Source organism: Heterodontus francisci, chromosome 31 (assembly GCF_036365525.1).
Source record: "Heterodontus francisci isolate sHetFra1 chromosome 31, sHetFra1.hap1, whole genome shotgun sequence".
Taxonomy (NCBI): Eukaryota; Metazoa; Chordata; class Chondrichthyes; order Heterodontiformes; family Heterodontidae; genus Heterodontus; species Heterodontus francisci.
Window position 1 is genome coordinate 47,006,095 of NC_090401.1, and position 60,948 is coordinate 47,067,042.

General features: G+C 43.4%; 1 protein-coding gene across 3 annotated transcripts; it reads right to left on the minus strand.

Moving 5' to 3' along the window:
- Window positions 1-40,154: 40,154 nt before the first annotated feature.
- On the minus strand, window positions 40,155-58,348 carry LOC137346994 (B- and T-lymphocyte attenuator-like). 3 transcript variants are annotated; one of them, XR_010968840.1, is made up of 7 exons: window positions 58,282-58,348; window positions 53,096-53,425; window positions 48,240-48,356; window positions 48,086-48,129; window positions 43,400-43,458; window positions 43,041-43,181; window positions 42,315-42,381 (listed from the first exon to the last, which is right to left on the minus strand). XR_010968840.1 is itself a non-coding variant. In XM_068010979.1 (5 exons), the coding sequence occupies exons 1-5, from the start codon at window positions 58,343-58,345 to the stop codon at window positions 42,181-42,183; spliced, it is 756 nt and encodes a 251-aa protein (XP_067867080.1). In that variant the 5' UTR covers window positions 58,346-58,348; the 3' UTR covers window positions 40,155-42,180. The 3 variants fall into 3 exon arrangements, 1 of the variants encoding a protein (XP_067867080.1); XR_010968839.1 differs by lacking the exon at window positions 43,400-43,458; XM_068010979.1 differs by lacking the exons at window positions 43,041-43,181; window positions 43,400-43,458 and having other exon boundaries at window positions 40,155-42,381.
- Between the last annotated feature and the right edge of the window lie 2,600 nt (window positions 58,349-60,948).

Below are 60,948 nucleotides of genomic sequence, written 5' to 3' on the forward strand. Positions count from 1 at the left end.
TATTGCATAGCTATATAAACAGACTACAGTGCTGGAAGCTAGATAAACAGACAAGCATGGCAAAACACTTGCTTCTGTCAATCAAAGCAACTAGGCTAGAGAACAGACAGCTTTTTTCAAAAGGGAAGACAGTAGAGTCACAGAACCAGGTCTTAAAGCAAATTTCAAAGCAAAATAACAGCAGGAACATGCATACCAATTTTCCCAGCATGAACTGGAAAGCCTTGGATATCCTATCCGAGTTCAAACTGTTCCAACAGAGAATGCAATTATGCTTTACAGATCAAGTAATTACAGAACAAGAAAAACAAGCTGTAAAAACAATGATAGCAATTGGAAATGAGGGATTACGCAGAATCAATACCTCAGGCATATCTGAAGCAGACCAGAAAGGTCCCACAAAGATATGGAAAGTGCTGGAATATCAACTCAGATTAAGAGTGAATTTTAGAATTCACTGCCTAGAATTGATGTCCTACAGGCAACAGCCACAGGAATTAATGAACCAGTTCGTCAGTAGATGCTGAAGTAAGAGCAACAAATACAACTTCTCAAAAACTGTCAGACCAAATAATGGAGCTGGTGATTGTATCAACACCCATTGAAACGTTTCAGAAAGACCTCTTGGGGAAAAAGAAAGGTCACAGCATTGATGCACTGCTGGAAGATGGCAGGAAATGTGAAGCCATTGTATCTAGACAACAGCACCTGCAAGCACTAGGTGCAGCCAAAAGTATCGGAACCATAACAGGGTCGAAAAGAGTAAGCAAGCTGTGTGGTAAGTGCGGTCTGTCCCACTCACCGCAAAGTTGCATTTCGAGACCTGTGCAAGGCATGCGGTGCAAAAGGACACTGGGCCCACCTATACAGGAAGATGCAGCCAGAAGCCACTGTAAGACACGAGACAGGTGCAGCAACAGGGCAACAGCAGCAACAAAAGCACCAGAGACCTGCGTAAATGCAAGCCGATACACAAAGTGCACAGCCAAATAGAACTGAGTCAAGACTCAAGTAGGAGCTGGTCTCAGTCAGAAGACAAGCAAGCATTCCACATTGTGAACCTGACACACTGTGCCAATGAAGTCAAGCAACTGGAAGCTTTCGCCACTATCAACATCACATGCTCAAAGAAAGCTGGCAAATATGCACTCAAGGTCAAGATTGACACCGGTGCTAGTGCAAATATCCGACCAGTCGGAATCCTCAGCGGCACAGTGGCGCAGTGGTTAGCACCGCAGCCTCACAGCTCCAGCGACCCGAGTTCAATTCTGGGTACTGCCTGTGTGGAGTTTGCAAGTTCTCCCTGTGTCTGCGTGGGTTTTCTCCGGGTGCTCCGGTTTCCTCCCACAAGCCAAAAGACTTGCAGGTTGGTAGGTAAATTGGCCATTATAAATTGCCACTAGTATAGGTAGGTGGTAGGGAAATATAGGGACAGGTGGGGATGTGGTAGGAATATGGGATTAGTGTACGATTAGTATAAATGGGTGGTTGATGGTCGCACAGACTCGGTGGGCCGAAGGGCCTGTTTCAGTGCTGTATCTCTAAACATAAACGTATGTACCGGAGTCGCTGGAGATCAATAATACAGCTGACAATTGCCAATCTATCTGTATATTATGGGTCACCCATCCCGTGCAGTGGCACATTAACAATGCAATGCAGCTATGGCAAATGGGCATGGAAACCACAAACATTCTACCTAGTAGGCACGAGCAGACCAGCAATGGCAGAACTACCAGCATCATAACCATCACGAGAGCATTGCCAAGGGGAAATCTCCAAGGACCGGAACCCGCTCGCAGACTCTGGCCAGCATTAAACTGTGCAGCCTGGAAACCCAGCAGCAGCACAACTATGCCACACCTTTGCTTGTGCTCTATAGAAAACTGCCAGCACCACAACAAGCCAGAAGGGACAGGTGTCTCCATGAGACCAAGTACTCTTCCCTCAACAATTCCTCAACCTTAAGCCCCAAGCCTTCAGACACAGAGGATGAGGAGAGGCGAAGGACACACAATGTCTGGCAGAGGCGTAATGAGTTGAAGCATTGTCTGTTGGCTCTTCGAGATGAGGTGCCGGAACTTTCCAAGAATGACAAGGCCCCAAAAAGGGTCATATTGCGAAAAGCAACAGAATATGTTAGCAGGTTGAAGGCAAAGCAACAGATGCAGAGAGGGAGAAAATTCAGAAAGAACAGCAACAGATGAAACACAAACTTCCCGAGAAAGAGTTGTCAAACCACTGAGACGATATATGGACTTTTAAGCTTCTATACTTGTAAAGTTCATAATATCTATAACTATGTAAATAATTTTGATGTTATCTAATTTTATATGTTTTTGCTTTTAGCATACAAGACTTATCTTTGGAAAGAAGGGGGATGTTGTGTGATTGCCTTTAAGAGTGATGTTCCTTTAAGAACTGAGTATGCTAATGAGCTAAGTGCCAGGATGCAGTAATGTGACTACAAGCCAGCCTCACTCTGTAACTGTAACACCAAGGGGCAAGATCTGTAAGTAGATAGCTTAGCACTATATATACTTGTTAGCTGTTAATAAACCTGTTTTGAGATTTTCACCAATCTGGACTCCACGGATCGCATATATGTTGCATCAGACAACATAAAAAGCTTCTCATTACAAGGACCTCCCAAAGCACTTTACAGCCAATGAAGTACTTTTGAAGTGTAGTCACTGTTGCAAGGCAGGAGATGTGGCAGCTGATTCCAATACAGCAAGATCCCACAAACAGTCATACAGTTAATGACCAGATAATTTATTTTGATTGAACGATAAATATTGTCCAGGACACTGGGTATAACTCATGGTTCTTTTTTGAATAGTGCTGTGTGATCTTTTACCACTAACTGAGAGCAAGTCTGGCTTCAGTTTAATGTCTGTCTCATCTGAAAGATGGCACTTTGAACATAGACAGCATGGCTTTGTCAGGGGGAGAACATGTCTAACAAACTTGATTGAATTTTTCGAGGAGGTGACTAGATGTGTAGATGAGGGTAAAGCAGTCGATGTAGCCTACATGGATTTGAGTAAGACTTTTGATAGGGACCCACATGGGAAATTGGTTAAGAAGGTAAGAGCCCATGGGATCCAGGGCAATTTGGCAAAGTGGATCCAAAATTGGCTTGATGGCAGGAGGCAGAGGGTAATGGCCGAGGGTTGTTTTTGCGATTGGAAGCCTGTGATCAGTGGTGTCCTGCAGGGATTGGTGCTGGGACCCTTGCTGTTTGTAGTGTACATTAATGATTTTGACATGAATATAGGAGGTATGATCAGTAAGTTCGCAGATGACAGAAAATTGGTGGTGTCGTAAATAGTGAGGAGGAAAGCCTTAGATTACAGGACGATATAGATGGGCTGGTTAAGATGGGCAGAGCAGTGACAAATAGAATTTAATCCTGAGAAGTGTGAGGTGATGCATTTTGGGAGGACTAACAAGGCAAGGGAATATACAATGGGTGGTAGGACCCTAGGAAGTAGAGAGGGTCAGAGGGACCTTGGTGTACTTGTCAATAGATTACTGAAGGCAGCATCACAGGTAGATAAGGTGGTTAGGAAGGCATATGGGATACTTGCCTTTATTAGCCGAAACATACAATATAAGAGCAGGGAGGTTATGATGGAGCTGTATAAAACGCTAGTTAGGCCACAGCTGGAGTACTGTGTACAGTTCTGGTCACCACACTGTAGGAAGGATATGATTGTACTGGAGAGGGTGCAGAGGAGATTCACCAGGATGTTGCCTGGGCTGAAGCATTTCAGATATGAAGAGAGACTGGATAGGCTAGGGTTGTTTTCCTTAGAGTAGAGAAGGATGAGGGAGGCCTGATAGAGGTATACAAAATTATGAGGGACATAGATAGGGTAGGTAGGAAGAAACTTTTTCTCTTAGCAGAGGTGTTAATAACCAGGGGGTATAGATTTAAGGTAAGGGGCAGGAGGTTTAGAGGGGATTTGAGGAAAAACTTTTTCACCCAGAGGGTGGTTGAAATCTGGAACAAACTACCTGAAGAGGTGGTAGAGTCAGGAACCCTCACAACATTTAAGAAGTATTTAGATGAGCACTTGAAACGCCATAGCATACAAGGCTATGGACCAAGTGCTGGAAAATGGGATTAGAATAGGTAGGTGCTTGATGGCCGGTACAGACACGATGGGCCAAAGGGCCTGTTACTGTGCTGTATAACTCTATGACTTTGGGACGGCACAGTGGTGCAGTGGTTAGCACTGCAGTCTCACAGCTCTAGCAACCTGGGTTCAATTCTGGGTACTGCCTGTGCGGCGTTTGCAAGTTCTCCCTGTGACTGCGTGGGCTTCCACCACATGCTCTGGTTTCCTCCCACAGCCAAAAGGCTTGCAGGTTGATAGGTAAATTAGCCATTGTAAATTGCCCCGTGTGTAGGTAGGTGGTAGGAGAATTGGGGGAAGGTGAGATTAGGACAGATGACCAAAAGCTTATCAGAGGTGGGTTTTATGGAGTGTCTAAAAGGAAGAGAACGAAGCAGAAAGATGGAGAAGCTTAGGGAGGGAATCTCAGAGCTTAGGGCCCAGGCAGCTGGAGGCATAGCTACCAATGGTGGACTGAAGAAAATCAGGGATGTACAAGAGACCAGAATTGGAGGAGAGCAGAGATCTCAGAGAGTTGTGGGGCTGGAGAAGATTACAGAGATTGGAAGGTTCGGGACCATGGAGGGTTTTGAATGCAAAGATGAGAATTTTTAAATAAAAACATGAAGTGCTGGAAATACTCAGCAGGTCTGGCAGCATCAGTGGAGAGAGAAACAGAGTTAATACTTCAGGTCTGTGACCTTTCTGATTTCCAGCATCTGCAATATTTTGTTTATATTTGAGAATTTTTAAATCCAGGGATTGACAGATGGTAAGCCAATGCTGGTTAGGAGCACTGAGGTGTTGGGTGATCTGGATTTAGTGTGAATATTTAACCCTATTTTTAATTATCACTTGCCCATGCAACAACAGTGGCAACATTTAATTGACTGTGAACTGCTTTTCGGATGTCCTGAGTCAAGCCTGGCTACCCGACCCAGACCCAACCAAACCTGACTACATGTGTAGGGTTCGGTTCGGTTCGGGTCGGGTTGGGTCTATATTCTGTGTCCAGCATTCGGGCTCAGGTTGGGTCGGGCTGGACACGGACTGTTTTGTTTGGTATTGTTTTCTTTTTAATCTACGATTTTTTTTCTGCTTCAATAATATATTTGATATTTTCAGGTTGGGTCGGGCATGAAAAAAAAATTGAAGGACTCAGGCTCGGGTCAGGTTCGGGTTGGCTGCTGTCGGGTTGGGCTCAGGTTTGGTTTTAATTTTATACCCAAGCCAGGCTTTATTCCTGAAGATGTGAAAGGCGCTATATAAATTCTTTATTTGGAGTGCATATGGATTATGTTGGGACTTGATATGCCAAATGGCCAGTTGGTGTATTTTACTCAGGATGATCCTATAGTAATTGGTTTAATTGGTACTTTGATCATTCTGTGTTTCCATATCATAGCTGTGTTTAACCACAAATTTGTCATAATTATGCCAAAAGAAGGGTTAATCCTGAAAGATCCTCTGCAACTCTAAGTGACATCTGAAAGGTGCAAAAAACAGGCCATTTGGCCCAAACAATCTGTGCCAGTATTTTACTCCGCTCGAGCCTCCTCCTACCTAATTACCTCGTCCTACCCTGCCCCTCCTCCCTCATGTCCAAGTCCCCCCCCTTAAATGCATCAGTGCTCTCTGCTTCAACCACTTTATGTGGCAGCAAGCTCCAGATTCACACCACTCTCTGCAGAAGGAAATTGCAACTAAATTCTTCATTTGACCTGTTAGTGACTATCTTATATTTAGATCTCTTGTTCTATTTAATGGAGAAGCTAAATAAATTGATGCTTTTCTTTCTTCTCCTTCCCTCCATCAGTCCTTTGTTTATTCTTTCTTTCATTCACTTCATTCTCAGATCTTAACACTATTCCCAAAGCTAAAGGGGGAAGGTATCTCAGGATGTTTTTATGCCCAAGTCTTTATATGAATGGAGCAGACTGGGCTGTGAATGGTGCCTGTCCTACTAAATTATTATTTTCATCTTAACTTGAAGCTGAGAATCCACACTAGGACATTGGAAAAACAGCTGTCTGCTGAATAGCAGAGGCAGCACAGCTATCAAAAAGGGAAATCTGAGAACACATGGAACAAATTGATTTTGCCTGAGAATCCCTTGAGATAAAAAAATGGCCCTTAAACATGGAGAAAAAGAACTGGAAGTCTGAGAGAAGGAAGGACAAGTAGGAGAGAGAGCAACTAGTCTTGATTTCAGTTGAGTTTTTAATGGGAAAAGTGTTTTTTTACACTTCCACACACAGCCCTGATGCAGTCTGCACTTGTGGATCTTTCGAGTTGCCATTGTGAAATCACCTTAAATTGGTGCAAAAAAATGTCCTCTTGCTTCCACCTACTGGTGACTGTGGGAAATGGCTCCACTTTTAAGCAAAGATGAAATGTGGAATTCTGCTCAATGGCTCTGTTTACACCGTCAGGAATTGGTCTTCTTTCATCAGATCACATCCGTGATTAATCAATAGGGTAAACTGCTGCTACAGCCCTTAGCCATTGTGGTTGGTATTTATAGAATCATAGAATGATTACGCAACAGAATGAGACCATTCGGCCCACTGAGTCTCTGCAAGAGCAATTTAGCTAGTCCTATTCCCCCCGCCCTTTCCCTTTTCTCTTCAGGTGCTTATCCAATTCCCTTTTGAAAGCCACAATTGAACCTGCCTCCACCACACTCTCAGACAGTGCCTTCCAGATCCTAACCACTCACTGCGTAAAAATAGTTTTTCCTCATGTCGCTTTTGGTTCTTTTGCCAATCACCTTAAATCAGTGTCCTCTGGTTCTCAACCCTTCCACCAATGGGAACAGTTTCTCTCCGTCTACTCTGTCCAGACCCTTCATGATTTTGAACATCTCTATCAAATCTCCTCTCAACCTTCTCTAAGGCGAACAACCCCAGCTCCTCCAATTTATCCATGTAACTGAAGTTATCTGTTAGATTTGTGAAAAAACTAATGTTAGTCAACAAATTTTATAATTTGACTTATTCTGGAATGTTCCAATCTATGTGGCCAGGAGGGAGAATCACTCTATTTGTTTTATGCAGCAAGATTTTAATTATATTTGGGAAAAGTTCCTCTGGTCAGTATTTCCAGAGAAATTGTAAACACAATTAATGGGAAATAACAACATGAGAAAGTTGAAGTGGGTACATATACAATGTCACTGTGGACAGTGCCTGGTGCTATTCTCTCCATCACCATAGTATAAACATAAGCAAGTAATGATAATCCCTCCATGGCCTAACCCCATTCCCTACATGGGGAGGAGGTGCTGTAGTGGTAATAGCACTGGACTAGTAATCCAGGGACCTGGGCCAATGTTTTGGGGACATGGGTTTGAATCCCACCACAGCAGATGGTGAAGTTTGAATTCAATTAATGAACTCTGGAATTAAAAGCTAGTCTAATGGAGACAATCAAACCATTGTCGATTGTTGTAAAAATGCATCTGGTTCACTAATGTCCCTTAGGGAAGGAAATCTGCTGTCCTTACCTGGTCCGGCCTACATGTGACTCCAGACCTATAGCAATGTGGTTGACTCTTAACTGCCCTCTGAAATGTTGTAGCAAGCCACTCAGTTACCAACAAATGCTGGCCTTGCCAGTGACACCCACATCCAATGAATAAAAAAAATCTCCATAACCTTCTCCAGCCCTACAGTGCTCTGAGATCTCTGTGCTGCTCCAATTACAATCTCTTGTGCACCCCTGATTTACTGCACCATACCATTGGCCTCCATGCCTTCATCTGCCTAGGCCCTAAGCTCTGGAACTCCCTCCCTAAACCACTCTACCTCTCTCTTTCTTACAACCTACCTCTTTGACTAAGCTTTAGGTCACCTATTTGAATACTTATGTACGTGGTTTGGTGTCAAAATTTTTTTGAAGCGCCTTGGAACATTTTACTACTTTAAAGAGACTATGTAAATGCAAATCAGAAAGTCATAAATTCAAGTCCCACTCCAGAGATTTGAGTACAAAATCTAGGCTGACAATACTGAGAGAGCACTGCACTGTCAGAGGTGCCATCTTTCGAGTACGACATTAAACCATCTGCTATCTCAGGTGAATGTAAAAGATTCCCCATGACACTATGTGAAGAATAGCAGGGGAGTTCTTTCCCGTGTCCTGGCCAATTTTTATCCCTCACCCAACATTTCCTACATTACAACAGTGACTGCACCTCAAAAGTATTTCATTGGCTGTTCAAGGTTTATGATGTCCTGAGGACATGAAAGATGCTATATAAATGCAAGTCTGTGCTGCGGGTTGCTTGAACCTCTGTATTAGTATAGACTTCAGACAAAGATTGTCCAATCCAGATGGGATCAGTAACGCAATATTGCTGGTTCTTTATTGAGTACTGATAGAGCAGCAAGTACATCCAGCTGTTGACTGTGCAGGTGTTTCTTCAAGAATGCTAAACACTCTAAGTCACATGGTGTGTTACATCATAGCTCTTACGTGACTGACATGATCTTGTCGCTAGACCTCTTAAAGGTATACACAGACAACTTCCCCCCCCCTTTTCCCAAAAGGAAGAGGAAAGTATTTACACAATTGAACATCTCTTTTAGACAAGTAGAAGTTAACTATATAGATGTACAGAAAGGTATTAGGAGATAATACAAAAAAAAATGCAAGAACATCAATCACGAAAATGTGAAGGTGGTTTCATAACTCTGCCAGATTTCAAAATAGGGTTGGAGTTCACCGATACTGGAACAAATGTTTGTGCATTTTATTCCGTGGAAGGAGAATGTGTAGACTCAGCTTGGGATGTAGTCTTTGATTTTGTATGAGTTGCAATGGAATCTTCCATGGACTTGGAATTATGAACAGCTCGGATTTGACCTCAGTTAGGACACAATGTAACACCAGTAGGTGTAATTACTTCATAAGAACGTGGTTCTAGTCCAACTTTGGATACTGTTACGATCAGGTGAAGAGGGGTCGAAGGGCTCCCCTCTTGTCCCGCTCCTTGTTTGACCGCAACAGGATTTATTTCTGTTAAACAGTGGATGTGCTTACCAATTCAGTGAGTGTTTAACCCTTTATGTGCTTATGATCATAAAAGAACCAATCAGACAGGTTTACTTGAGTTTAATCAAGAAAGAGGTTAGTTTATTACACTTAAAATCAAAACCCAATCTAAGTAAAATTAATAAACTACACTCCAACTTTCACACACACACACACACACACACACACACACACACACACACACACACGAGAATCACACACACACATACATGAGAATCACACACACACATACATGAGAATCACACACACACAAATAGGTTACAGAGTGAAGAAGAACTAAAGGCCTGCTCGGGTCTGCAAATGAAACCCGACCCAAGCCTGACAGAACCTCATCCGACCCGAGCTCGATCCAGCCCGAGACCTTTAATTTTTTCCTTCACCCGACCCGACCCTACCCGAACACCAGAATGTTCAGTTAACCTAGCTTCCGTTTTTCACTTTTTAAGCTTGTGCAAATAAGCAACAAAAACTGTAACTGGACTTGAAAGGTTGTTTAAAAAGTACATTAAGATTGGAACCATGTACTGGAGGTGGTGATAGAGTGTGTCCAACCCGAGCCCGTATGCCGGACCTGGAAGAGCGACCCGACCTGACCCAAACCCGACACACGTTGTCGGGTCCTGTCGGGTTCGGGTCAGGTAGCCATGCTCTAAGAAGAATAGATTGGTTGGATTAGAGTCCAGAACAAATAAAAGGATTCACAGTCTGTGGAGTCTGGTAATTCAGTTGTCTTCCAGCTGAATTTGTGGTCCTGAAGTTCCTGGCTGGTAGAAGTGGCCACCTGGTTCAGGGGGTCCTTGGAGACAGTGATGTAGATGGCATTTTTACTGGAGTCTCTGGCTGCAGCAATGATAGATTTGGATGTTCTGCAGCCTGCAGGCAGGGTTTGAAACTTACTGTGTTGCCTAGAGAGAGAGACGGACCCACTTGGGTCCTGAACTGGTTAGCTCAGATGCTCGTCTGATGTGTCCAAAAGAAACTCCAAGTTTTCATGCAGATGGAGAGACTGTCAAATGTTATTCCAGTGTATTCTCTTTTGCACTTTAATGAGATCCAAGTCTAAGAATTCCAATCTCTCTCGGGTCTCATTGTTTCAATGTTTACCCCTTGAGGTTCATCTCCACTAGTGTTAATGTTCCAAGATGGCTTTGAATGCCTTGCTCATGAAGCCAATACCAAGTCACTCATTCGAACTGCTACTCAGACATGCGTCTCCACTTCAATACCTTGGAATGTGAGGTATTTCAATGCAAATTGTGGTTGCAATCTTAGCTACTTTGTTTTTTTAAAGTTGATTTTAGGCTTCCAGCTTTCTTTTAAAAGTTTAATTTAGGTTTCCAACAGGTGAATTAAAAATCATCATTCAGCACAGCACATTCATGACAATACTTTGCAGAACACTATACACCAGTGATAGGATTTGAATGGTAACCTGCTGTCCAACAGCTAATTTGGGAAGTTCACTCCCAGTGTGATTGTCATGCATTTCTTTCATTTTCCTTCCTTGTTCGAGAAGAATATCTTTAACATCATGCATTGGATACAGTTCGCACTGGAGGCACTGTATGTTGGATGTAACAGGCTGTGCCTCATCCTCGTTTTCACCCTTAGGAATCTTGAAACCACAAGATGGCAGAAATTGAAAAGTGCTTCTATCTTCTGGCCACAACATGGGCAGAATTGGAAAACCATTGGAAAATCTGGGAAACCACCACCTGCATTGCATTCCTTTGTTGCAAGGCTCCTTCTAGTCATCACCTGAAGACTGGAGGGAGATAGTGCTTGGCATAGCCTGATGCCGTGGGTGGTTATCAAGGTTAGGTCACTGCATGTTCGCAGTCGAGCGATAGCAGGTCCATTTGTTTGAATGGTAGAAAAGTCAGGTATCCAATTAGAATCATTATAACAGCACTTAATTGTAATGGATCTGAGACATGGGATTGGGAATCAATTGTAAGCTGTTAGCTGAGCATAGGTTGGAATTATCTTGGCATGTTATTTACCCGGATACATACATTTTAAGTTGCGTAGGGGTAAAATGTTTGCACTGGTACCGTGTCCACTTCCCTCTTTTCCTGGACGGGGAATATAAATGGATGCAAATGCTTTTAGTTTGGTAACATTGATGACGTGGAACATCTGTTTTGCTCACTCCCTTGTGCTTGTATCCTGATCTTCCAGATCAGTGGTGTGAGTGTCACCCACAACTTCGTGGGTGAATCGGTTGTGTCATGACAGAGAATTGCGAAGCTTGCCAGGGCATGATGTTGTCCTGCAGTTCGACTGTTTGTGTTCAGGACACTTGCCCGCATTGTCTGTCTTGGCTTTGCATCCTTGCCATTTCCAGTGGCCCCTGACACCATATGCTTTGCATATGGAATTCATTGCTGGACAGGCTGTAGATAAAAGCAAAAGCCTGCACCTTGTACATGGTGTCTTGGATTTGGAAACCCTGTTCAACAGGTATTTGTCACACAGAGATTGAAGACTCAAATTTGCAGCCATCCTTCAATAAGGCATCAACTGTATAATCTATGGGTTTGTCCAAAAGATCCTGTTGGTATTTTTCCATCAGTGTGCATGCAATTACAAGCTCGATGATGCAATCTGCCAGTTCGGTGTCAGTAAAATCACACTCTCAGCCTTTGGCATGACAAGGACTGACAATCTGGTCTATGGATTCACTAGGTTGTTATTTGAAAGCCATGAATTGGAATTGGTGTTCTTGAAAATTGAGCTTGAGGTGCACTTAGTCTTCTAGAGCGGACCAAATCTTTGAAGGGTCCTTCTACTCTTTGTCATTAAGACCAGATGTGTTAAGACGATGTAATCCTTCATTGCCAATTGCTCTGTGTTTCTGTATGCTTGCTTCTGTGGATCAGCAATGGCTAAGTCATTGAAACAAAGCTTGCCTCTCTGTTTGAAAATAAGTAATTCTGAAAGCAGGTCAGATGCTTTCCAATTAATGGTAGGGAAAGGTGTTGCCATGATTGCAATGACTCTGTGTTTTTGCACCTACAGCTGATTAGATAAACTGTGACTGCAAATAATAGAAAGACTTGCAGTACCACTTCTGAACAGACCGGGATGGCGTGGTGCTGTCTTCAGCAAAGGAAAGAGTTGCAGTTCCACTGGTTTGGAGGTTGTGGCGCTATCTCTTGCTGTGGAGACTTGTTGTAATATCACTAATGGGCAGGCTTGGAGGTTGTGGCGTTTTAACTTGCCGTGGAGACCTGTTGTAATGCCCCAAATGAGTAGGCTTGGAAGTTGTGGCACTGTAGCTGAACTCGCATGCTTTTGGATTAGCCCAACCTATGAAGGGTGGATTTGGGGCAAAGAAAAATCAAAGTCCGAAAACAGTAACGGCGATTTTCCCTAAAAGAAAAACAAGAGTGATAGTTCCTCCTCTCCTCTGTTCTGTGCCTTGACTGTCACCTTTTCCGCTGTTCACCGACAGATCGCGGAGCTCCTCGTAATGAAACTATGCCGATTCTGTGCTCAACCAGTAGTCCACTGCCATGACGGTGCTAAACGGTCTGACACACCTCACAAACGTAACGGGATCTGTGACCTCTGTACAGTTGTTCCTGATGTGAGAAACCGACCTCAGAATCTCCGTGGCAATTGAGTCAATGGGAGTCTCTAGCCACCTGAACACATAGCCCAAAGTGAAGGAAACTTACCCAGTTGCTGCTGAAGAAGGCTGGAGGAGTTGGGGTATTGCAGATCCAGATTGTTGCTGAGTAGACTTGAGAGAGAAAAAAACTTGCAACATGGTCTGATCTTCCAAGATGAGTATGAGTGTAATAAAAACAAGAAATGCTGGAAATACTCAGCAGGTCTGGCAGCATCTGTGCAGAGAGAAGCAGAGTTAAAATTTCAGGTCAGTGACCCTTCATCAGAGTATGACTGTGTTCTCTTCAAAATCCCAACACTGTTATCAGCTTGCAATGTGTCTAGTTCTCCTAAAAACCAAGCAGTGTCGATGTGTTGCTTCTTTGGTTTTTCAGAAATCTCATCGCTGCTAACATGTTGCTCGAACCTCTGTGTTAGTATAAACTTCAGACAAATACTGACCACTCCAGATGGGATCAGTAACGCAATATTGCAGGTTCTTTATTGAGTAATGGTAGAGCAGCTAGTACATTGAGATAAAAGCAAAATACTGCGGATGCTGGAAATCTGAAATAAAAACAAAAAGTGCTGGAACCACTCAGCAGGTCTGGCAGCATCTGTGAAAAGAGAAGCAGAGTTAACATTTCGGGTCAGTGACCCTTCTTTGGAACTGACAAATATTAGAAAAGTCACAGGTTATAAGCAAGTGAGGTGGGGGTAGGGCAAGAGATAACAAAGGAGGTCTAGATTGGACCAGGCCACATAGCTGACCAAAAGGTCACGGAGCAAAGGCAAACAATATGTTAATGGTGTGTTGAAAGACAAAGCATTAGTACAGATTAGGTGTTAATACACTGAATATTGAACAGCAGCAAGTGCAAACCTGAAAAAAAACAGTGGGTAAGCAAACTAGACAAACTAAGATGAAATGAAATAAATGCAAAACAAAGATTGTAAAAAATGTAAAAAAGAATGGAAAAAAAAGGAAGAAAAAATAACTAAAAATGAAAGTAAAATGGGGGGCTGTCATGCTCTGAAATTATTGAACTTAATGTTCAGTCCAGCAGGCTGTAGTGTGCCTAATCGGTAGATGAGATGCTGTTCCTCGAGCTTGTGTTGATGTTCACTGGAACACTGCAGCAATCCCAGGACAGAGATGTGAGCATGAGAGCAGGGGGGAGTGTTGAAATGACAAGCAACCGGAAGCTCAGGGTCCTGCTTGCAGACTGAGCGTAGGTGATCCGCAAAGCGTTCATCCAGTCTACGCTTGGTCTCCCCAATGTAGAGGAGACCACACTGTGAGCAGCGAATACAGTATACTACATTGAAAGAAGTACAAGTAAATCGCTGCTTCACCTGAAAGGAGTGTTTGGGGCCTGGGATAGTGAGGAGAGAGGAGATAAATGGGCAGGTATTACACCTCCTGCGATTGCAGGGGAAGGTGCCATGGGACGGGGACGAGGTGATGGGGGTAATGGAGGAGTGGACCAGGGTGTCGCGGAGGGAACGATCCCTTCGGAATGCTGACTGTACAAGGTGATGTTGACTGTACAAGGTGTTTCTTCAAGACTGCCTAACACTCTGAATCACATGGTGTGTTACATCATAGCTCTTACATAACTGACATGATCTTGTAGCCACACCTCTTAAAGGTGTACATACACAATAGCCTGTATTTCTTCCCCTATATTATTATAGATATCATATCATAGCAAAATAATGGTTATAAAACAAAGGAAGGTGCTGTGGGATGCCCAGCATATTTGTCTCTCACTTTCAAAAGGTAGAAAAATAATGCAAAATCAGACAAAGGCAAACAGGCTAAAACTGCTTCATCAAATTTACTTGCAGAAGAAATAATATACAGAAGCAAAAAGATGTCAAAGGTACCATAAGCAAACTTCAACAACAACTTATATTTCAAAAGTGCACATTACATACCAAGAGTCATCTCTGAATGTTTTACAGAGTGGTGGATATTGAGGAGACACCTAGCAAGAGGGAGAGGAGGGGAGGATAGTCTAAGAGAAGGGTCTTAAGGAAGGTTTAAGAAAGTAGGGAGGAAGGTGACAGGCAGAGATATGACAATTTGCATTTCACAGAAATGTAACCAGGCAAAAATCGACAGCAATCCAAAGAAGGAACTGTAAGGGAGGGGTGACTAAAAGACGCTAAGGTGTGGGGGGGGGGGTGGGTGGGGAGTGTTCTAGAAGACAAGGGAAAAGCTGTTGAAGGAGCGATCACAATTTAAAAGTAATCCAGTGTCAGATGAGCTGAAACTTGCAACACATATAAACTATTGCAAAAGAAATCATTGTACTTCTTTTCACTGACTCTTGAGTCTTACTGTCAAGTCCCTAAGCTCTGGAATTCCCTCTCTAAACCTTTCTGCCTCCCTACCTCACCTTGGGAAAGGACATTGCCTCTTTGACCTAGCTTTTGATCACCTGTCATAACATCACCTAATGTAGCTTTGTGTCAGATTGTGTCTGATTGCGCTCCTGTGAAGTGTCTTGAAATGTTTTACTGCATTAGCGGTGCTATATAAATGCAAGTTGTTGTTTTTGTTTGTTAACAAGCCCAGCATGAGCCAGTGCCTTCAGGAGAAAACTGGCAGGAAAAGAAAGATGATGTGAAGATCACCAAAGTTTTGACTATGGTTTCTGAGATTCTCTGTTCCTGGTGTATTCCTGGATACATGTTTGGAAAAATGCCGTGGTATTGCGCTCTGGTTTAAGGAGAATGATGTAGCATTTTGGAAAGAAATATCCGATAGTGATGGAGTATGAATTTAGAAGAGCAACTGCTGCTTCGACATCGGGTAAGTGACTGTCAGGACTGGAGAGAATCAGCAAGAGCAGGCAGATCCAAGAAATTAAGACCAATGCCATGCTGAAGGTGATATATTTAGCCTCGTTATAGTTTTTGGGTAGGTCTTTTCCCAAGTAGGCAAACACAAAGCAAAGCAAGCTCATCAAAGTAAGTCCACTAACAGACAGCAGAGAGAAAAGAAGATTTGTGGAACCACAGTTCAGAAATACTTCAGTTTTGGAAATATCATAGTTCCGCACAAAAACTGGAAACTTAGTGAATATCGATATGAAGGATAAAGAGATCTCAAGGACAGCGACTATAAGCACAAAAATATACTGCCCATTGTATTTGACCCAATAACTGTGAGCCTTCGGCAACTTGTTGGCCATTTTGAATATGACCACTAATTGAAAGGACCTCACGAGCAAACATGCCAGACAGGTTGTGTAGCTGACCATGAATAATAGTTTCCTGGTAATGCAGATCCCAGTGTTTGGCTCCCCAATGAAGGAGTACACACTGCCACAGCTAATGGTTAATGCTACCAGAAGGATAAAACACAGCTTCCCTCCTGCAGCTTTGACGACAGGAGTGTTGAGATAAATGACAAAGATGGCGCTGATCAGCACTTTCAGTACGAGTCCAATTCCTGCTACCAAGGCTATCACGATCGAAATGTTCTCATTCCATCTTAGATACACCATATGTCTGTTATGGCAAACAGTGCTCTTTGAGGGTGACCACTGGTTTAGGTTGCAAGGTATGCACTCTGTAAGAGAAAACAAAAATACCAATGGGAATAAGGGCTTGGCTTGATCTCTTCCATTGCCTTGATTACAATAACTTACACTTATATAGGACCTTGAACATAGCGAAACATATTCAAGTTGCTTTACATCAAACAGGGATTGAGAGAAAAGTTAGGGAACGTGGTCATAAATTGGGTTAAAGAATGTTTTTTTTTTCAGGAGAATTTGGAAGATGGAAAGCTAAGAATCAAAGTTTAGGAAGAGAATTCCAGCATGCAAGACCATGTAGGCTGTGCCACTAAAGTGGAATGGAATGTTTGAGGGAATGCGCCAGATTCCTAATCCAGAAGAGCAAGAGGGTTGTGAGCTGTGATGGAGGGCTAGAGCAGGTCACAGAGGTAGAGGAGACAAAGTCATGGTTCAATTTTAAAACCAATACATCGGCAATGAGAAGCCACTCAGGTCTTGTATAGATGGAGGTAACTGGATGTGGGAGGCAGAGTTGTGGATGAGTTGGAGTCTCTAGAGAGGGGAGATTGGAACGCCTGCAAGAAGAGTGTTGGAGAAATAGTGCCTGGAGGTGGCAAAGGTGGATTATACAGTATTAAATTATGTGTTTCCACTCAACTTCCATTATTAGGGAAGTTCCCTGATGTTTTTAGCAGGTAGATACACTGCAAGTGTGGGAAAGGGACTGCAGCTGAAGAAAATTGGATAAGTCCTTGAAAAGGATACAGAAGAGAGCAAGCGAATGTGATTGCAGTGGACAGCTCCAGTTGAAGAGCTAGTACGAGTACAGGCATGATGAACTGAATGGCCTCTCTCTGCGTAGTAATTTCTATGATTCGGTAATCTTTTGAATTGGTGCCAAATTGCAGAAACTAGTGAATGATGAGTGTGTAGGTGGGTCTCCCAGTCTTCCTTCCATCTATCAAGGAAAATCCTTTGCTTCTATTCACTGCATTTCCCCAGAGCGACTGCTCGAGATTGGGAATGTGTCCTTGCAACAAATTGAAAGGAAGAATGTGTGTCATTGACAAATGATCCTCATATTGCTTGCCCACCCCGTGACCCCTTTATGACAGAAACCAATTTGGCAAAGACTACTTTATACAAACCACTTTCATTCTGGAAAGTTCCTTCAGTGCAATCCTTGCATATAAAGCAACACGGTTGGAAACCATCAGTAATTTTTATCTGACCGGGTTCACAATTGCTGGAACAATTTGAAGTAGGAATCTATTTGGAACAAAAAAAATTGTAAATATTTTTTAAAAGATCCTTTTAAGTAGAATATTTACCCTTTAAACAGATATCAGCTTTCTTAATGTTGCAGTTGATAAGAGCAGCACCATGTGGGACAAGACGGTCCAAGATCCCATTCCTGGTCTATGTTGAGTTGGATGACCCCAACTAACGCGGCTGTTGGGTTGCCACGATAGATCTCAGTAGCTGTGGGTTTGGGAGGGGGAAAATGATTATCCAAGTCATCTTTCTCCTGATGGCTCATTGCTGAAAAGTGGATGGGTGAGGACAGGATCAGGCTTGGCTCTAATCTCTTGCTGATCAACTAATCTCGTTGTCTAAACTGACATGTGAGGAATGGCTACTTGAGAAGATGCTTGAGAGTCGAGATGCCTGTGAAATCAACCCCCAGCAAGAGTCAGCATCTTCAGGAGGAGGGAAAGAAAATGGGAGAGAAAATATTATTTAAAAAAAAATACAGATCTCAATATAGAATGAGAACTCCGGTAAGTTACCTTGCCTTCTTGTGAATTCCATTTGATCAAGGAGCCATCAATTTGAAGCTGTCCTGGGTTTGGCTTGTATGACCCAATCACTTTGAAGGAAACAGTTTCATTCTTCCAATCCCAATGAATGATATCATATTCTGCCGGAGGGTTTCCATTCTCATCAAAATAAATTGGCACATCGTGAAGAGAAAAATTGACCCTTTTCAAAGTTTCAAGAAGCTGAAAGAGAAGACAAAGGTAGGATTACCAAAAGGACTTTAGACAACTACGCTGAAAGGCATTCACGTAAATAGAATTCACCTAAGAGCATCCCAATGGTCATGTAGCTTGTGGACTGCATTATAGACCAGGAGGATGCTATGGTCTATGGTGGGTTAGATCCTCACAAGAGGATGTTCCAATTGATCTCAGCATTCCTGGTCATTTTTAAAACAAAATCTATTCACAGGATGTGAGTGTCGCTGGCATGCCCAGCATTTATTGCCCATCTCTATACAATTGAGTGGCTTGCTGGGCCATTTCAGAGGGCAGTTCAGTCAAAGACATGGCCGTGGTTCTGGTGCACATATAGGCCAGACAAGTTACGGATGGCAGATTGTCTTCCTTACAGGGCATTAGTGAACCAGAGGATTTTTACAACAATCCAGTAGTTTTGTGGTCACCATCACTGATGCTAGCTCTTTAATTCCAGTTATTTAATTAACTGAATTTAAGCTTCCTAGCTACCTTAGCAGCCTCTAAACTCATATCTCCAGATCATTACACCTGGCCTCCAGATTACTAGCCTAGAAACATAACCACTTCTCTACCATGCAAGAGTAGGGAGATTGGAAAAAGTATTCAGTGTTTACATTTCTAATTGCTATTCAGTGGGCCTTTTTGGACATCAGAGGAGGACTAGATTTCTTTTTAATTCGTTCCTGGGATGTGAGCATTGCTGGCAAGGCCAGCATTTATTGCCCATCCCTCATTGCCATTGAGGAGGTGGTGATAGTGAGCTTTCTTCTTCAGCTGCTGCAGTTCATGTGGTGTTGATACACCCACAGTGCTATTAGAAATTTTTACCCAGTGACAGTGAAGATATAGTTCCAAGTCAGGATGGTGAGTGACTTGGAGGGGAACTTGCAGGTGGTGGTGTTCCCATGCATCTGCTGCCCTTATCTTTCTGGATGGTAGAGGTCAAGGGTTTGGACGGCGCTGTCAAAGGAGTCTTGGTGAGTTGCTGCAGTGCATCTTGTAGATGGTACACACTGCTGCCACTGCGCATTGGTGGTGGATGGGCTGCTGATCAAGCGGGCTGCTTTGTCCTGCATGGTGTCGAGCTTCTTGAGTGTTGTTGGAACTGCACTTGTCCAGGCAAGTGGAGGGTATTTCATCACACCCCTGATTTGTGCCTTGTAAAAGGTGGACAGGCTTTGCAGAGTCAGGAGGTAAGTTACTCGTCACATAATTCCCAGCCTCTGACCTGCTCTTGTAGCTGGTCTAGTTAGGTTTCTGGTCAACCACAACCATCTTCCTTTGTGATAGGTATGACACAGCCAGTGGAGAGGTTTCCCCCCGATTTCCATTGGCTTTAATTGTACTAGGGATCCTTGATGCCACAGTCAGTCAAATACTGCCTTGATGTCAAGGGCAGTCACTCTCACCTCACCTCTGGAACTTAGCTCTTTATTCCATATTTGGACCATGGCTATAATGAGGTCTGGAGCTGAGTGGCCCTGGCAGAACCCAAATTGAGCATTGCTGAGTAAGTGCTGCTTGATAGCACTGTCTACAACAGGTTCCATTACTTTGCTAATGATTAAGAGTAGACTAATGGGTGGTAATTGGCTGGATTGGATTGGTCCTGCTTTTTGTGAACAGGACATAGCTGGGCAATTTTCCACATTGACTGGTAGATGCCAGTGCTGTAGCTGTACTGAAACAACTTGGCTAGGGGCGTGGCTAGTTCTGGAGCACAAGTCTTCAGCACTACAGGCAGGATGTTGTTGAGGCCCCCAGACTTTGTTGTGTCTAGTGCTTTCAGCTATTTATTGATATCACATGGAGTGAATTGAATTGGCTGAAGACTGGCATCTGTGATGCTGGGAACTTCAGAAGGAGGCCAAGATGGATCATCAACTTGGCACTTCTGGCTGAAGGGGGTTGCAAATGCTTCAGCTTTGTTTTTTGCACTGATGTGCTGGGCTCCCCCTTCATTCAGGATAGGGATATTCATGGCATCTCCTCCTCCTGGTAGTTGTTTAATTGTCCACCACGATTCACGACTGAATGTGGCAGGGCTGCAGAGCTTTGATCTGATCCATTGGCTGTGGGATTGCTTAGTTCTGTCTATAGCATGCTGCTTTCGTTGTTCAGTATGTTTGCAGTCCTGTGCTGTAGCTTCACCAGATTGGTGAAATTTTCAATTGACCCCCAGCCTCAACAAATCTTTGGGGAAGAGACTTCCAAATTTCCACTACCCTTTGTGAGAAGAGGTGCTTCCTGATATTACCCCTGAATGACCAAGCTCTAATTTTAAGGTTATGCTGCCTTTGTTCTGGACTCCCCCACCAGATGAAATAGCATCAAACAACATCTACATGAGCATTAATTATGCAAAATTACTATTTCTTGGAAGAAGGGGTTGGGTATGCATGGGACCTGAATCTCCGATCGGGGGGTGGGGGCTGGAGGTGGGGTGGATATGGGTGGGTCTGGTCTAAAACAAAGAGAATGACCACTTGGATAAGGTACCAGAGGGCAGGTGGTGGAATGGTGGAACTGTATCCCAGCATCGCTGTTTCAAAGACAAGTTTTTCAGGAGATGAGAATTGTTTGGGGTCTGGTTCAAGCATCACCCCTGTGCTCGCTCCCAGTTAAGCAACGCCTTGGGCTGAATTTTACAGGCCACCCAACGTCGGGGTCATGGTGAGAGGGGGCGGGGGCTGGAAAATGCCTCTAGGACAGGGCCACCATGCACCCTGACACCAGGAGGGCCTGGTCTGATATTGTCGGCAGCGGTGAGGCCTCATGGCAGCACCCCCACCGCTTGGCAACGGGACTGCCATTTCAATATTTAAATAAATTTAAATTAATGAATTAATTACATTTACGTTCCCACCTTCCGTCCCAGTGTGATCTCCGTGCCGCTGGCTGGCACTCGCGCACCTTTGGATCCCCGTCCGGGGAACCGAGGGGAACACTGGTGGGGAGGGCGGAGGAGGTAGGTTCCTCAGTGCAAGGTGGGGGGAACAGGGTCAAAGTAATATCATTGGTGTAGGGGATGGTGGGAAGGGTCATAGTGTAAAGTTTATGCACTTTGGGGGTGGGGGGGAGGCTAGGTGGACAAGGTAAGTGTTTTGGGGGGACAGGGCAAGTAATTAATTCTATGGTTACTGGGGAGCTGGGAGAGGGGCATGATAAATTTACTTAATTTTTAAAAATCAATGTATCTTTAAATATTTAAATTTAACGGCAGGGCTCAAAGCTCTTTAAAAATGGCGTCCAGCACCTGCACACAGGCAGCTGACTCCATTGCTGGGGACGGACAGTCCACCCCCTCTCCGTCATCGGGGGGGAGGGGCTGATCCACCCTGGCTACGTAAATGAGCCTGCATGACGTGACGCATTGGTGGGCCACCATTGCTTTTGCCCGCCACTGATTTTGGCAGTGAGAGCATAAATTTGAGCCCCTTGATTTTAAAATTCCTATCCTTGTTTTCCAGTCCCTCCATAGCCTTGGCCCTCCTTGTCTCTGAAATCTCCTGCAACCCCTCTACCCTCTGAGATATCTGTGTTCCTCTGGCCTCTTGTGCATCCCAATTTCTATCGCTCCACCATTGATGGCTGTGTCTTCAGCTACCAAGGACCTTAGCTCTAAAAGTCTCTCCCTAAACCTCTCCGTCTCTCTACCTCTCACTCCACTTTGAAATATTCCTTAAAACAACCACTTTGACCAAGATTTTGTTCATGTGCCCGAATATCTCCTTTTGTGGATCACTGTCAAATTGTCTTTGATTGCGCTCCTGTGAAGCACCTTGGAAAATTTTACTACTGTAAAGGTACTGTATAAATGCAGGTTGATGTTGTTGGGGGGGGGGGAATTGAAAAAGAAGATTCAAGAAAAGCTCATCATGTTTCACTAGAACCACTGTTAATTCGCCGTTGCTAATATCTAGTTAGAATGGAAATATTGAAGTCAATGGAAATAAAAATGATGAGAGATGGAAAGCAGGCTGTCAACCCGCCAGGCAAACTTCTTGTATTCTGGCAGGTTGCCCTGCTTTGCTGTTTTACAATATCGCATAAAGTCAAGATCTGCCCGCAATGATTCAGAAGGATATTGTACAGATCAAAGGTTGCATTTGGTACTTTCCTAACCTGCCATGGGTGGGCACCTTCCTTCTTGCACTCTCCTGAATCACACTGAAGTATCTGATGTAGACCCTGGGCTACAGCGTACACAGCAGAGTACACGTTAAACTCGATACGCCATTCCGAATATCGCAGTAGTGACTGAATACCATCAGACATGCATGGGACACACTCATTGCAGGTAGCCGTGAAGCTATCATCTGGCCAGTCTTGCCTTTCCTCCTGAGGATCGGAATATTTTATGCTTCGATTGATACCTGGATTGCAATCAATGATATCACTTAATACAAACTCCTTGTATCCTGGCATTTTGCCCTGCTTTGCTGCAACCCCTAAGAAAGTGCCGATTCTCTTAATGTTGGGAATTTCTGAAAGTATTCTCTTGACAGACATGGCTTCACTTAAAATCCACACTTTCCCAGTGATGTTCATGGCCACTACTACCCGGAAGAATTGTTCTGCATCCTGGACGTCAGTAAACACAACAACAACATTGGCCCTACTGAAAGCGATATTGTCAATGATTTTGATGATTTCCTGCTTTGCCTCTGGTTCTTTCCGTAGGATTGTGCCTTGTGAGGCCACACAGATGCCCATCGCAGTGGCACTTGAAATCACTTTGCGTTTTCCGGTCTCCCCGTAATCGGTGTTGCTCCCGATGACTGTGATCCAATTCCACTGAAATCTCTGGATCAATAGAACGATTGCTTCAATCTGGCTTTCATCATTTGGGATGGTTCGCATAAAGGTTGGATATAGTGTCTTGTCACTCAGTTCCTCACTGGAGGCTCCAAAACTAATCTGTAATGGAAGGACACAGACACTAATTAGCCATCCAGTACTTTTAACACAAGTAATTTGCCGGTGTCCTAACTCGCACCAAGTCTCATTCACCTATCACCTATCACCCCTGTGCTCATTGACCTATATTTAGATTAGAGATACAGCACTGAAACAGGCCCTTCGGCCCACCGAGTCTGTGCCGAACATCAACCACCCATTTATACTAATCCTACACTAATCCCACATTCCTACCAAACATCCCCACCTGTCCCTATATTTCCCTACCACCTACCTATACTAGTGACAATTTATAATGGCCAATTTACCTATCAACCTGCAAGTCTTTTGGCTTGTGGGAGGAAACCGGAGCACCCGGAGAAAACCCACGCAGACACAGGGAGAACTTGCAAACTCCACACAGGCAGTACCCGGAATCGAACCCGGGTCCCTGGAGCTGTGAGGCTGCGGTGCTAACCACTGCGCCACTGTGCCGCCCCTATGTTGGCACCCAGCCCAGAAATGCCTTGATTTTAAAATTCTCATTCTTGTTTTCAAATCTCTATCTCTGTTACATCTTACAGGTCAAACCCCCACACCCGCCACTTACCACAACATCTCTCTGCTCCTCCAATTCTGGTCTTTTGCACATTTCCAATTTCCTTCTCTCCACCATTGGTGGCCATGCCTTCGGAACACAGGAACACAGAAGCAGGAGTAGGCCATTCAGCTCATCGAGCCTGCCCCACCATTCAATATGATCATGGCTGATCATCCACTTCAATGCCTTTTTCCCCACAATATCCCCCATATCCCTTTATGTCATTGGTATTTAGAAATCTGTCAATTTCTGCTTTAAATATACTCAATGACTGAGCTTCCACAGCCTTCTGGGGTAGAGAATTCCAAAAATTCACAACCCTCTGAGTACAGAAATTTCTCCTCCTCTCTGTCCTAAGTGGATTCCACCTTATTTTAAAATTGTGTCCCCTGGTTCTAGACTCCCCAACCAGGGGAAACATCTTAGCTGCATCTACCCTGTCTATCCCTTTAAGTATTTTGTAGGTTTCAATTAGATCACCTCTCATTCTTCGAAACTTTAGAGAAAGCAGGCCCAGTTTCCCCAATCTCTCTTCATAGGACAGTCCCGCCATCCCGGGAACAAGTCTGGTGAACCTTCGTTTCACTCCATCTATGGCAATAATATTCTTCCTAAGGTAAAGGAATCAAAACTGCACACAGTACTCCAGGTGTGGTCTAACCAAGGTTCTATACAATTGAAGCAAGACATCACTACTCCTGTACTCAAATCCTCTTGCGATAAAGGCTAACATACCATTAGCCGTCTTGATTGCTTGCTGCACCTGCATGTTAGCTTTCAGTGACTTATTGACAAGGACACCCAGGTCCCTTTGTATCGCTACACTTTCTAATCTCTTACCATTTAAGAAATACTCGGCACATCTATTCCTCCTACCAAAGTGGATAACCTCACATTTTTCCACATTATATTCCATCTGCCACCTTCTTGCCCACTCACGAAGTTTGTCCAAATCCCCTTGAAACTGCTTTGCATCTTCCTCACAACACACATTCCCACCTAGTTTTGTGTCATCCGCGAACTTGGAAATACTACATTTGGTTCCCATATCCAAATCATTGATATATATTGTCAACAGCGGGGGCCCAAGCACTGATCCCTACGGTACCCCACTAGTCAAAGCCAACCAACGCGAGAATGACCCGTTTATTCCTACTCTCTACTTTCTGCCTGTTAACCAATCCTTAATCCATGCCAGTTTATTACCTCCTATCCCACTTGCTTTAAATTTTCTAACTAACCTCCTGTTGGGGACTTTATCAGAAGCCTTCCAAAAATCCAAGTATACTATATCCACCAACTCCCCTTTATCAATTCTGTTACTAACATCCTCAAAAAACTCCAACAGGTTAGTCAAACATGATTTACCATTCATAAATCCATGTTGACTGTGCCTAATCAGAACATTATTATGCAAGTGTCCATTTATCATATCCTTTAGAATAGATTCTAGCATTTTCCCAACGACTGATGTAAGGCCAACAGGTCTGTAGTTCCCTGTTTTCTCTCTCCCTCCCTTCTTAAATAATGGGCTGACATTTGCTACTTTCCAATCTGCAAGTCTGCAAGACCAAATCTGCAATAGATTCCAGAATCTATAGAATTTTGGAAGATGATCACCAATGCATCCATTATCTCCATAGCTACCTCTTTCAACACTCTGGGTTGTAGAATATCGAGTGCTGGAGACTTATAAACCTTCAGCCCCATTAATTTCTCCAATACAACCTTCTTACTAATACCAATTTCCTTCAATTCCTCATTCTCCCTAGTCCCTTGGATCTCTGATTCTAGGAGATTTCTTGTATCCTCCTCAGTTAAGACAGACACAAAGTAAACATTTAGCTTCTCTGCCATTTCTCTATTCCCCATTACAAATTCTCCTGACTCTGCCTGTAATGAACTCACATTTGTCTTAGACAAACATTTCCTTTTTACGTAACTGTAGAAGCTTTTACAATCTGTTTTTTGCTAGTTTACATTCATATTCTATTCTCCTTTTCTTGGTCCTCCTTTGCTGTATTCTAAAATCCTCCCAATCATAAGAGTCATACAGCACTGAAACCGGCCCTTCGGCTCACCGAGTCTGTGCCGATCATCAACCACCCATTTATACTAATCTTACATTAATCCCATATTCCTTACCACATCGCCACCTTCCTTCAATCCTCCTACCACCTACTTGCACTAGGGGCAATTTACAATGGCCAATTTATCTATCAACCTGCAAGTCTTTGGCTGTGGGAGGAAACTGGAGCACCCGGTGGTAACCCATGCAGTCATAGGGAGAACTTGCAAACTCCGCACGGGCAGTACCCAGAACCAAACCCAGGTCACTGGAGCTGTGAGGCTGCAGTGCTATCCACTACGCCACTGTGCTGCCCATCAGGCCCTCAGGTTTACTACTATTTCTGGCAACTTTATAGGCCTTTACTTTTAATTTTATACATCCCTAACTTCCTTTGTTAACCATGGATGTCTGTCTTTACTTTTGGGGGTTTTGTGCCTCGAAGGAATGTATAGTTGCTGTAAACTATGTAATATTTCTCTAAAGACTATACATTGCCAATGTACTGTCATACCTTTTCATGTATTCCCCCAATCCACTTCAGCCAATTTGGCCTTCATACCTTCATAATTTCCTTTGTGCAAATTTAATACCCTGGCTTCAGATTGAACTACCTCACTTTCAAACATAATGTAAAATTCTATCATATTATGGTCACTCATCCCTAAAGGTTCTTTTACAACACGATTATTAATTAGCCCTTTCTCATTACATAAAACTAGATCTAAAATAGCCTGATCTCTAGTCGCTTCCTCAACATACTGCTCTAGAAAACCATCCCTAACACACTCCAGAAACTCGTTCTCCGCAGCATTAGTGCTCATTAGGTTTACCCAGTCTATGCGCAGATTGAAGTCACCCATGATTACTGTATTACCCATGCTACATGTTTCTCTAATCTCCTGATTAATACCATGCCCCATAGTATCACTGCTGTTTGGTGGCCTATAAACAAGTCTTGCCAATGTTTGCTACCTCTTGCTGTTTCTTAGCTCCACCCAAACAGATTCCACATTTTGTTCTCCAGATCTGAGATCCACCCTTACTAATGTATTGATCCCATCCCTTATTATCAGATCAACACCACCTCATTTTCCTTTATGCCTGTCCTTCATAAATGTTGAATATCCTTGAATATTCAGTTCCCAGTCTTGGTCACCCACGTTTCCGTTATGGCAATTAGATCATTCCCCATTTACCTCTATTTGGGCCTTTAAATCATCTACCTTGTTGTGAATGCTGCATGCATTCAGGTAGAGTGCCCTTAACCTTGTCTTTTGATATTATTCTACATTCTAAGCCTAGTTGCTGCTCGCCTTTGCTTCGCCTGCCTTCTAATGTCGCTTGCTACTTTTCAACCGCCAGTTACGAGCTTTACTTCCTTCCAATTTGAGCTACCCTTCAGGTTCCCAACCCCCTGACTAGCTAGTCTAAACACACCCCAACAGCAGTAGCAAATCTCCCTGCATGGATATTAGTTCCAGTCCTGTTAAGGTGTAGACCGTCCATCTTGTACAGATCCCACCTGCACCAGAACTCGTCCCACTGCCTCAGAAATCTGATCCCTCCCTCCTACACCAATTCTCCAGCCATGTGTTCAATCGATCAATCCTCCTATTCCTATGCGTGTGGCACTGGGAGTGATCCTGAGATTACTGCTCTGGAGGTCCTGCTTTTTAATTTCCTCCCTAGCTCCCTAAAATCTGCTTTCAGGACCTCATCCCTCTTCCTACCTATGTCGTTGGTGCCAATGTGGACCACGACTGCTGGCTGTTCACCCCAGGAGGATGTCCTTCAGCCACTCTGTGATGTCCTTGACCCTGGCACCAGGGAGGCAACACACCATCCTGGAGTCATGTTTACTGCTGCAGAAATGCCTGTCTGATCCCATGACTATCGAATCCCCTGTAACTATTGCTCTTCCACTCTTCTTCCTCCCCTCCTGGGCAGCTGAGCCACCCGCGGTACCACAGAATTTGCTCTGGCTGCACCCCCTGAGGAACCATTGCTCTTACCAGTATCCAAAATAGAAAACTGATCAACAAGCAAGAAAGACTCAGGGAACTCCTGCACTGCCTGCCTGGTTCTCTTGGACTACTTGGCGGTCACCCATTCCCTCTCTGCCTGCATGCTCCTAATCTGCGGTGTGACCATCTCCCTAAACATGCTATCCACAAAGTCCTCTGATTCACGGATGCACAACGGTGACTCCAGCCGCCACTCAAGTTCTGAAACCCGGAGCTCAATCTTCTGCAACCGATGACACGTCCTGCAGATGTGCTCGTCCAGGACACGTGGTGCGTCCATGACTTCCCACATACCGCAGGATGTACATTCCACTTGGCTGAGTTGACTTGCCATACTGTAACTTTAAAAACTATTTATTACAATTAGAGGTAGAACAACTTACCAGTTACTCCCAATCAGCTTCTTCCGCTGTACCAAAGAGAGAAGCAGCTACTGGAGGCTGAAAAAAGGTAGAAAAAGAAAGGAACCCCTCCCTCACTGAACTCTCTCACACACCAAACTTGCACTTTACACTCTGTGCATTCAAAGCAGCTCTCAGTGTCGTCAAATTTATTTTTTTCTTAATTTATAGTTCCCCTCCTTACCGAACTCACTCACTGACCAAACTCCCTTCTTCACACTCTGTGCCCTCTAGCAGCACTCAGCTGTCAAGGCCCTAAACTCTGAAATTCCCTCCTGAAACCTTTCCACCTCTCTACTTCTCTCTCCACCTTTAATATGCTCCTTAAAATCTACCTCTTTGACCATGCTTTTGGTCACTTGTTCTAATATATACTTATATGTCTCAGTGTCTTATTTTGTTTGATAACTCTCCTATGAAGCACAAAATCACATTTACTACATTAAAGGCACTATATAAATGTAAGCTGGTGTTGTTGTTGTTGAAAGGAGAGAAAATCATAGAGGAAAAAAGAATCCAAGAAAATAATTGGTGAATCATTACCTGAGGAACATCGAACAAACTGAGAATGTTGGCTGTGATGATAGCAGCATCTGATACCACTGGACCGATTACAGCTGTAACTGCAGGCTGGTATCTGTGCACAAACTGGGGTATTTCAACGACGTGCTCTGGAGGTCTTGACACAAAAGCAAATGCTCCTTGGATGTCAATGGAGATTTCACAGTCGTCAAATATCTTATACCCCAGGGTGACATTCGGCAGAAGGGAGCTTGAGTTGTTTATTTCCTCAACTGCGAACCTCATAGTTTGAAAAAGTATATATCCGTTATCTGAAAACCTAGTGAGATATTTTTAAAAATGTGTTTATTTTCAAATATTGTAATGAATGCTTTGTGTTGGAGATAGAAATAAAGAAGACAAATCCTGTAAACAATCACCCGACTCCTACGGACAGGTTCATTTGTAAGGGATGAATGCCGGATAGGTGGATACCTAACCTTTTATCAGTTCTTTAATGCTGGGGACCTTTTTCTAATTGAAAAAAATGCAAGGTCAAGACAATACTGAGGGATGGCACCAAGGCAGAAAAGAGTAAAAGAAATTAGGTAAACAAAGAGAATAGAGATGGTGCCACATTTGGACTCCATAAAGCAGATTGTACAAGGAGTGGAAGATTGAAAAAAGATCACTTTCCTGACCACAGCACATCCCAAAGTGCTTTAGAGCTAATTATGTAATTTTGAAGAGTAGTCACTGTTGTAATGTAGGAAACACAGCAGCCAATTTGCGTACAGCAAGCTCCTACAAACAGCAACGTGATAAATGGCCAGTTAATCTGTTTAATTTGATTGAGGGAATTAAGAAGTTCCATCCACCTTTCACCTCCTCAGAACATCCCAAAGCACTTTACAGCCAATGAAGAACTTTTAAAGCCATAGCAGCCATGCACACAGCAAGGTCCCACAAACAAAATTGTGATAATGATCAGTTTTAAGTGATGATTCACTAAGGAATAATTATTGGCCAGGACAACAGGAAGAATGTTGCTCTTCTTCAAAAAAAAAGCCCCATCAGATCTTTTATGTCCACCTGAGAGGGCAGAGGTTTAACGTCTCATCTGAAGACGACACCTCTGATAGTGCAGCGCTTCTGCAGGACTGCGCTGGAGTGTCAACTAAAATTTTGTTCTTGAGTCACTGGAGTGGGACTTAAACCTAGAGCTGTAGTAACTTAGAGGCATGAGTGCCACCACTGAGCCACAGCAGACGTTAACACAGATGTGAGGCCAGAAGGTGACAGCCTTTTTCTTTTATCTTGCCAAGATGTGTGAGAGAGATGTGAGTGAAAAGACCTCTTCAACGTGTGGCAATGATGTACCATTACACAGAGATAATACTTATAGTGCTGGGACCAATGCAAGAAATGCTGAGTTCTTGCCCTGGCGAGGGTGATTACCTCCATGTTTCTCTACTGCTAACCTACAAGCTTGTATTTTTTTTACAATTCTTCTTTTGTGTGTGTATTGGCTAACTCTGAACATCGATTGCTCCTTACCTTTTACACTTGGGAACCTCTAGCTTTGAGTGATTGTAGTACGATTCAACATGAACCCGAAACAATCCTCCGATGATGTAGTCCCCAGGCAGCTTAAGTTGCATCCGGCAGCATTCTGCATCACTTCCATTAGCAAAGCCTTGTGCAGAAAAGCACATCGCCAGTAACACAAGGTGGAACATCATTAATGTTAACAAACTTACTGTCAGTGCGAGCTGCCTAGATGCTCTGGACAATGATACTAGGAGGTTTGTACCTATCCCAACATCAGCTTAGTATGAAAATACAAGCTCACAAGAGTGTTTACTCAAGAGAACAAAATTTACATAGATTTAATATGAGGATGTTTGTGGATTATAATGCACAACTTTGAATGAAAATGAAATGGCCAAATTTCCATCGAAACCCATCTTTCAATGGTTGGATAAAATCAACACTTGAGGTGAGTGAAGCATTTTTCACTTGACAGAACTAATTTATCGAGTTCTGATGAGAAGAATGGAATTTAATTTTCCTGGTATCTGTGTTCCTGCACATAATTCTGAAAGTTTTTGGGCCAGGCCACACCATCTTTACTTCTCGTTGCCTCTTTTGTCCCACAAACTGGATACAGTACAAGTGTGTCAACTTATTTTCACTCATTTTGTCATTTTGTTTTCCCTCCCACCCCTTCACTTCTGTTTCTCTTTCTCCTTTGTTTATGTTTCGGTCTCCTTTTGTTTTGTCGCTCATATCTCCACTTCTGTTTTGCATGTTCTCTTTTATTTCTGTTTGTTTTATTTGTTCTCAGGATGGGGGTGACTCCGGCAAGTCCAGCACTTATTGTCCATCCCAAGTTGCCCTGAGAAGGTGATGGTGGGCCTTCTCAGTGATCACTGGGGGGGAGGTATCATTGATGCAATTTGCTGCAGTGCATCCAGTAGATTGTGCATACTGCAATCACATTGCATCAGTGCTGGAGGGGTGGATAATGAGTCCAAGGGCAGTGGCACTGATCAAGCAAACTTCTCTATCCTGGATGGTGTTGAGCTTTCTTAGCATTGTTGTGGCTGCTCCCACCCATAGGAATGGGGAGTGGGGAATGTTTCATCGCATTCCTGATTTGAGCTTTGTAGATGGTGGAGAGGATTTTGAGAGGTCAGGAAGTAAGGCACAGAGTACCAGGTCTCAGCCCATGCCCAAGATTTTGGTGGTGGGGCACTCAGTGATGGTGACACCATTGATGGTCCACAGGAGATGAATGGGCTATCTCTTGATCATGATGTTCAATGGCTGACACTTATAGGGGGTGAATGTTACCTGCCACTTGTAATCCTGGCACCTGCTGTAGGCTGGAATGGGCTTCTTCATGGTCAGAGGATTGTGAATGGTGCTGAACACTATGGAGTCATCAAGGAACATCCCCATTCGTGACCTTATGATGGGAGAAAGGTCATTGATAAAGCAGCTGAAGGTGGTTAGGTTGAGAATGACTATCCGCTGATAACCACTGGAAGAATGTTGGAAATAGGAATAAATTGACGTATTTTTCCAAACGCATTTTACCACCACGCTTTGCAGGCTCTTTTCACTGAACTGGCAAGATACTAACCTTTGACTAATGATTGAATTGTGAACAATGGCAAGACAGCTAAATGATTAATGCTAAATCTGGAGACAAACTGGTCACCTAGGAGTTCATGTGAAAACTAACTTTCTTAATCTCTGGCAGGGAGCTACAAAAACCAATGTACCCCGAGTGCAGAGGAAATAGCAAAGACCACCCGGCAGTTAGAGAACTAACAAGGACACAGAGAACTCAAGATGACCACGCCGCTAACCTAACTATGAACTTTGCCCAGAAATCATGCGGAAATATTGTTCAGGAACAAAGGAGCAGGAGGAAGCCATTTAGCCCCTCAAGCCTCTTTCATCATTCAATGGCTGAACAGTGCGCTAAGTCCATATACCCGCCAATGCCCCATATCCCTTAATACTTTTGGTTAACAAAAATCTATCGTCCTCTGATTTAAAATTAACAATTGTCCTAGCATTAATTGCTATTTGTGGAAGATCGTTTCAAACTTCTGCCACCCTTTGTGTGTAGAAGTGTTTCCTAACATAGCAACATAAGAACATAGGAGCAGGAGTAGGCATTCAGCCCATTGAGACTGCTCCGCCTTTAAAATAGATCGTGGCTGATCATCTACCTCAACGCCACTTTCCCGCGCTATCTCCATATCACTTGATTGCATTACTATCCAGATATCTATCGATTTCTGTCTTGAACACATTCAATGATTGAACTTCTACAGCCCTCTGGGGTAGAGAATTCCAAAGATTCACCACCCTCTGAGTGAAGGAATTCCTCCTCATCTCAGTCTTAAATGGCCTACCCCTTATTCTGAGACTATGTCCCCTCGTTCTAGACCCACCAGCCAGGGGAAACATCCTATCTACATCCACTCTGTCACGCCTTGTAAGAATTTTGTAAGTTTCAATGAGATCACCTCTCATTCTTCGAAAGTCTAGAGAATACAGGCCCGGTTTGCTCAATCTCTCCTCATAAGACATCCCGCCATCCCAGGGATCAGTCTAGTGAACCTCCATTGCACTCCCTCTATGACAAGTATATCCTTCTTTAGATAAGGAGACCAAAGCTGTACACAATACTCCAGGTGCAGTCTCACCAAGGCTCTATACAATTGCAGCAAGACTTCTTTACTCCTGTATTCAAAACCCCTTGTGATGAAGGCCAACATACCATTTGCCTTCCTAATTGCTTGCTGCACCTTTCAGTGACTCACTCCTGAAAGGTCTGGATCTAATTTTTAAGCTGTATCCCCTTGTCCTAGACTCCCCAACTACCGGAAACAGTTTCTCTCTATGTACCCTATCAGTTCTCCGTAATATCTTGAAAACTTTGATCTAATCATCCCTTTATTATTCTTGTCTAGATTAAGGCTGTGATGAGTTCTGGAGTGGAGTGGTTCTGGCAGAACCCACATGGAACAGGTTATTAGTGAGTAGGTGTTACTTGATGGTGCTACTGATGACTCCGTGTCAGGTCCCTACCCTTTTCTATATTTAATGCACTTACTGTTTTTAGTGTCACGTGGAGTGAAATGAATAGGCTGTACAACTAACTCTTCACTACAATAGGTCTTTATGGCCATAGTCTAGGGGGGAGCAAATCAGCTCGTGCTGATTGATATTGAGTAATACCTACTGGAAAATGCTTGTGAACTTATTAAGTAAGGACAGTATCAGGCTATAGTCAATTCAGACATCGACTTGCAGACCTGAAATATTAACTCTGTTTCTCTCTCCACAGATGCGCCCTGATATATCAAACCCTTCCGGCATATTTTCTGTTTTTATTTCAGATTTCCAGCATCCGCAGCATCTTGCATTTGATATTTTATGTACTTTAAGCAAGGTTCCCTCTTAATCATCAATCCTTCCATGTTTTAGTGATTTAACCTTTCTTCAGAACTCATGTTCGATACACTTGGGAATCACTGTAGTCACCCTTTGAACCCTCTCTGGTGTTACACTTCCTCTCTGTAACATGACAACCAGTAAAAAAGATAATTTTGAACAAAAGCTGGCTTAAATTTCTCACACCCTGATGAATGACTTGTCAAAAATTAAGCAACTCATGCTTTCTATGTATCCCTACAATTATAACGGAACCCTTTCGGTTTAATTCTATTTCCTCCAATGTAAATTTACAAACCCAACACAATTTTTATTATATTGATACAAAATGTATACTCTTCAAATATTTAGCTGAACAATTATTTAACAAGTTGCACATGTTAATTTTCAAAAAATACAAATTGTACACAATTAGTAATAACTCCACAACATTGAATTTTACTCCTTACGTTGAGGTATTTTAATGGACAATTCATGAAATATTTAATGCAAACTTTTACAGCAAATTCCTGTACAAAGCTGGAAATGCATTTTGGCAAATTTATAGCATACATATATATAACTGAGATGGTTGGATGATTCACAACCTAACCGAACGGAGAGGGAGAGATTGCAGTGAGATCTTTGAGGCATTTCAGGAGAAGGGTGGATGCTCTGTGCTGTGCCCTGAGAATATAGCACAGTTCTGGAGGGTTGGGAATTCAGCAGAGTAAAAGCCTGGAACCAGATTTGAATTTGAGTTTGTATAACGCTTCCCAGCTGACCTGTGTTTACCTATGCAAAGCTGCACACCTGCCTACCATTCCGTTTAGTTGATTAATTATTTCCTTTTCCAAGGAACCAGTAAAGGAGGGCGGTTGTGGGCAAGGGTTAGTTATGTTTATCACTCGGTTCCAGCTTACAACAGGGAGCAAAAATTTCAGACTATTAGCGCTATGTTTGTGAAATATATTAAGTACTTGCACATTGAATGGCCAGACCAGACTCACAATGCCATTTCCCACAAGGATCTCTGCCTTTAGTTGCCTAGAACCTAAGCTCCAGAATCCCCTCCTCAGACCTCTCTGCCTCTCAACCCGTCTCCCCTCCTTTAATATTCCTCTTAAAAACTACCTCTTTGACTAAGCTTGACCTAATATCTCTTTATATGGGCTCGGGATCAAATTTTGTTTTCTAATCGCTGCTGTGTAGCATCTTGGGACATTTTTACTTCATTAAAGGCGCTGCATAAATGCAAGTAGCTGGTATTGCAGGGTCAACAGTGCTCTCAATGTTGAGCTCCGTTCACTAATGCTCAAATGGCTAGATTTTAATGTTAGCAGAAAGCAAGTAACACATTCACTGTTTTAAGCTAGTGAGTTGTGTCTTCTTAACATCAGTCACTACACTCCTTTCAAAATCTCTCCACTCACTGTCCATAATTCCATTGTTATTTATTTTCTAGTCTTCTAGTTCCACAGACATGGATACATTCAGATACACAGCCATTCTTCATGTGTGAGTCTGGTTACCAAGCATCATTCACCACAGTGTGGGGGAGGCAGGGGGGCATGAAAGCTGAAAGACACACCCCTCCCCCACCACACCCCCCCCCCCCCCCACCCGCCCACCCCTACTCCTTCCATCCCATCATCTTCTGAAATGAAGGACCGAATAAAGTGGAAATGTGACCTTGCTGGAACAGCAGCCTATTTCATTACTATCCTCCATTCCTTGTACTAAAACAAGCAACTATGGGTTGAACGAATCCAACTGTGAATGCTGCGATCTTTCACCACACAGGCCGTGACCCCTGTGCATCTATTCAGCTCAATGTGGAATGGTTTCCTAGCAGCAAGCACAGGTGGGACCCATTAGTCAAAGTATCTGGCTACAGCTCTGTACATTGGAGGAAATATTCCACCTGGCACCTTTATTTTTATTATTTGCATCGTGTCCAAGAAGAGTTTATATCAACTTTAAAGAAACAGGAAACTAGGTTTCAGCTGTGGCTCAGTGGGTAGTACTTCTCCTTAGAAATGTGAAAGGTTGTGGGTTCCAAGTCCCACCACAGGGAGTTGAGTATCTAATCTAGGCTGACCCTCCAGTACAATACTGAGGGAGTGCTGACTTTTGGATGAAATTTTAAACTGAGACCCTGTCTAATCTCTCAGTTGAATGTGAAAAGTTCCATGGCACGATTCTAAGGAGAGCGGTGTAGTTCTCTCTGACCAATTTTTATCCCTCAACCAACATCACAAAAAAGGCAGATTATCTTTTGTGGGTGTTTGCTGCATGCAAATTGGCTGCTGCTTTTCCTACATTACAACAGTGACTACACTTCAAAAATACTGTAGCACTTTAGGATGCCCTGAGGGCATGAAAGATGCTAACTGCTTGCAAGACCTTTCTTTCTTCTTCTAACATACTTGACTTTGTCCTCACCAATCTGCCTGCTGCAGATGCATCTGTCCATGACAGTATTGGTAGGAGTGACCACCACACAAAGTCTCGTCTTCACATTGAGGATACCCTCCATCGTGTTGTGTGGCACTACCACTGTACTAAATGGGATAGATTTTGAACACATCTAGCAATGCAACACTGGGCATCCATGAGGCGCTGTGGGCCATCAGCAGCAGCAGAATTGTACTCAACCATAATCTGTAACCTCAAGGCCCAGCATATCCCCCACTCTACCATTACCATCAAGCCGGGGTTCAATTCTGGTTCAATGAAGAGTGCAGGAGAGCATGCCAGGAGCAGCACCAGGCATACCTCAAAATGAGGTGTCAGCTTGGTGAAGCTACAACCCAGGACTACTTACGTGCCAAACAGTGTAGGCCGCCTGCAATTGACAGAGCTAAGCAATCCCAGAACCAACAAATCAGATCTAAGCTCTGCAGTCCTGCCACATCCGGTCATGAATGGTGGTGGACAATTAAACAACGAACTGGAGGAGATGGCTCCACAAATATCCCCCATCCTCAATGGTGGGGGAAGCCCAGCATATCTGTGTAAAAGATAAGGTTGAAGCATTTGCAACAATCTTCAGCCAGAAGTGCTGAGTGGATGATCCATCTCAGCCTCCTCCTGAAGTCCCCAGCATCACAGATGCCAGACTTCAGTCAGTTCGATTCACTCTATGTGATATCAAGAAATGACTGAAGGCACTGGATACTGCAAAGTCAATGGGCTCTGACAATATTCCAGCAATAGTACTGAAGACCTGTGCTCCAGAACAATGCTGTGCCCCTAGCCAAGCTGTTCCAGAACAGCTACAACACTGGCATTTACCTGGCAATGTGGAAAACTGCCCAGGTATGTCCTGTACACAAAAAGCAGGACAAATCCAACCCGGCCAATTACTGCCCCATCAGTCTACTCTCCATCCTCAGAAAAGTGATGGAAGGTGTCGTTGACAGTGCTATCAAGTGGCACTTGCTTAGCAATAACCTGCTCACTGATGCTCAGTTTGGGTTCCGCCAGAGCCATCCAGCTCCTGACCTCATTACAGCCTTGGTTGAAACATGGACAAAAGAGCTGAACTCAAGAGGTGAGGTAAGAATTGACATCAAGGCAGTATTTGACTGAGTATAGCATCAAGGAGCCCTAGCAAAATGGGAATCGGGGGAAAACTCTCTGCTGGTTGGAGTCATACCTAGAGTAAAGGAAGATGGTTGTGGTTGTTGAAGGTCAATCATCTCAGCTCCAGGACATCACAGCAGGAGTTCTTCAAGGTAGTGTCCGTGACCCAACCATCTTCAGCTGCTTCATCAATGACCTTCCTTCAATCATAAGGTCAGAAGTGGGGATATTTATTGCTGATTGCACAATGTTCAGCACCATTCATGACTCCTTAGATACTGAAGCAGTCCATGTCCAAATGCAGAAAGACCTGGACAATATCCAGGCTTGGGCTGATAAGTGGCAAGTAACATGCGTGCCAAACAAGTGCCAGGCAATGACCATCTCCAACAAGAGAGAATCTAACCATCTCCCCTTGACATTCAATGGCATTACCATCGCTGAATCCCCCACTATCACCATCCTGGGGGTAACCATTGACCAGAAACTGAACTGGAGTAGCCACATAAATACTGTGGCTACAACAGCTGGTCAGAGGCTGGGAATCCTGTGGTGAGTAACTCACCTCCTGACTCCCCAAAGCTTGTCCACCATCTACAAGGCACAAGTCAGGAGTGTGATGGAATATTCTCCACTTGTCTGGATGGGGGCAGCTCCAATTAGACTCAAGAAGCTCGACACTATCCAGGACAAAGCTTGATTGGCACCCCATCCACAAACATTCACTTCCTCCACCATCAACGCATAGTGGCAGCAGTGTTTACCATCTACAAGATGCACTGCAACTATGCACCAAGGCTCCTTAGACAGCACCTTCCAAACCCGTGACCTCTGCCACCTAGAAGGACAAGGGCAGCAGATGCATGGGAAGACCACCACCTGCAAGTTCCCCTCCAAGCCACACACCATCCTGACTTGGAACTATATTGCTGTTCCTTCACTGTCACTGGGTCAAAATCCTGGAACTCGCTTCCTAACAGCACTGTGGCTGTACCTACCCCACATGGACTGCAGCGGTTCAAGAAGGCAGCTCACCATCACCTTCTCAAGGGCAAGTCTCACTAGCTGGTTAGCTGATTGAATCACTGTTAGAAAATACTTAAATCATTTTTATTAGTGAACAGTAAAGGTTATGAACAGAACCCAAACAGCAAGTAATGAGCTACATTAATTACGATAATGTTTTTCAAATACACGGTCTATTAAATTATACAATTGGCCTTGGACGTGTCGAGATACTTTTAGATGTTTTCTACATTGGTAAGCATCTGACTTTAAAACCAGGAATGAAATTATGGGAATAAAAGCAAAATCACAGATGTGAAATATCAACTCTATTTCTCTCTCCACAGATGCTGCCAGACATGCTGTGCATGTCCAGCATTTTCTGTTATTAATGAAATTACGGGATTAATTTAATCAATTAGAGTCTGGAGATTCTGGTTGGGTCATTGTGCTGCTGGAAGTGTGCTGGATGGGACCTGGTGCTCTCTCCCTCCCAAATCTTAGGACGGGGTCATTTGCATAACAGAGGCAGGGACCCATGCCATTTATGGTGTCTGGGTGTCCGCTCCACAGGGAAATCAGGAGTTTCACATCAGCACCTTCAGCTGAAGAAGGGGAAGAAAATAATTCCATATTATTTAGTGCCTGATTATGAGCATCGCACTTTAGGAAGGATGTCAAAGCTTTAAGAGAGTATGCAGAGGAGGTTTACTAGAATGAAACCAGGGATGAGGGACTTCAGTTGTATGGAGAGACTAGAGAAGGAAGGATTGTTCTCCCATGAACAAGGAAGGTTAAGGAGAGATTTAATAGTGGTGTTCAAAATCATGAGGGGTTTTGATAGAGTGGATAGGGAGAAACTGTTTACATTGGTTGGAGGGTCAGTAACCAGAGGACACAGATTTAAGATAAAGAACCAAAGGCGATTTGAGGAGAATTTATTTTAGGCAGCGAGTTATGATCTGGAATGCACTGCCTGAAAAGGTTCAGTAGAAACTTTCAAAAGGGAATTGGATAAATAATTGAAAAGGGAAACATTTGCAGGGCTATGAGGAAAGAGCAGCACGAGCTTAGCTAGTTGGATAGCTCTTTCAAAGAGGCGGCACAGACACTATAGGCTGAACAACTTCCTTCTGTGCTGTCAGATTCTATAATTTATTATAAAAACAAGAAATGCTGGAACCACTCAGCAGGTCTGGCAGCATCTGTGGAAAGAGAAGCAGAGTTAACGTTTCGGGTTGGTGACCCTTCTTCGGAACTAGCAAATATTAGAAATGTCAAAGGTTTTAAGCAAGTGAGGCGGGGGTGGGGCAAGAGATAACAAAGGAGAAGGTGTAGATTGGACAAGGCCACATAGCTGACCAAAAGGTCATGGAGCAAAGGCAAACAATATGTAAATGGTGTGTTGAAAGACAAAGCATTAGTACAAATAGGGTGTTAACGGACTGAAGGTTGAACAGCAGCAAGTCCAAACATGAAAAAAAACAGTGGGTAAACAAACTGAACAAACTTAAGATGACATATTGTTTGCCTTTGCTCCACGACTTTTTGGTCAGCAATGTGGCCTTGTCCAATCTACACCTTCGCCTTTGTTATCTCTTGCCCCACCCCCGCCTCACTTGCTTATAACCTTTGACATTTCTAATATTTGCTAGTTCCGAAGAAGGGTCACTGACCCGAAACGTTAACTCTGCTTCTCTTTCCACAGATGCTGCCAGACCTGCTGAGTGGTTCCAGCATTTCTTGTTTTTATTTCAGATTTCCAGCATCCGCAGTATTTTGCTTTTATTCTATAACTTATTGTTCACGTTGTTGTTTCTTGCCCAATAGTAATCAGTCTGCCTGATCATACATGTTGGCTGTATGTTCAGTGGAATGAGCAGAACCTCGGTCCCGCCAAATGTCCCCTGTAAGCAGCGTGGCCGCATGGCCATGCTGCAACCTCAAAAGTCCCCTTTAATTACCGCTTTACAAAAAGAATTTTAAGGGGCTGTGCACTTAAATAAATCACCTTAGCATTCCAAAAGAAAATTGGTGGGAACACTGGTCCCGCTCCTTGCTGTGATGTCAGAATGGGCAGAGGGTCAGGTTGAAGAAGTTAACCTCATTCTTGGAGTTTTTGAAGAAGGCCTTAAAGGGATGGACACACAGTAGATACAAATTCCATCCCAAATTGCTGCCCCTGCCTAGATTTGGTAAATGTTGCATCATCAGGGCGTCACAGTGGTGATCTGGTTAGCACCGCAGCCTCACAGCTCCAGGGACCCGGGTTCAGCTCTGGGTACTGCCTGTGTGGAGTTTGCAAGTTCTCCCTGTGACCACGTGGATTTTTGCCGGGTGCTCCGGCTTCCTCCCACAGCCAAAGACTTGCAGGTGATAAGTAAATTGCCCGTTGTAAATTGCCCCTAGTGTAGGTAGGTGGTAGGGAATATGGGATTACTGTAGGGTTAGTATAAATGGGTGGTTGTTGGTCAGCACAGACTCGGGCCGAAGGGCCTGTTTCAGTGCTGTATCTCTAAATAAATAAATAAATAAAAATGGGCTCAAAAGTTCCAATCTAGGAATCCATCGTATGAAATGGGAGGGCATACCAGAGATTTGGATGTGGAGGCCCAATTTGCATTCCCATGATTTTCCTTCTGAGTTCTCTAATTTGTAAAATTCACCAGGTCATGTAACCTGTGCCCAACAGTGTAGCACAATCAGTATCTCTGTGACAGTCAATGTGATTGACTCATGATCTTCTGCACAAAGAATTACATAGAAATTACAGCGCAGAAACAGGCCATTTGGTCCAACCAGGCAGTGCTGGTGCTTATTCTTCACACAAGCCTCCTCCTACCCATCTTCATCTAATCCTAGTTTTCACTGCTTTAAAACCCATCAGAATTTCAAGTGCTAATAACATGCAATTTCCATGTCTAACCTTACTTGCAAAATGATTATGGGTCATGGCATGGGATGGGAATGGCAGGGGAGGAGTGGGTGTGAGAGGATGGCACTGGATGGTGGCCTGGGAATGATAGAATGGCATGGAATTGGGATAGCATGGGAGAGAGGGGATGGCATGGATGTGGTTGGCATGGGAGGAGTGGGAGGGAGGGAATGCCATTGGAGGGGTGGCAAGGGAGGGAGGGGATGGTAACAGGAGGGAGGTGGATGGCATGAGAGGGATGGCAGGGGATTGGGGATGGCATAGGAGTGGTAGATGAGCTGATGGAATTGGTTAAGTATACTAATTTGATCGCAAATGTTTTGCAGGTCTCTCCTAGTATTAGAATTAAAAGGGAGGTAGCAGTGTGTAGCTCAGTTAATAATTTTAAGTCTGAAATTGATAGATTTTTGCTAGCCAGGAGTATTAAACGATGTGGAGCCAAAGCACGTAAATGGAATTAGTACACATATTAGCCACGATCTCATTGATTGGCAAACGGCTTTGAGGGGATGAATGGTAGCAAATTTGAACACAACAAGCTCCCAACTTGCTCTTGTGCTCTTCTTCGAAATAGTGCCATAGTTCTAAGTCCAACTGAAAGGGCAGACAGGACCTCGGTTTAACGTACCTCCAACAGTGCAGCACTCTCTCAGTACTGCACTGGCAATGTCAGCCTGGATTACATGCTTAAGTCTCTGAAGTGGGACTTGAATCCACAACCTCTGAGTCAAGAGTGATACCCACTGAGTTACGACAGAAAGGAGTGCAAAGGGGACAACATTGGGTAGAAGAAGGAATTCTTGACAAGCCCAACAACTCCCATCACCAATCTCCAAATAACTAAAGACTCACTATTGACTGGAAAGGTCATTTGCATAAATAGATTCTTCACATTGTTCAATAATGGTAAATGACTGATTTACATAAAAGGGCCCCATGCATCTCTTATTTACACATGCTTCCGTCGGGCATAGCTCAGTCGTGTCAGTCATAGAAGAAAGCTCAGTGGTAACCGTGGTGACATTGGGTGATGATGAAGCTGAAGTAATGTTCTGTAAAGGACCAAACATATAACTATCGTTACTCAGACACACACATGATGGATTTGTACATTTCCATAAAATGCCCAACTGCGACTATGATCCGTAGCCTCTCTCTAATGGATCAGCTCTCCAGTTAATACTTGATATTAAACATTTATCCTTCAACGTACATCACTAAAAAAACAGATTATCTGGTCATTTACACATTACTGTTTGTGGGAGCTTGCTGTGCGCAAATTGGCTGCTGCATTTCTTATATTACAACAGTGACTACACTTTGAAAAGTACTTCATGGTCTGTAAAGTGCTTTGGGATGTCCTCAGGTCATGAAAGGTGCTATATAAATGCAAGTTCTTTCTTTTATGGGACTTTCAGTTCAAATTGGCAATTGAATTGTAAATGCAAAATTGACTCTAATTTATCTGACCCTAAGCTTCTGCTAACATAGCAAAGATGACTAGAGGACTACACTAAACATCTGTTGTACACTTGTTGTGACTAAGAATCTACACCTGAGGAGTCAGTTGTCTGCCCTTTCCTATGACAGACAGTGACTGGCCTGCTGTATATCTCCAGCATTTGTTTTATTGCTGTTTGTGGGACCTTGCTGTGTGCAAATCGGCTGCTGTGTTTCCTACATAACAAGAGTAATTACATTTCAAAAGTACCTCATTGGCTGTAAAGCACTTTGCGATGTCCCGAGTTGGCAAAACGTACTATATAAATGCAGATTCTTTCTTCCAATAGAAATGTATCCAGGTGCCAGTCTGGACCCCGGAGAGAATCCTCACTTGCAAACTTCTTTAAACCTAAAGAAAACTGACTTCAGAAAGTGATAATCATTTGTAAACAAAGACTGAATACTCCTTTAACCCATGCTCTAATGGGATAATGCTGACTGCCATCTAAGGTGTAAGTGGTAGTGCTTTCCCACGCATCTACCTCCGTCTCTCTATGCTAATGGAGCACAATAGATACTGCAGTTTTGCACTTTCTCCCTCAGCTGTTATTAAACTTATTCAATTACCTTTTATATTCCCAGCAGGCCACTCAAATACAGTCACATCGCTACAGTGCTGTTGCTCACTAAAAAAAGAGGAAGAACTTCATTTCTATAGCATCTTTCACCATCTCTGGGCATTTAGAGCATTTTACAACTAATTAACTACTTTTAAAGGAAACTCCAGAACCAATCAGACTGAATTTTTCACCATAAATAACTAAATAACTATCATTTTCATAATAATGCAATGGAATACTTATGTTAGATTGATCAATATTAAATAATCTGTACAGTAGATGCAAGGTAGACCCAGCAGTGAATAACAGGAGGCATCTAACAAAGATGTTCATGTCGTTTATGTATAGAATAACAGATACCTGGGAGTGATTTACAGGCTGGAATCTAATCGAGGGGTTTGGGGTAATTCATATATAGAAAACAGAAAACGAGACTTGCGTTTATATAGCATCTTTCATAACCTTTGGAGTGCTTTACAGCCAATGAAGTACTTTTGAAGTGTAGTCATTATTTTAATGTAGGAAACTCAGCAGCCAATTTTCACACAGTAAGCTCCCACAAACAGCAATGTGGTAATGACCAGATATTCTATTTTTTAGGTGTTGATTGAGGGTAAAGTAATTGGCCAAGCCACTGGAGAAAACTAGCTTGCTCTTCTTCAAAATAGTGCATGGGATCTTTTACTTCTACCCAAGGTGGCTTCTCATCTGAAAGGCAGCACCTCCAATGGTGCAGCACTTTCTCAGTACAGCAACAGTCTCTGGAATGGAACTTGAATTTGTAACTTTCTGACTCAGGCAAGTGAGCTACCCACTGAGCCACAACTGAACCAACCTGCTATCTTGACCGGTCAGTTGTGGTTTAGTTCCCCTTCAACAAGGAATAATCCATGTTGGAGTACAGTTCTATGGGCATGGAATACTTCACCGTCACAGGAGGCAGCATGTGAACCTGTTGCTGTCCTCATTTGGTCGCCAGCAAGATACTTTGAGTTGAAGTCATAGAATCATACAATCATAGAATGGTTACAGCACAGAAGGAGGCCATTCAGCCCTTTGCGTCCATGCCGGCTCTCTGCAGGAGCAACTCACTTAGTCCCGCTATCCTGCCTTTTCCCCATAGCCCACCAAATTTTTTCTCTTCAGATAATGATCTAATTCTCTTTTGAAGGCCACAACTGAATTGATTCCACCACAATCACAGGAAACGCATTCCAGACCCTAACCACTCGCTGCGTTAAAAAGTTTTTCCTAATTTCACTGTTGCGTCTTTTGCCAATCACCTTAAATCGGTGTCCTCTGGTTCTCGACCTTTGTCCAATGGGAACAGTTTCTCCCTATCTATTTTGTCCAGACCCATCATGATTTTGAACACCACTATCAAATCTTCTTTTACTATTCTCTTCTCCAAGGAGAACAGCCCCAGTTTCTCCACAGTGGCGCAGTGGTTAGCACCGCAGCCTCACAGCTCCAGCGACCCGGGTTCAATTCTGGGTACTGCCTGTGTGGAGTTTTCAAGTTCTCCCTGTGTCTGCGTGGGTTTTCTCCGGGTGCTCCAGTTTCCTCCCACAAGCCAAAAGACTTGCAGGTTGGTAGGTAAATTGCCCCTAGTATAGGTAGGTGGTAGGGAAATATAGGGACAGGTGGGGATGTGGTAGGAATATGGGATTAGCGTAGGATTAGTATAAATGGGTGATTGATGGTCGGCACAGACTCGGTGGGCCGAAGGGCCTGTTTCAGTGCTGTATCTCTAAACTAAACTAAACTATCCACATAACTGAAGATCCTCATCCCCAACACCATTCTCGTAAATCTTTTCTGCATCCTCTCCAGTGCCTTCAGATACTTTCTGAAGTGTGGTGCCAGGAACTGGACACAATACTCCAGTTGAGGTCGAACCAATGTTTTATAAACGTTTATCATAACTTCCTTGCTTTTGTACTCTATGCCTCTATTTATAAAGTCCAGGATCCCATATGCTTTATTAACCACTTTCTCAACCTGCCCTGCCACCTTCACTTATTTTTGCACATATACCCCCAGGTTTCTCTGTTCCTGCACCATCTTTAGAATTGAACCCATGATTTTAGATTGCCTGTCCTCATTCTTCCTACCAAAATGAGTCACTTCACACTTCTCTGCATTAAGTTTCATCTGCCACTTGTCCACTCATTCTACCAGCCTGTCTGTGTCCTTGAAGTTTATCATTATTCTTCTTACAGTTCACAATACATCCAGCGGGGTACTGTTTGGCTGAATGGAGACAGCTATTGCTTGGTGACGTCATTCATTCTAGCAAGCTGGCAAATGTTCGCACACATTGATGACTTTCACGATCTCTCTGCGCATGCTCTGCATTGTCAGGAGTCACTTTGTTTATCAAATGCCTTTTGGAAGTCCATGTACACCACATCAACCGCATTACCCTCATCAAGCCTCTCCTCATTAAAAAAAGTCAATCACCTTAACAAATCTATGTTGGCTTTCCTTAATTAATCCCCATTTGTCCAAGTGACTGTTAATTTTGTCCCAAAATATCATTTCTAAAAGCTTTCCTTCCACTATTGTTACTTGACTAGCCTGTAGTTGCTGGGCTTATCCTTCCACCCTTTTTTTTGAAAAGGGTGCAAAATTTGCAGTTCTCCAGTTCTCCAGCACCACCCCTGTATCTATGGAGGATTGGAAGATTATGGCCAGTGCCTCTGCAATTTCCACCTTATTTCCCTCAGCATCTTAGGATGCATCTCATCCAGTCCCAATCTGATTTACCACACTCCATACATTCACATACATGCTGAATAAACCTAATTGAGACATTATTACATTCCCTCTTTCTCTGACACCACCTAATACTTTACTATTTCCTACTCTAGTGCTAGCTTTCTCTCCCAAATCTCTGTGCACCTTGATTTGATTTTCCTCTCTAATATTACCTCCTGATTCTCACACTACTGCCAAGTTAGTTTAAACCCTCACCAATAACACTAGCAAATCACCCTGCAAGGCCATTGGTCCGGGCTCTGTAGTGATGCAACTTGTCCAACCTGTACAGATCCTATCTCCCCCAGAACCATTCTCAATGTCCCAGAAATCTAAAGCCCTTCCCCCTGCGCCATCACTCCAGCCACACATTCATCTATTCCATCCTCTTATTTCTATACTCACTTGTGTGTGGTACCGGGAGTAATTCAGAGATTACTACCTTTGAGGTCTTGCTTGCTAGTTTCTTTCCTAACTCCCTAAACGCTGCCTGCAGGACCCCATCCCTCTTCCTACCTATGTCGTTGGTACCGATATGGACAATGACCGCTAGCTGTTCACCCTCCCCACTCAAAGTGCTCAGCAGCCATTCTGTGACGTCATTGACCTTGGTACCAGAGAAGCAATGTACTATCCTGGATTCATGTCTGTGGCTGCAGATTGAACCCCCAATTGTTACTGCTTTTCCAATCATCGTCCTGCCCCCTCCCTGTACAGCTGGGTCAGCCATGATGGCACAGTGGTGTAGTGGTTAGCACCGCAGCCTCACAGCTCCAACGACCTGGGTTTGATTCTGGGTACTGCCTGTGTGGAGTTTGCAAGCTCTCCCTGTGACCACGTGGGTTTCCACTGGTTTCCTCCCACAGCCAAAGACTTGTAGGTTGATAGGTAAATTGGCCATTGTAAATTGCCCCTAGTGTAGGTAGGTGGTAGGAGAATGGTGGGGATGTGGTAGAGAATATGGGATTAATGTAGGATTAGTATAAATGGGTGATTGATGGTCAGCACAGACTCGGTGGGCCGAAGGGCCTGTTTCAGTGCTTGTATCTCTCTAAAACTAAGCTCTGGCTACACACCCCAGAGGAACCATTACTCTCACCAGTATTCAGAAGGGAATACTGGTTGGACAGTGAGATGCAGTCAGGGGACTCCTGCACTACCTGCCTGGCCCTTCTTGGCTGCCTGGCATCACCCATTCCCTCTCAGCCTGCATCCACTTAAGCTGCAGGATGCCCACAAATATAAACCATGAGGTAACAATCAGGAGCAGGAATATTGTCTGGTGTTTCCTGTCCCAATCCTGGGATGGTGGGGTGAAATCCATCACAGCTTATAACTCCTCCTAGGCTGAGATCAGCTAATGAACTGATGACTAGACCAGGACCTTCTGGATCTACATGGCTCAGTGTCACAATGAGAAGCCCAATAATCCATTGAGCCATTATTGAGTTAGATGCTGCGAGGCTATTTCCCCCAGCTAAACAGCCTAGAACTCAGGGTTTATGTCTCAGAATAAGATTTCGGACTGAGATGAGGACTGAGATGACGAGAAATTTCATTACTCAGTAGATTGTGAATCTTTGGAACCCTCTTAACAGAGGGCTGTGGATGCTCCATCGTTGAGTATATTCAAGACTAAGATTGATAGGTTGCTGGACACTTGGGGAAATCAAGGGATAAGACAGAAATGTGGACCAGCCATAAAAACTTAAGGAATAGGAGCAGTAGTAATAAGATCATGGCTGATCTGATTGTGGCCTTAACCGCACTTTCCTGCCTGCCCCCCATAACCCTTGACTCCCTTGTTCATCTTCTTGAATGGCAGAGCAGGCTCAAGTGGCCATATGGCCTACTCCTGATACTAGTTTTTACATTTGCATGTTCTTAGGAGTATTCTTACTTTGAATGATGCCTCTCATGTCACCTCATTTACCTTTTCTTGGGCTCTTTGGCTGTTCTGTGCCACCCGTCGCTTCTCTTCAAAAGAAAATCAACAAACAGCATCATCACACATGGCAATATATGAAATATTCGTTTCTGATAATGTTGATCAATAAGAGAGTTTCCTCTCTCATGCTGGTGCTTACCTCGACAATAACAGATGACACAGATTATCACCACCAAAAGGGGCAGCAAAACCAAAAAGTACCATTTATAAGTGCCGTCAGTGCGTTCTACTGGTGTTACTGGAACATCTGAAGCCACTGCAAAACACACACAACTCATGAACAGCAATCAGTACAGCACATGAACAACATATAACAATATAATACTCGTGTGATTCTGTCGGCTGTGTGTTATGTGGTCAGTTTCTACTCTTGAGGAGTATTCTCTGTGTGTCTCTCTGATGTGGACTTAATGTTAAGGGATATGAATGATCTTAGCAATGTGAACTATCCAAACTGTCCTATTGATCTCATCAAGTTAAGGGATATTGGTCCTGGGGAATGGGACAGTTTACATTTCAGGTACCCAGTGTCATAGGAACATAGGAGCATAGGGAGATAGGAACAGGAGTAGGCCATTCAGCCCCTCGAGCCTGTCCTGCCATTCAATGAGATCATGGCCTAACTCCATATACCTGCCTTTGGCCCATATCCCTTAATATCTTTGCTTAACAAAAATCTATCTATCTCAGATTTAAAATTAACAACTGTTCTAGCTTCAACTGCTGTTTGTGGGAGAGAGTTCCAAACCTCTACCACCCTTTGTGTGAAGAAGTGCTTCCTAACATCTCTCCTGAACAGTCTGGCCCTATTTTTTAGACTATGCCCCCAAGTTTTAGAATTTCCAACCAGTGGAAATAGTTTATCTTTATCTAACCTGTCTTTTCCTGTTAATATCTTGAAGACTTCGATCAGATCACCCTTTAACCTTCTAAATTCTAGCGAAAACAGGCCAAATTTGTGTAATCTCTCCTTGTAACTTAACTCCTGTGGCATAATCTCTGTGTCTTTATACACCAATCCTCTAGATATAAAGACTAGCATTCCATTAGCCTTTTTGATTATTTTCTGCACTTGCTCATGGCATTTTAAAGATCTATGCACCTGAACCCCCAAGTCTCTTTGGACATCCACTGTACTTAACCTCTACCCATTTAGAAAGTACCCTGCTCTATCCTTTTTTGGTCCAAAATGGATAATCTCACACTTGCCCGCATTGAAATCCATCTGCCACAGTTTTGCCCATTCACCTAGTCTGTCAATATCTCTTTGCAATTTTATGCTATCATCTAGACTGTCTGCAATGCCACCTAACTTTGTATCATCAGCAAATTTGGATATATGAGTTACTATGCCATCATCCAAGTCGTTAATAAATAATGTGAATAATTGAGGCCCCAACACAGATCCCTGTGGGACACCACTAGTTACATCCTGCCAATCAGAGTACTTACCCATTATCCACACTCTCTGTTGCCTACCACTCAACCAACTTCCTAACCATGTCAATAATTTGCCCTCAACTCCATGGGCTTCTACCTCAGTTAACAGTCTCTTATGTGGGACTTTATCAAATGCCTTCTGTAAGTCCATATAAATAACATCCATAGACATTCCCCTGTCCACTACCTTAGTCACCTCTTCAAAATATTCAATGAGATTTAGAGTCATAGAGAGATACAGCACCAAAACAGGCCCTTCGGCCCAACGAGTCCACGCCGACCATCAACCACCCATTTATACTAATCCTACATTAATCTCATTTTTTCCCTCTCACATCCCCACTTTCCCTCAATCCTTCTACCATCTACCTACACTAGGGGCAATTTTTACAATGGCCAATTTACCTATTAACCTGCAAGTCTTTGGCATGTGGGAGGAAACCGGAGCACCCGGAGGAAACCCACGCAGTCACAGGGAGAACTTGCAAACTCCGCACAGGCAGTACCCAGAACTGAACCAACAGAACTGAAGATTTGTCAGGCATGACCTTCCCGTCATGATTCCATGTTGGCTGTCCCTGATTAACTGAAATTTTTCTAGGTGTTCAGTCACCCTATCCTTGATGATAGACTCCAGCAACTTGCCCACCACAGATGTCAGGCTAACTGGTCTGTAATTTCCTTGGTTCCCCCTTTCACCCTTCTTAAAAAGTGGAGTGACATGTGCAACTTTCCAATCCAGAGGGACCACTCCTGAATCTAGGGAACTCTGAAAGACTATAGTTATGGCATCTACAATGTTTTCCCCTACTTCCTTTCACACCCTCGGATGGAAACCGTCAGGTCCTGGGGATTTCTCACCCTTTAGTTCCATTAATTTTCTTGTTACTGATGTTTTACTTACGTTAATTGTATTAAGTCCCTGTCCCCTATCGGCTATTAATTTTTTTCGGGACTTCCAGCAAGTTATCCTCCTTTTCAACTGTAAATACTGAGGCAAAGTAATTGTTCAACATGTCTGCCATTTCCCCATTATCAATGACAATATCTCCAGTTTCAGCTTTTAGTGGGCCTACATTGCTCTTGACAACCTGCTTTCCCTTTATGTAACTATAAAATTTCTTCTTATTGATTTTGATGTCCCTTGAAAGTTTCCTTTCATAATCTCTTTTAGTAGCTCTTAATAGCTGCTTTGTGACCCTTTGCTGGTCTTTGTATCGATCCCATTCAGCTGGCTCTGTGCTGCGTTTTACATTTTTGTAAGCCCTTTCTTTTAGTTTTATGCTATCCCTAATCTCTTTAGTTGTCCATGGCTGTTTTTTCTTTGAAGTGGAGCTTTTTCCTCTCAGGGGTATATACTCGCTCTGTATTTCGTTAAATGTTTCTTTAAATATTCTTCAGTCGTTTGACCCATGAACAGATCTACTCAGTTCACCATGGACAGTCTCTGTCTCATCCCGGTAAAGTCAGCCTTACCCAAGTCTAAAATTCTAGTAGCTGATTCGTGTTTTTCACTTTCAAACGCTACCTTGAATTCGATCATGTTGTGATCACTATTTGATAAATGTTCACGCACAGTTAGGCTACTAATTAAATTTGGCTCAATACTCATAACTAAATCTAATATTGCCTGTCCCCTTGTTACATCTAGGACATATTGCTGTAGGAAACTATCCCGGACACATTCCAGAAATTCACTACCTTTCTGACAGGTGCTAGTCTGCCTCTCCCAATCTATGTGTAAGTTAAAATCCCTCATTAATACTATTCTGCCTTTGTTACACACTCGCCTAATTTGTGCATTTATACAATCATTTATACCTCAGAACTGCCACCAGGGGTCTATACACAACACCCATTACAGTTTTAGATCCTTTTCTGTTCCTCAATTCCACCCATAAGGTCTCCACTGAATGCTTTCCCCTCATTATATCCTCCCTCACCAATGAGGTGATATTATTTCTAATCAGTAAGGCTACTCCACCCCCTCTGCCATTTTCCCTGTCCCTCCTGTAAACTTTATAACCAGGTATATTTAATTCCCAGTCCCGACCATCCTGCAGCCACGTCTCCGCAATGGCCACCACATCATAATCTTCCATTTGAATTTGTGCCCGCAGTTCATCTAGTTTATTCCTTACACTCCATGCATTTGTATATAGAACTCTTATTTGGGCTATACCCCCCTAACCTGTCCCTCAGCACTGATGCTTTATTTGCCTGTGTATTATTTCCCTCTTCTGGTTTAACCAGTATACTTCTTGTAGTTTTGCCATTACCTGCAGTTCCTGAAATAGGATTCCTGACTGTTTCTTTACTCTCTGCCCTGTTACTTGTTTTTGAAACTGTATTGACTTCCCCTGAGGCCTCCCCCTCCCCCCCCCCCATTTACTAGTTTAAAGTCCTTGTGATCACCCCATTTATCCTTTCTGCCTGTCAACATTAAGCACACCCAAGTATAGCATGGTTACATACAGAGTAAAGTTCCTTATACTCTTCCCCAACAACGTGCTTTAGCCCACCTCAGAACTGTTTCCCATTCTGTTCACCCCGTCACCCCTCTGTATTCGATTGCCAATTAGTATTGAATCAGACTAATTTTGTAGTGTGGGTCAGTGGCTACTTGGAAGCTGATTTGACCCTGTTCAAACTTCTTTCAGGTCCCACATAAGGGATTCAGATGGCTTCAATGAGTTGAGATTGGAACTAGGGCTATAACAAATTAGTAAGGCCTTATGCATGAAACTCCCCAGCCTTGACTCTTGACTAGGCTCCTCTGCACTATGTGCAACTAGTCTTCCTGGACACTGGATGTCCAATCAGGCAAGCCAAAGCATTCACGAAACCAAGTTTAAGGCAAAGTTAAAAATTATCAAGCAGGTCAGACAAGAAAAATAGAGAAAATGTATTGTGGGGAAAATGGAGAAACCTCAACATTAAAAACTGAAGGAAAACATCGAGAAAGGAACCAAATTGAAATTAAATTGAAAAATGAATAAAAAGTAATGGCAGATTACACAGACCTGGGGAGAAAGAGAAAAAAACAAACATTTCAATTGAAGATATTGCAAAAAAAGTAAGGTGAGTGAAAAAGTGCATTTGAAAATCTGAGGGTGGAGAGAAATCTATAGGTTTGGAGAGACACAAAAGTCTAATAAGGAAGTCTACAATTACTAAAATGATTCCTAGGGGTTACCAGTATTAAAACTATGACTTCAGCTGGGTGCCCTCACTTTCTAGAGGACAGTCATGTTGGTTTTGAGTGCAATGAATTAACTAACGGGATTACATCTAATTCACATGCTATGTTAACAGAGGACACTGTCTGGGCCTGACACACTCCTCAGGTGACATGCACCTGAGCCTATTCACTCATTTGATCAATGTGCAGGCAGTCTAAGCTGAGGAACCTGATCTCACAGCTAAACCCAGGGTGGGACCCTCCTACTACAGGGATTTTTCTCCGGCAAGAGCAACCAGCCTGATGGAGGAAGAGAAAGACCTATGTTGCATGTTTTCTTGTAGGTTTATAGATGAGGAGCATTTAATAATTACCGGTCACATTTACAACAATGGAATGACCAAGTGATTTCAATTTTCCATGCGAAGCTTCACACCGGAATGTGCCACTGTCACTGAAGTTGAGAAAGGCGATTGTGTGACTGACAAATATGCTTCCTTCCTTGCCATTATTGGTGCGTGTCCTGTTTGCAGGCACAGGCTGACAACTGGTTGTCTCCAATATGCACCAGTGCACCACTGGTTCTTGTGCTTGGTCAGCACAGAATTTTACGGTACAGTTCAGTGTTAGACTGTCTCCCACATTACGTATCAACAAAGCTTGCGGGTAGATTACACTCAGCTCACAGGCACGATTTCCATTTCCTGAAATAGAGAAGTTGTGGGTCAGTCTACATAACAATTCTGCACTGTCGCCCCCTCACCACCTTCCATACATTTTTTTAAGCTTGTACTCCCGTACCAAATACAAATGGCTACTCTTCATGTGTATGGCAATAAATGCTAGAGTTTCTGATATGTGTGGAGTTTGCATGCAAATGCTTGGAAAAAACCTCCCTACAGTCATTTTTTGGTGAGTGTAGATACTTCCATAGAGAGTTGGTGACATCAAGCTACGCTGGCTACTGATCACCCTGATATGCCTTTCATGCAGTGTTTCTGGCAGCATGGCTGTGAACGGGGTACTTCCAACTGACTTATAGTTAATGAGTCATTAAATTGTGACAACAACTTGCATTTATGTAGGACCCTTAACGCAAACCAGCCCAAGGTGCGTCACAGGAGCATTATCAAACAACAATTGGCACCAAACCACATGAGGAGATATTAGGACAGGTGACCAAAAGGTTGGTCAAAGAGGTAGGTTTTAAAAAGCGTTTTAAAGGAGGAAAGAGAGGTGTAGAGGCTTGGGTGAAATTCCAGAGCTTAGGGTCCAGGCAGCTGGATGGCATGGCTGCCAAGGATGGAACACTGACTGAAAATCGGGGATGCATAAGAGGCCAGAATTATAGGAATGCAAAGATCTGGGAGGGTTGTAGAGTTGAGGAGGTTACAGAGCTAGAGTAGGGGAGATACCATGGAGAGATTTGAAAACAAGAATGAGAATTTGTAAACCAAGGTGGTGCTGGACCAGGAGCAGTAGGTCAATGGGCAGAGTGGTGGCAGGCGAACAGGACTTGGTGCGAGTTAGGATACAGGCAGCAGAGTTTTGGATGAGTTCAAGTTTATGGAGGGTGGAAGATGGCAGTCCAGTCAGGATGTACTGAGGTGAGGCGGAGATGGATAATGTTACAGAAGTGGAAGCAGGCAGTCTTGGTGATGGGGTGGATATGGGAACGGAACCTCAGACAGTGCCAGGTTGAGGGATGGAGTCAGTGGCTAGGGAACGGAATTTGTGGATGAGACTGAAGACAATGACAAAAAACAAATCTACTGGCTATCCATCTCACTTGCTGTTCATGAGATCCTGCTGTGCACAAGTTGGTTGTTGAGTCCGCATACATGCCAACATTGATTGTGTTCAAAAGTAATAAATTAACTATTTGCACTTTGGGATATTCTGGAGATGTGAAGAGCATTGCAGGGTACACTTGTGGGTTTTAATTTTCTGTACATTCATTTTAATAGATGATTGATTCCAATAGACATATAATTGAATATATGAGAATGGAGGCTGAGCTCAATAGTCAAGAATGGAAGTATAACTCAGAAAACTACCAAAGACAGAAAAATCATGAGATGTGAGACCCACCTCCAGGTGGCTCCCCCACAATGGTTTGATTTCCCAAAACCTCCTTTTGTGTTGTACTTTCTCCAGTTCTAATTCCAGTAGCCTGGCCCCCATGAACAACCCTGCAGAGTTTAAGCTACTCTATCAGGCTTATGCCTTGCAGCAGACTTGTGAACCCGGTTTTTCATGTGTTTGCAAGTCTGCCAGTGGGGTAAGGGTGCTGGGTTTAGCATTATAAATGGCAGAAGCTGATTGATGTTGGTGGTTCCTGGAATCCAAATTAAAACAAGGCTAATATGAGAGCTATATTTTATATTGGGTATGGTGGTATGCTCAAGTCACCAGCCAGGAGGCTCTGGCACCTGGATTGTCATGTAGCCAGCAATATCCCCACAGTTAACTTGCCTGATTTATTAAATCCAGTAAAAATCTGATCTTCCCTGATGGCTGACCTTCACTGGTACATGCTTAGCCCTTGCCCATTGTCTGTACATTTTAGCAATATTTTTTCAAAGCTACCATTTTAAGTCTGTAGTATTGTCGGAACAAAGAACTAATTTTGATTTATTCCACTATACAAATTCACACTGAGTTCAATTTCCCTCCTCTCCTTGAAAATGCTTGATAAAAAGAATTTTAATTACTTTTTACAAGCCATAAATGCCCTTATGTGCCAGTGTCAATAGCTATAAAACCAAACATATAGCTTCCTCCCCATTTTAAGCTAGAAATAAGGTGAAATAGCACGTGATTATTACTGAAGAAGCAGCTTACATTCAAAACACTAACTTGGCTTTTCTCTTTACGGATGCTGATGGATTTAATACAGCAATATAGTGATTTGTTTAATTGGGAAAGTGGATTTACGAGTTTTTAGAAAACAGCTCAATGCCAGATCAGAACAGATTACAAACTATCAGGGGGGACTTAATGAATGGTTAAAGAATCAGCCCAACACACATCATTGTGTGCAAACTGGTCTCATTGTGGTTCCATCAACTCCTCACACAGCTTGAGGCACACGTATGTATTTTGTGTCTCTATTTCAATACTTGTGAAATGCTAAACATCCTGTTTTACTGCCAGTCCATCACACTGACGGACCACATGAATGGCCATTAGAAATGTCAACGCTCAAATTCAGTGAGTTGGAAACATGACTTGATTATAGTTCTAGAACCTTCCCCATCCTCGATTATAAATCCCTCCATGTCCTAGCCCCACTCTATCTCTGCAACTTGCTGCAGCCCTACATCCCCTCTGACACTGGTCTTTTGCACAGTCCCTCTTTCCCTTCACTCACTATTGGTAGCTGGGTCTTCAGCTACTTGGGTTCCAATTTCTGACATTTCCTGAACTCAATCTATTTCTCTCTCTCCTTTAAAAACCTCTTCAAAGACAATCTCACCCCTCATAATCCTTTCTTCCCTGACACAGTCTGCATTTTCTGCATGTCTATCTGAAAGTATCTTGGAACATGCTTTTATGTTAAACCTGCTAAATTGATCCAATATTACATTATTTCAGCAAAGAAACAGGACATTCAGCCTCCATGTGAGCCTTCTCCCACTCTAACTCCCGTTCCCACCCTTCCCCTGTATCCCTCAATTCCCTTCTCCCTCATTTATGCATCAATCCTCCCCTTAAATGGATTAATGCTCTGTACTTCAACCACTCCAGTGAGTTTCACATTCCCACCACTCTCTGTGTAGAGAACTTCCTCCTGAATTCTTTATTTGATCTGTTAGTAGCTATTTTGTATTTATACCCCCTTGTTCTGGATTCAACTACAAGTGGAAAAAGTTTCTCCACATCCACTTTTTAGAATTTTAAAATCAGTGCTACGGACATCAGCAATGGTCCTTGCGTACTCTGTGATCAAGCACTGTGTACTGGTATGGACCAGAAATGTCCAACTTTACACTGCAATGTGGTCTATCACTGGAACCCTCAGGTTGACCCCAACACCTGGCTGCCCATGCTGTCGCACATCGCTCCCCTCCCATGCATTCACCACGAAGTCGTAACCTTCCCAGAGGGCCAGGGAATCGAGGATGGTCTTCTCATCCACCAGGAACTCAACAACATCCCTCAACATCGTTTGACTTCAACAATGTGATTTTAACCCTGATGAGGCTTGGAAAGCTGAATGGAGTTCACAAGAAGTCACAAAGAAACACTTGGAAGACTCGACGCAGATGATCTCTGGCTTTGATCTTCCGCAAAGCTCACAGACAACATTAAACCACCTCTGCACTAACCACGGCAGATGTGAATATTTGATGCACTACTGGAGAATTATAAACGTTGCAGGATGTGACTGTGGTCACCCAGAACAGACCATAGAACATATATTGACTCAATGTCCAACTCACAAATACAAAGGAGGCATCACAGCGATACAGTCTGCAATTGCTGACACAATTATCTGGCTCAACCACCTGAATATAAAACTATAGTTGTTGTTCTACAACAGGGTTGTCCAACCTTTTCGCAAGTGGGGGGTGGGGGGCACATTACAATCTTTGTCTTACGGGTTGGGGGTGGGGGGGTGGTGCCGGTGAGATAATTTCAGAAAGATAAAGGCATTAAAAAGTTATCTTACTATTAATCAAAACAACAAAAAATGTGAATTTTTGTGAAGAAACTTTAAATGAGAAGATTAATTTACTGACTTACTTTCTCATCACTATGTTGGACTTTGATTTCGTGCGATACCTTTCTTTACTCATTCATGGGATGTGGGCGTCACTGGCTATGCCAGCATTTATTGCCCATCCCTAATTGCCCTTGAGAAGGTGGTGGTGAGTTGCCTTCTTGAACCGCTGCAGTCCATGTGGGGTAGGTATACCCACAGTGCTGTTAGGAAGGGAGTTCCAGGATTTTGACCCAGCGACAGTGAAGGAGCAATGATATAGTTCCAAGTCAGGATGGGGTGTGAGTTACTGGGGAAGAAATGGAAAGGCTGCTACCTGGAGCTTGAATCAATCATCAGCATCAAGACGAGGGAGTAAGGGAAGAAAGATCAGAGGAGGTTCTTTACACGTATCCCAGTGCAGCTGATTAATAATAAAAATATGAAATATGTTATTATTTTTATCACACTTGCTTTAAAGCCATGAGGGGTTTCAATGGCACTTTAGAAACTATGGACACCCTCTTTAAAATAGTAAGAAACCCTGTCTTTGAAGGTTAAGTTTTCCAAGGTTGCCCTCCCGAGGCGGTGATTCAATCAATGGCAATGCAGATCTGAGAATCAAGATTCGAAAAGCTCTCGATTTTACAGTCATTAACATTAATCTCTAAAGTCATTAATTCTTGAAATTGGAAGTCTTGCTGCACCATTATGTCCAGTTAGGGTCAGACATGCAATTTAATATAGTACAACTGCAGACGCTAGGTTATTCAAAACCACAAAAAATAATTTAAAAACTGAAATTAATAACAGTAATTTGTTTTATGTATGAAGTAAGTTATTCATATTTCCTACCTTGTATCAATGAGATCAGTAAGAGACATTGAAAAGGAGCTTGCTGAATTCTGCTTAACCACATAATTCAGAGTTCGAATAAATGATGAAATGTAAGTTAGAGAAGAGCTGCTGCCTGAGAAGAGAAACCACAGCTCGGTGTTGTTTCAACTATCAGGCAGCGAGTGCTTAGAACAAAGAGTGACCCCCCCGCCACTCCCACCCCATCACCATCCCCCCAGCTTGTCCTCTGCAGCTTGGTTTTAATCAGCATGATTCAGAGAGCTGGTAACTGGCAAAAATGTACTTTTTTAATTCTTGTCTTACATTCCTCCACAGGTGCCAACTTATTTCCCTCGTCATGGTGCTGGAACAAAGAGGCCTGGGAACGCATTTTTGAAGTTGGCAGGACAAGTTGAGAAGGCTCTTCAAAAAAGCATATGGGACCAGTGGCTATACTAAGCAAAGAAGGTCCGGAAAGGGATGCAGTGGTTTTTGTCTAGGTGCATATCAAGCCGCTCCATAACGCAGGACTCTGTGCTCTACAGGCTGTTCCCAGGGATGCAAGTTGAGACAAACATCAACTGCTGCTGAAGGACCATCAACTCAGTGAAAGATGCTCTTTGGTTTGCCAAAAACTTGCTGGTCTGCCAGTGGAAAGAACTGCCCACAATCGAGTGCTGCAGACTGACACATTCCAAGGTCCAAGACTACCTGTTGAGGGACGCACTAAGGCTTGGGGCAGCCGCTGCAAAGGTTCAATGGAGAAAGGCCACAGGTCTTAGGCCCTCCTGCTGTAGTCACCAAGGGGCTGGAACCCATGTAAAACCTTTCAGGCTGCTAGCATCAGAGAACTGAAATGTAAATGTATATTGTAAATATAACCTGTAACTGTAAGTGTAGTGAGGCACCTCAGAGTGCCACATACTCCACTGAAAGAAATTGGACTGTACTGCACTTTATAATGTTAAATTTGAACTGCTATTTAATGTACATTTACAAATTCTATGAATAAAATATATTTTGGGGAATAAATATAGTACAAAAGCAAGGCATTTATGCCGAGCCTTTATAAAACACTGGTTAAGCGTCAGCTGAAGTATTGTGATCAATTCTGGGCAGCGCACTTTAGGAAAGGTGCCAAGGCCTCAGAGAGGATATGGAGGAGATTTACTAGAATGGTATCAGGGATGAGGGGCTTCAGTTATGGAGAGCCTGGAAAGCACAGAGGTTAAGAGGAGATTTGATAGCGGTGTCCCCAGTGGCAGAAGGGTCAGTAATCAGAGGACACAGATTTAAAGTGAATGACCCAAGAACCAGAGGCAACATGAAAAAACATTTTGTTACACAGCATGTTGTCATGATCTGGACTGCACTGCCTGAAAGGGTGGTGGAAGCAGATTCAACAGTAACATTCAGAAGAGAATTGAATGAATATTTGAAGGTAAAATATTTACAGGGCTATGGGGAAAGAACAGGGGAGTGGGATTAATTGAATATCTCTATCAAAGAGCTGGAAGTAGCACGGCGGGCCGAATGACCTCCACGTATACACTGCCATTCTATGATTCTATAGGCTAAATTTTATCTCCCAAAAAGGGGTGGGGGGTGGGGGGATTGAGGTCATGTCAGGGGTTAAAATGCAAGAAATCTGAAACAGGAACCCAACCAACCTTGAAACTGCTCACTTCACGCAGGCGGGACAAAGGGCGAGTGTCCAATCCATTTACTGGAAGCGGGTTGGCCATTTAAATATCATTAATGAGGCTACATGCCTTCATTTAAATTTTTTTTTAGCCATAGGTGGCTGGGTTTCCTGAATCTCAGGAAACTCGATAGCTTAAACGAGACGAGAGGAATCAATGAGAAGTGCCTTTACAGCACTGCTTGTGGGCCAATAGAAGCAGGAGTGTTTCCTCCAGGCCCAACAAGCTACCCAGTAAATTATACTCCTCACCTCTACGATCTGTCTGTTTCCCCCCTCCATTGGACCCCCTCGACTACCATTGGAGCAGGTAGGTTTCCCCACCTACCTGCTTTTGCAGGCTTCGGCCCTGTGATGTAGGCTTCCTGCCCAAATGATCTCCAGCCTGTTGGCCAGAACCCACTTCAAGGAGCCCTGCAGTTAGATTCTTCAGAACATTCAGGCAAAAGGTTCTTCTGATTCTACCTGGAAAGAAGAAAGGGCATTGAAAATATGAAATATAAAACAGTACAAAATGGGCCTGTAGGCATCTGGAAGGGAGAGGAACATTGCAACATTTTGGATGGAGAACCCTTATAAAAATTATCAGATCACCCCTCAGCCTTCTTTTTTCCAGAGAAACGAGCCCCATCCTGTTCAAACTTCCCTGATGGGTATAACCTCTCAGTTCTGGTATCAACCTTGTAAAACGTTTTTGTACCTTCTCCAGTGTTTCTATGTCCGTGTTAGAATACGAAGACCGGAACGGCACACATGCAGTCTAACGAAGTGGTGGGGCTTCTGAAAGGCTACTGACACCACAATGTTTAAAGCCAGATAATCTCTCCCCCGCCCCCCAGTTGCTGACTGTACCCAGACTATTTCATATTAGCAGAGACAGGGGAGACTCTGCTGGAATTCAGACTCACTCGTACTTTTCTTTGGTGCAATGTGCACAGTGTTTATTGTGTAATGTTCTGCGCAATTCTTACACTGACGGGGTG

What these genes read in the sequence shown, in the direction of transcription:
- LOC137346994 (XM_068010979.1), bottom strand. Translation starts at nt 58,345, where the DNA reads ATGTGGTTAAGCAGAATTCAGCAAGCTCCTTTTCAATGTCTCTTACTG. An exon ending in ACTGATCTCATTGATACAAG is followed by an intron (nt 53,426 to 58,281) that starts GTAGGAAATATG and finishes TCTCTATTTCAG; the next exon opens with GAAATGGAAATCGTGCCTGT. An exon ending in CATTGTTGTAAATGTGACCG is followed by an intron (nt 48,357 to 53,095) that starts GTAATTATTAAA and finishes TGTGTTTTGCAG; the next exon opens with TGGCTTCAGATGTTCCAGTA.